The sequence below is a fragment of the Physcomitrium patens genome, chromosome 15 (genome assembly GCF_059467195.1).
Source record: "Physcomitrium patens ecotype Gransden chromosome 15, ASM5946719v1, whole genome shotgun sequence".
Taxonomy (NCBI): domain Eukaryota; kingdom Viridiplantae; phylum Streptophyta; class Bryopsida; order Funariales; family Funariaceae; genus Physcomitrium; species Physcomitrium patens.
The window spans coordinates 9,701,101-9,772,604 of NC_143424.1; the positions used below are offsets into that span (position 1 = coordinate 9,701,101).

Consider the following 71,504-nt stretch of genomic DNA (forward strand, 5'->3'; position numbering starts at 1 on the left):
AAAATAAAAAATAAAAAATAAAAAAGAAGGTGAATTTTATTAATATTCAGTTACCTCGAATATTGGGAGCATCGACCAACTCCAGCGCAAATTTTGAGTAGTCAGGTTCAGTCACCTCGTTACAGTCAGCCGGGGCATACTGAAATGCTCCATTCGATTCTAATAACGGGAGTTAGCAGGATGAGAAGGACCAATTCACACGACGGGTTTGAAGAGCCAATTGGATCCAATTTCGAGAATCCAATCCGGGTCATCTTACCCAGTATGAGACCTGTATTGGTGGGGCAACCCAATGCAGTCTAGTTACGGGAAAATCCAGGTCTTACTACGGGCCTCAACCAGTCTGACGCGAAGACCAATTTGACCCAATTACGCGAGCATCCAAGTTACTACGGGCATCTTACCCAATATGGGATCTGAATTGGTCGGGCGACTCAATGTGGTCCCGATTACGGGGTTTTGATTCTGTTTCGGGCTGTCCTGTTCTCTGTGCCGTTTCAAGGAATGTTGTTTACGATAAATGGATCTCTTAAAGGTAAAAACGGAGGAGAAGGCCTTGATGACGTGAGCCAATTTCGGATCTAAGCTCTGACGGTGGGAGCCAATTCCAGATCTAAGATGGAAGATTGAAGAAGTTCAGAGGATAAGGTTAGGGGAAAATATAGTTTTAGGGAGGGGAGGTTTTTGGAGATCAAGGGAATTAGAGAGAGGAGCTTCATGCTTCGGGTCGGGGAAGGAAAGACATAGAATTTGGATTTTTCTTCTTCGTAGAGTTTTGAGAAGACTGAGGCAATCGCTACTGAAGTCAGTGTTGTAATGGTGAATCGAGATTTTTAAATGAAGTGGGTTTGAATACTCTTGACTATTTTGTAAAATCGAGTTACGTCTATGATTGAAGGATTAAAGGGGTGTCTATAGGATTGAGTATGCGGAGTGAATGAAATTTATTGGGTTAATCTAACAGGACAGTCAGTGGATACAAGATCGTAAGTACAAAGGGGTATTGAAGATTAACAGTTTGGGTTGTTCGGGGTTCTCTATAACGTCTAGAGACCTATCGGCTGGGACAAAAAAAAAAAAAAGACTTCGACAAGTAGTCGAAGAGTATCCGTATAGATTTATGGTACATTGTTGTAGTCGTTTATATTCCAGCAGTCAAAAACTGATAGACTGCTTGACTATCGGTGAATCTCCATACTACCTTCTACAGCCAGATGCCCGGCGCGTTCTCGAGCAGGAAAGCACGTAATACGACAACGGTCCCTATTGTAGCCGGACAAATTTGTTTTCTGACATGCTATCTCTTTTGGTCGCTATACTCCTTATTTTATGGTTCCATCGCTTCTTTGGGTAATGTTGAGCAGTGTGCTTAGATTCTCCATAATATAAGCACAATCTTTCTTGACGATGACAAGTCTTTTCTTGCTCAGTAAGAGGTTTGAAACGTACTACATCAATTTGCATGTCCTCTACTTCCAAATATATGTATTGAAGAGACCTTAGTGTTGCTATTGAATTATAGTTACGTTGAGGTCCACTTGTACAGTTATCAGATCAAAATTCAAAAAGGCGATTGTCGTACTTCATAGCAAAGTCAATTGCATGACTCAATATTTGAAGATCAAGTAAGTTGAACATTAAGTTTTTAACTTCATATTGTAATCCGTAGAGAAATTGGCTAATAAGTGCAGTATCATCCTACTTGATATCAGTTGTAAGTTGTCGAAATTGTGAAGCATACAATGATACTGATTGATTGTCTTGTTGTAAAATATGGATCTTATTGGTTGCAACATGAATTACATCATGTTCTCCATATATAGATCGAAACTATGCCAAAAGAGCCTTTAGATTATCTAATATTAGATCTCGTCGTTCAAAAAAAGATGAAAACCATGATAATGCTAAACCTGAAAGAAACGTACCAATGAATCTAACTTGCGATTCGAGAGTTGGATAGCTTTGGAGTTGAAGTTCAATCACAAGTTGTACTTGATTGATAAATCCTCTAAACTTTGATCTGGTACCATCAAACTTCTCGGGTAGGATAATTCTTGATTCTCTAACACTGGAAGGGCGTTCTACCATAAGAGAAGAGACATGATTTCGTACAGATGTTGAAGCAGCTCCAATCATTTCTATATCTTCACTTCCTACCAATCTTATTCCTCCTTGTGGTGGTAAATTGAATTGATGCATCGCAAGCATTAATTCTCTCAATTATTCTTGTATTTGTGCCATTGCACTCTTCATTTCAGCAAATTCTGCTATGATAACACTTAGAAAAGAGAAGATGTCTAATATTACTCAAGACAAATAGAAGAGAGGACTTGAGAATAAAAAAAATACTAAGGACAATATCAGTTTAGAAGAGGGTAATCTGCAACTTCTAATATGCTTATGTCTTATCAAGAAAAAGGGGTAATCCACTCTTAATCAAGATTAGACAAAGCTCTGATATTGTAAGTGGACTCTTGTCAATCTGTCAAGGACAAGAACATGATAAAGACAAATAAACAAGTAAGACTTCTCTCAAAGAAAGATGACAAAATAGAAATAACTTGATATGTATATTAAGAAAGAAACTGGAATGGCTATTGCCAAAAGATAAGAAAAGTAGAGACCCTTGAAACTAGACTGGAAGCAAGAAAGGATTTGATAAGAATGAAGAAGGCTTCACTCTTCTCTCTATATATACTATCTAACTAGGAGCTATGTGGCAATGTTCTATACGACCTCCAATATGTGTTGACTTTGTAGGACACATGCCTTGACTTACAAGGCAAGTTTTTCTATGTGTGGGCCACATAGTTAGCTTGGTCTTCAAGCTAACAACATGTGTGGTACATGGCCAACTTGTTGACCACGTTTCTAATCCAAAAAGTCAATTAAAGACACTTATAAAGTCAAAGCAATGTCTATAAAGCTTCTAGGAAGCTTTCATATCAAATACTATAGAATTAACTTACTTTTATCTACTTTTACTTATTTCTACTTATTTATATATGTAATTACTGGCTTACATGAGTATGTCCGTGACAACTAGTAATAAAGGAACAACTCGTAGCTCTCTTCATTTGAGAATTGACAATGTAGATACCCATTTCAAATAATGTGAAATTCTTTTTCTTTGAGTGAAATTTATAATTGATAATTTATAATTCAGTGAGTATAATTGCAAATGCAAAATGATTTAGAGAATAATATTGAAAGCTCCTATATTTTTTTGTTTCACTAGCATCTCGAAAGAACAAGATTGCAAGTGAATAAAAACCCAAAGATTGCATCTATGAATCTAACTTCTACAATATTGTTGAGTGTTGCATTTACTTCAGTAAGTTGTTATGTTTGTGTAAAACAAATCTTATGTAAATTATTCTATATTTTACTAAAAATTGATGACAATTACAATATCAAAATTTTAATCATTTTTTAGCACAATAAATAGAAAAATATATAAAAATTATTAATTATATGAATATATTTTTGAACCATGTTGAATTTAAGTTATTTTTTTCTTTTTTCATTTTATCTCCAATGTAAGATTAATTTAATTATTATTATATGCTATAACTTTTAAAATTTTCTTTACATATGTATTCTAAGAAAAAAAAATGTAATTTGAATGAATTTTATAAAATAAATTGACGTTGATTGTTAATTTTTTTTAATCTCAAGATAAATTATTTTAATTACAATAGGTGATTGACTTAAAATTTAAGGAAAAATTCAAGTAAATGTTTTCAAATGTATTCTATAAAAATATCAAAGGATACAATGTTATAAATAAAATCAAAATCAATACTCATTTTTATAAAGAACTATATATATATATATATATATATATATATAAAAGTAAATGATAATTTATTCAATTTCCAGCCACATATTATATATATTTTTGAATTACTTTAACTCATATTTTAAATTATTAAAAAATCACTATTATTAATTTTTTATTATATAATTAAAATAATTAATATTTATGATATGTCTAATTGTGAAGCTTGTATTTTTTATACCATGACTTGATTTCTCATTCACCTAAATATTTTAAATAAAATTTGTCTATTTTCACATATTGTCTCTACTTACAACAACAATAACATCGAAGATAACATTATGCCAAAAGTTGGATATAAGTTTATTAATTAACTTTTAGATCATCAATAACAACATGTTCTTTATTGAAAATGTGTAAATAAATAAATAAAGCACATTAATTTTTTTACATGTGCAATTAATTATATGTTAAGTCCATGACCTGATTTATAAAAGGTAAATTATGCTCTCTAATATTATTGAAAATGTTTAGAAAGTCACAAAAGTAATAGTAAGTCATACACGCACACAAGAGTAGTAGTAAGTCATATACACAAGAGGGTTTCTAAGGAGAGAGCTTCACACACGAAAATCTATTCATCTGGTTGTGTCTCATATACAAGAAAAAAAAAGGGGGAGAAGATAAACAATACATCTCTACTAGATTCTAAATATTGTAGCTATAGTATTTATTGTAGTCTATAGTAAATGTTATGGAGAGCGCCGACTACATTTAATGATCTCAACACTCCTCTTCGCTCATCATAATATTTACATAATATAAAATTTGTATAGAATTATGTTCTATACTTTTTTGTGATCTTGCAAGATCAACAATTGTTGCCTCATTAAAACCTTATCTAGGAAAATCTTATTGTATTTAAGGACAAAACCATAGATGAAGGAAAAAGAGTACAACATCACTTTCTTTAATTATTTAAAGAGCTCATTAACTTTCTTATTCAAGAAAAGTAAGTCGCCACATACCAATGCCATAAATAAGTCAACGATGGTTGTACAATGGGAGAGCTTTGGTCAAGAGATCAGTAAGATTATTTATAGATTCAATTTTCTTAATTATAAGTGCTTGATCAATAATCAAGTCATAGGTATAACTAAAATACTTTGAATCAATATGCTTTGTCCTGTCACCTTTAATGAAACCAACTTGCATCTATGCAATACAAGCACTGTTATCTTCATGCAAGATAGTTGGAGAATCATCATATGAAAATCCACAGGTTGTTTGAATGAATTTATCAATTGATCGCAACCAAATACATTCTTGAGATACTTCATGTAAGGCAATAATTTCTGCATAGTTGGATGAAGTTACAGTTATTGTTTGTTTCACTGATTTCCATGATATTATAGCTCCATGTCTTAAAAATACATATCCTGTTTGAGATTTAGCTGTTGCAGTATCAGATTTATATCCTGCATCACAATATCCAACCAATTTTTGGATTTGTGGATTGTGAGTAGTATAATTCCAAGTCTTCAGTATCTTTTAAATAGCGTAATAAATTTTTGATGCCATTCCAATGTCATAGTGTTGGACGTGCACTATGTCTTACAAGAACACTAACTGCAAATGCAATATCTGGTCTTGTAGATGTAGCTAAATACAAAAGTGCTCCAACCGTTGCAAGGTATGGATATTGATCTCCCAATATTTCCTCCTCCTCCTTGTATGGATGATATGGATCATGACCATCATGACCACGTCCAACCATTGGTATGGATAATGAATAAGTATCAATCATATTAAATCTTTGCAAGTTTCGTCTAATATACGTTAGTTGGTAGAAAAAAATGCTACCATCTGTTAGATACATAATCTGAAGACCAATACAAAAAGTTATTTTTTTTAGCATTTTCATCTCAAATTCATGTATAAGTAGGTTAATAGCTGTAACACATGTAGATGTTGTGCCCACTAGGTTAAGATCATCAACATATACAGTGATGATCACAAAACTAGTTATATCTCGTTTGATAAACAAACAAGGGATTAGTGGATCACTTATAAAATTATTTGTAATTAAATAATCTCAAAGATGTTGATACCACATGCGTCCGGATTGTTTTAAATCATACAAGGCCTTATATAATTTAATACCACGATATTATCTTAGGGTGGGTTGATTTGGAGTTCCTGTTTCTGAGTTAAGTGGAACTTTCATATAAATATTTGCATCAAGAGAACCATATAGATATGCAGTTACTACATCCATCAAATGCATCTCTAAGGTAGCATGAACTATCATTCCAATAATATATCAAAATGTAATTGAATCCATGATTGGAAAATATGTGGATTCATAAGCAATTGCATGACTCCACATAGATGCAGGTAAATTTGCGTGAAGGAGGAGTGGCCGGGTAATAAGTTGTATATGCTTTATAAATGACTCTGCAAGTCCATTTTGAGCATGTTCATATGGAACACAATATGTCAATTCTATTCTTGTTGCAATACAATAGTCTTCAAAAGACTTTGATGTGAATTCTTTTGCATCATCCATACGCAATGTTTTTATAGGATAATTAGGAAAATGTGCCCAAAAATAAATAAGCATAGATATAAGATTGGCAAATACCATGTTTTGAGTTGATAATAATGAAACATGTGATTGTTTATCTAATGCATCAACAAAGACCAAAAAATAACGAAATGGTCCTGATATTGGATTAATAGGACCACAAATATCACCATGCAATCTTTCAAGCATTGGTGGTAATTCTTGTGGAAGTTTCCAAATTGAAAGCCGAGTAATTATTTTACCTTACACGACATAATTCCATAGTCTACATCCGCAGGCTTTTAATTGTGCCTAGTTATACATGGAATGATCTTTCTAAATAATGTGGAACTTCGATGTCCCAATCGTTTATGCCAGAGAAAAATATGACTCTCTCTGATAGATGATGAAAAATTAAATATAATGGGAGGCCGAATCACAATTCGATATAAACCATTTTTTGTAGCAAAAGCTTTTTCAACAACTTTATGATTCTTCGCAAGAACCAAAACCTCTTTTCTATTTAAAATGGCGGTCAAGAGGTGATAATCATTAATATATACATCTCGGTAGCTGATCAGACTCCGAGGTGCTGAGGGTGCAAACATCGCATGTTTACATTTTATGATGGAACCCATAGGTAATTTTACCATTGCTCTGCCCTATTGGAAACAAAACGCATTTGTTCCAGCCATAGTCATCATATTTTTAGTTTGTCAAGTTGAAGATTTTTCAATAAAAAATTGTCTATCTCGCAAGATAATATGTGTTGTTGTAGAATCAATGAACACATCATTTGATTCATCATTAGAGGTTTTGTCATTCATATAAGCCTCTAAGTCATCAATACCAATTGAATCCATCGAAGCATCCATGGTATGAACTTCACGAGCCTCAACTCGCAGTTTCTTATTTTCTTAGAATATTTTAATAAAATATTCTGAAGTACGGCACGCATGTGCTAAATATCCAATCATTCCACACTTATGGTAAGAATGCATCTTTGATTTTTGTTTTCTACTATAATTAATAGTAGAACATTTATTCTTTCTATATAGGTAGATGTAGTCATGATTATGACTACCCTGATACTTATGAGTACGTTTCCCATGTTTATATAATTTCTTTTTAGACTTTGAAATATTAAGTGCATGAGATTCTAGAACAATAGTTCCAATAGGATGAGCTTCCGCATTGTGCAAGAGTAGCTCATTTTGCTTCTCCGCAAGAAGTAGATAGGACATGAAATCAGAATGACTCTAAAATTTCATATTCCTGTATTATTATGCAAGCATAGTAGATACAAGAGGAAATATAGAGAGAGTTTTTTCAATCATTTCTTCTTCAGAAATGCTTTGTCCACATAATCGTAATTGTGAGACAATACTATACATTTCACTATTGAAAGCATTTAAATTTGGAAAATCCAAGATACCTAAATGTGTCCAATTATGATGTGCACGTGGAAGAAAAATGGTCTTTTGATGATCAAATCTGGATTTAAGATTCTTCCAAAGGTCTACAAGATCTTCTATTTCTAAATATTGATGTTGTAATGCAGATACAAGATGACGACGAAGAAGAAGAAGTACTTTTCAACAAATAGCAAGAGGTATAGAAATACTCATTGTAGGAGATTCTTCAAACATAATGGCATCCGAGAGTTGTTCTACAAATAAATTTGTTTTTACCATTTTTACCCATAATAGATAATTATTTCCATCCACAGTCAATGGTGGAAATAAAAGAGCTTGAAAATATTGGAGTGCACTAGTAATAATTGGAACCATAGTAGAAGCAGTTGAAGATGTTGAAGCACTCATTATAAATAAATTTGTAAAGAAAATGCAAGATTAAGTAGAAAAGTTGAATAAAACATATCTTAAAATATAAAGTCAAATAAAATGATAAACTTGAACTTGAAAAATAAAAATATTATTATTATTATTATTATTATTATTTTTTAAAGAGATTATAGATTAAGGCAGCAAAACAGTAATAAGATGGTAGCAACAAGCAGCGACAGCAGCAATGGCGACATGGTAGCAACGGTGGGTGGTAACGGTGGGTGGCAGCGGTAGGTGGCAGCGGTAGTGGCAGATTTGGCGGCAGTTTGGGACACAGCAGGGAGCAAGCTGAGGTGGAGATGGATCAAGTATTCTAAATAAGTATTCTAAGTAAGCAAGGTGGAGAGTGGAACAAGTGCTCTAAGCAAGCAGCTAATGTGTGAAGGGCAGACAAGAAGAGCAATAAGATCATGAGGCAAACATTGAGCAAGAGTAGTAACAGGTTTGAAGAGTCAAGACTAGAGCAAAAAAAATTGTGATAGTTTGCAAAAGAGAGTCGTGTTGATAACGTGTTGAGAATATTTAGAAAGACACAAAAGTAATAGTAAGTCATACACACAAGAGGGTTTTTAAGGAGAGAGAGCTTCACAAATGAAAATCTATTCATCTGATTGTGTCTTGTATACAAGAAGAAAAAAGGGGAGAAGATAAACAATACTTCTCTACTAGACTCTAAATACTATAGCTATAGTATTAATGTACTCTACAGTAAATGTTATGGAGAGCGTCGGCTACATTTAATGATTTCAACAAATATTTCCTCAGTCTATTAATTTTTTTTTTTTTTTTTTTTTTTTTTTAGACTTTGTTGTTATATTAATGTGGAATTGATTTTGAAGAATCTAAATGCAAAATTTCCTACTAATGTGTAAGGTGAAATGCTTAAGAAGCTAAGATCTTGATATCAACAAACTAAAATTTTTGAAAATCTATGTCAATAATCTATGATAATGGCAAGGATTCAATTGGTATTTCTTTTATCAAATTCCAATTACAATTATAATAGGAAATAAACTTAAAAAATTTTAGTTAAGTATAATTTTTTTAATACAACACCATTATGTTTTTTTTATGTTATTCTTATGCGTGTGTTCTAAATGGGAAATATATAGAATTTGATTCCAAAAGAAAAAAATATGAATCTTTGTATTATATTGAGATTATTAAGTGCTATTGACTTTACAACATTGATAATAGTTTTATTATTAAAATACATGATGGTAAGTTTGTTAAATATAAAGACTTTAAGCAAACAAAAGAAAATTTAGAAGTTTTTATCAACAAACTTAAAACAAAATTGGTAAAAACTAAACATGTAGATTATTCATTTAATTCAAAAAATAAAAGTGAAAATATAGTAGAAGCCTTAAAAAATAATAAAGATCAATATAACCTAATTGTTGAATCTTTATTATTACATTGAAAGATTTAAACACAAATTCAAGTAATTAGAGAACAATATGATATTTTAAATCCAATTCCAATCCAATCTCTATATTTTCTTTCATCTATGATAAAACATATATAAGTACATCTATTAATAGAATCAATAAGTCATTAATGAATGACTATTAGTATAGATTTCTTCTAAGTCTATTATATCAATATACATAGCATATGATTGTATACTAGTATTGATAAATCCATAATCATAACTAAAAGCTATGAAAAGAGATTATACTTGGACATTGAAAGAAATCATAAATTTCAAGTATTAGAGTCTTATTGACAACAAGACTCAGAATTTGATGTTTTTAATAATAAAAATAAAAAAAATTAGGTATAAATAGATATTAAAGATTAAATATAATATATAAAGTTTAATAGAATGCTAAAAAATAAGATTAATTACAAAAGCTTGTGTAGAAAATGAAGGTTTTGATTGAAATAGGACTTTTGCTCTAGTAGTAAAGATGAACTTATTTTTTTATACTTTCTGTCTTAATTAAAATTAAATATTTTAAAATTCATTATGTAGATGTGAAGATAAAAATTTAAAATAAAGATCTTAAAGAATATATTTACATACACCAATCTAAAGGCTATATTCCAAAAGATAAGGACATTTGATTTTTAAACTTTCTAAAATTCTATATGACCTATAATAATCTCTTAAGGCATAGTATATCAATATAGATAAGTGCTTTGCTTCAAATATTTTGAAGATAAGTTGTGTAAATCCTATCATTTATATTTTGATGAATAATAATAGATTCATTATTATTTTATTCTATATAAATGACTTAATTATAGTTTTTAATAATAAATAGTTCTTTTTAATGATATATAATGACTTAGCTATAAAATTTAGAATAAAGTATTTGATAAAAATCTACTAAATCTTAAATATATAGATTATAAGAAATTAGAGAAATCATGTGATTTATCTTAGTCAACAAAAATACATACAAAATATATTTAAAAAGTTTGGCAAGAAGAATTGTAAAACTATATTTTACACTTTTAGATTTTAATAAGAAACTATCAAAAACTATTGATTTTTATATTGTTTAGAAATTTAGAGTAATATATAGTATTTATTTTATTTTATTTTATTTTATTTTTATCAAAGTGTAATTTATAATTTAGTATATGCAATGATAGGCACTTAAGATAATATTTCATATATAATAGAAGTTGTTAGCTAATATTTGGCAAATCTTAAGCCGTAATACTAGATAGTCTTTTAGTGGATTTTACAATACCTCAAAGAGTCATTAAATCATGTATTATAATATGATTGAAGTTCTTTGATTTTGTAAGATGTTGAATACTATAAAGCAAATTATGTGGGAGATATTGAAACTAAATGAATTACTACTTGCTATACATTTTTGTTAGCTATTAGTGTAATTAATTAGAATTACAAGAAATAACCAACACACTTATCTGTCAACAAAGCAAAGTATAAGGTAGCTACTCATGTAATGAAAGAAACAATCCGATTTTGTATATTATTCAAAAAGATTAGGTTTTTGAAAGTTAATCCTATGACTATTTTTAATGATAATCAAAGTTATATTTTTCTTTCTACAAATCCTACAATTTGTGCTTGTACCAAGTATTTTAAAATTCAACATCACTTTGTATATAAAAAAAATTAAGAATAGCCACATTGAATTTTTTTTTATTTTTTTATTATATAGGATTTAAGACATGGTTAAAGGTTTTGATCAAAGATCTAACTTGTAAGAAGAATTGAAAATTTCTTAATATATTCATATACATGGTTAATTTGTCTTAGACATTATATGGACATCTGATAATTAGTTTGATATTATTGATAATAGTCAACACATAGTTGAATAACCCTTGTTGCTATAAAAGCTATTACAATGAATTATGCACTTGTATGGCCTAAAATGACTAATATCCATATATTAAAAATTAGACTAATTTTTGGTTCATTTGCACTAAAAAAATCTATATTATTAGACCATGAATTTATAATATATAAGAACTTGGAGGTGAGATTTTTTTTAAGCAATTAATTCTCTCAAATCCTTAATGGTTAAGCAGTGAACTCATTAATATTAGTTTCATTAAACTTCTAATCTAAAAATAAAATTTGTCATATCTTTTTATAATATTTAATATACAAATGTCTTTATATACTATAATAAAATTTGACAATTAACAAAGAAAATATTTTGTGATATTTGTCATTACACCTTGCAGAATGAAACATAATTTTGTCTTTTGGATGTATGTTTTAAAGTATATATTGATTTGTAAAAGATTTGAATAATGGCCTAATACATTTGTTATTAAAATTCACAAAAAAAATCAATATTGAATGATTTTACTTTTTATTTTTAAATTCTTTTCATAAAAATAATGTGCATTGGATTTTGCATTACATTACATAATATATATTATACATACTATTTATTAGTATCTAGGTATCAAATTATATGGATTATATTTATTTATTTTTTATTAATTTTAAAAAATATACAAATAAATTTGATCTCTCTCTTTATATATATACCTATCATTTTTTTATATTTTGGAAAAAAATAATGACAAAAAAATATCTTAAAATTAAAAATATTATAACAAGCAAAATTTTTAAAGCCAGCAAAAGCTATAATATATCTCATCACAAAGACAAGAAAATTTTAATATTCATGCAAGAGAAGTGCTTTTACAAATATAATTATCAGTTATTCTTCTAAATAAATTCAGAAGTATATTAATTTGTGGTGGGTGCCAAAGATGAAGATGTAGAACAATCTTATTGCAATGTTTTCTTTGCTAGTTTAAAACCAATAGATTAAATCCATTATTATTATTATTATTATTTAAATTAATTTAAAAAGATTAAAAAATATTAAATTTTTTTTGGATCATTTGGCTAATAAATGAGTTTATTAATGATGTAATCAAATTACACAAGAATATTTTAGTTCTACAAAAATACTAATTTTGTATGCAACAAGTATAGTAGAACTTCCTAAAGTTAATAGCATTGGGATTGAGCTGAAATTATTGCTTATAAAAGGTTAACACTAATGTAAAGAGGCAGAAGGGAGGGAGGCAAAAGAATGAAGGAAATGATAGGGAGAAAAGTGCAAGAGTCTTGAGCATAAAAGAAATTACTTAATTAGCTCATTATTATTATGATTATTATTATTATTATTATTATTTTTCCATTCTTTTCTCTATTATTTCCAACCTTACTACTCTAAAAATCCATGTGCACCATGCTTACTAATACCCCATGTATTGCACTATGTTTTCATAAAAAGACCAATTTCAAAATAGCACAAAATGACCTTATCAATTAATTTTTAAATATCTATAGCATGAAGGTGGCATAAGGCACCATTTTATACACTGTGCAACAAACAAATGAGTTACTATACTTTGAAGTAAGCAATATCAAGGTCAAAATCCATAGCAAGCCTTTTTAAAAAAAAATGGATAGAGCTTTTGTCTAGTTGGTTGATATTAATGAGGATCACATTTATATCAACAACAAGCCATTTAAGAAAAAATGCATGTAGTTTCCATGGTAATTTTAGCTTGATATGAAGTTAAATTTTTTTAAATCGTTGGCTTGAGAAGTTCAAAAAATTATGCAATATTTGATCTTTTTCAATATTTAGACAAAAGAGGTATTGCCAACATACAACTAACTGAGGAAAACCTTTAGTCAATTTATATTATTCTTAATTGCAACAAATAAAAGGACATTATAACATGAACTAGATGGACTTGTTCTATCAAATGCAAGTACACAATACCTTGGCAACAAAGAAACTTAAAGAGATAAAATATAACAAAGTGTGTATTATAAATAATTTATGTTGTAACAATAATGGCTCCAACAAATTTCCAACTATCTTTTAGAAGACAAGGTCAGCTATATCCTAATAGACAACAAAATTTTATTGATTGTTTTGCATATGTAGGTAGACATCAACAAGAATATTTGTAGCAAAGAACTGCCAAAGGTATCAATTAACAAGGTTGTCAAATTTATTAATGAATTGCAAACATTTTGGCAACAATAAATTGAAAGCAATCCAAACTTTTTGGCCATAATACAATAGATAAAGACTAGATAAGTGTTCTTTATTAAAATAGCCTAATTTAGAAGTCTATCACAAATTTTTTTTATTACCTTATTTGATTTTAAAAAAGGTCAAATATCAATTATGAATTTGGTTAGGAGTAACCAAAATATACTAATTATTAGAGTATGGAGGTTTAATAATATTTTTCTAAGTTCGAAGTCAAGACCACTAAAAAAAAATATTAATATTAGAAAATTATCAATACTTAAAGAATTAAATCTTGGAGGCTCTATTGTAAAAAAACAATTGGTCTCTAGTACTATCTTTTGGTTCAAAAAGTATTCTAAATACATGTTTGAAACTATCTTCTATAGAAAATAATTTTTTATTATAATATGCAATAATAGTCCATATGTAAAGTATAGTGTTTTGATTCTAACACTCAATAGACTTGTTATGATTGCAGTTATACTAAAACAGAGAATATATGAAGTTATCAACTAAAAATATCACAAATGATGTATTTTGATTTAAAAAGAAGAAAATATTGATTTGTTAAAAATCATATTTATATTATATAATAAATTTTAATAGTGCTTAAATTTTAAAGAATAATATCTTTATACTATTATTGATAAGTAACCACTTTTAATAAATCAAAAATATTTAAAAAGTTATATATAGAAAAATAAAGAATTAAAGAAGATATATAATAAAATTATTAAGTAATATAATTTGGATCATACATTGATAAATTTACATAATATAAGATTTAATAATCTATATTAAAAAAAAGGTTCTTAAAAAATTTACCAAAAGAACTTATTATATTTTAATAAGTTAAAATTTAAAATTTAAAATTAAAATTAAAATTTTATTTCTTTATATATTTATTCATCTAAATAGTTAATCTATTTTTAAACTAAAATATTTATCAAGTTTTCTTCAAATATATATATATATATATTTTTGTAATTTTTAAAATACATAAAAATAAATAAAAACATATCATTATAAAGAAAGTTGAAAAATTTAGTATTTGAGAATTATGGTTTTGTTTTGTGTTTTTTTTTTTTCAAAAATTAGCAAATTTAAAATATAGATTCCTTAGTTTTATATCAAAGTATAATTTTTTACAAACTTGATTATTTTAAAGTATTAATCATATTTTATAGCCAATACTTATTAAAGAGATTTAGGTGAAAAATATTTTAATATTTATCCTTAGAAATGGTCAGATTCAACTGAAATTATGTAATTCATGAAATACACAAACACAATTCAATCATTACTTTAGCTATGCAAAACCTGCATTCTAATAGATGCAAAGTTTTATCAGCTGTGATTTATCTGCTCAATGTACATTATTATGTATTTTTTTTTTAAAAAAGAAGTAAAAATCATATTTTTTTCTCGAATTGATCAAACTGAGTTTATTCATGAACCGGATATTTTTCACATCTCACCCAATTGCGCAAGAAACTTCACATGCCACAGAAAGGACCATAACAAAGGCCTTCCTGAAATGCTACACTGAAGGAAATCCAAGTGTCACCATTCTTCACTCCGCATGAACAAACCAGCTTAAATTTTTACACAAACTAATGGCAAGTTTTCGGGCAGGATTCTAAACTATTAACTCGTCATACAAATCCAGAAACTTGTTCTTGAAGCACAGATTGATAAGGGCCACACTCCCACCATCTCCACCGCGTTTTTACAATGCGAATGAAGTAAATAAGAGCGGAGGCAAGAGCGTTATATGCTCAACAAAATAACCAAAGCCAGGACGTACTCATGTTGAGAAAAGTGGGTGGATTTTACTACAAGCGATCTAATGTACACAGATGCAACATTTTTTGTATTTTATATTTTCGTTTTTAGCCTTGTGTGTGTTTTCTCAGTCCACAGCAATACCTAGATGTAGGAGCTGGCAGTCTACTTAGGAAGAGTTCCTCCTATACTCCGTCGTATGTAGTTTACAAGCTGGAAGTGCGGGACGTGGTCCGGCACTGCGAGAAACAAATTATGTGTCGATGTCGATCCGAGCACTGAAATGCGGCTAAGATGGTGTGGTGCTCACGAGAGAGAGGCAGGTGGGTGGCCGTCTTCCACTGTGTGCTCATACAGCTTCACGTACTGGTCAATCGGAGCAGCGTCCCAACTCATGTCGATGCGCATCACCCTCTGCTTCAGGTTTGTCCACCACTGCGGCTGCTCCTTGTAGCACAGCAACGCCCGGTCCAAAGCACTTGCTAACGCCTGCAGTAGTGGAGCCATGCCAATAAGTTTAGCACTAGAGGGTTGTAAGGTTTTTCCTACAAGCTAAAGTGCATACTTGGAGTCGCATTCACTGGTATTGATGAGTATGTTGATTCGGTGATTGTAGTGGAGGATAGAATACTCAATTCTTCGGTTGGTTCCGTGAACGTCAAACCATTCCGCTTCTCCTCAGCTATGCTCTTTTGGTCCACGTCGAAAACACTGTTGCCAACCATGAAATATGCTAATCAGCACACCTTCAGCTAAGGCTATGGTAGATTATGAAGTCGGTTACAACTCTAGATGTGGCGTGTCAGAAAGCGGTAATCAACCATCGGATTTGCAACTGACCTGTCAGCTAGTCCACCAGTCTTGCGAACAACAGGAACGGTCCCGTATCTCATGGAATACATCTGGATAAAATTCGTCAAGCATTAGAAACTGAATACTATCCACAGTAATGAATGAAAAGCTTCCGAGAAATTAGATCACACACTTGTATCGCAGGGAATGAACAGCACACATTCTTCTGCAAGTGCTGTTAGAAATTTCTACGTCATCGACGTTGCAGAGAATTACATACTGACCTGGGTCAGGCCACACGGCTCGAATATGGATGGTATCACGAACATGTCCGCCGCAGCGAATATGTTGTGTGTGAGTGTCTCCTCACACCTAAGAACAAGTCGGACATGAGGATGATTCTCAAACTGCTGTGCAAGCTCGTCGAAGGCTTTCTGCAATTCAAAAGGTAACGGTCTTTATCTGGTGAAGGAAATCATTCCTAGCACAAACTAGCAATAATCTCGATACATATACGCGATACAATGACAGAAAGAAAAACTCTAGGCAATCCATACTGGCACTAGAGTAAGGAAAATGTGCTGCTTCCTCAAATGGAAGACTAGATTTTCAAGTGGAAGATTTTCGTACCTTGATCTCAGGAATCTGACTGGTTCCTTGCAAAATGAATTGCCCACCACGATTAAGAGTGTGGAAGATGGCAGAGCGAAGCAAAAAGCCGCCCTTCTGGGGCACTAATCTCGATACACAGCACACCTGCGGGAAAAGCACACGCGAAAATTACGTTACAGACAAGACTTTACGGAACATCTAGCTCTAAATGATTTTGTCGAAAAGAACAAACATACCCATATTCACTGTAAGTGATTAGCAATTAATGAAAACATAGGCGGCGCGAGCTTACAAGAGGCCTTTTCGCATCAATGCCTTCCGTGGACATGCTCAGGCGAGACCGGAGAGTATTTTTCAGCACCTCCTTCCCCATCATGTCGTCCGCATTGTAATGGTGCTCAAGATGAGGATCAGTCGCGGGATTCCACACCTTATCATCGATGCCGTTCACTACGTCGTAAAACTTTTTGGTCATACCTCTGAGTGTCAAGTGCAAGCCTTCACCTCCCTGCATATTTTCGGATGAAATAATCCTGGTTAATTCCATCTCTAATAAGGTTGGAATGCATCCATTGCAAGGAGGACTCTATAAATCCAATTTTTCCGTGGTGCACAAATGTCGTCGTCGCTCACCTCTGGAGTGAGGACCTCTTTAGCATACGTCGGTGATACTGTTGTAACGAAGTCCGAATGCAATAGCCCACTCTGCACCCACAACAAACCAAACATCAGATGCTTACGCCAGCAGCATCCCGCCCTGGCCATTCATCCACATATCGCTGTCAAATCCAAATCGCAAGCTCCCCTCAACCGCTTGATTCGCGAAGTCTTACCTTTAGAATGTTGATTTTGTCAGCCACGAGGTTGTCTTGGAAATCGTCTTGGTGCAAAGGCGCTTTGAACTGAAGACCAGAAGACATCAACGCCTCCATCGACGCCTTACCTTGAGGCTCGAAGTTATGGCAAGTGAAGGCAATCTTCGCACTTAACCCCGCGTTGGCGTAAATACTCTTATACATTGGCGCCTGCACATGAGTAGAGACACTAAGTCTCAGGCCTAAATTGCAGCTAATGAACATATTTTTTTACCATTTTAGAGAAGAAACCATAACAAGGCTATGCTTTGTAGGAAGTTGTGAAGGCATCTGGTTACATACCACTATAGCCACTGGCCAGTCATGGCAATGAATGATATTTGGCCGCTTCCCAAACTGCAGCATAAACTCGAGCGACGCCCGCGAGAAGTATGTGAAACGCTTGAAGTCGTCTGGCTCACAGTAGACACCTTCGCGGTTGAAGAATTGCGATGGAGTGGGTCGATAAAGTACACTCGCAGACCTTCCACAACGCCTGTCCATACAACTTTCTCGTGTTCTGCTCCCTCGAAATACGAGTAGAAATGCTTGTTCAATTTCTGCAGTGTTCAAACAGGAGCTAAGTTACATCTCTGATCATGAAGAATTCTGATATTTCCTCGGTGCTTCACGTGAAAGATTCCGCTAAGTCTAACTACAGAGAGATTTATAGATTTGGCAGAAGAAGAATAGAAAGAAGCAACAAACCGTGAAATGCTTGATATCAGACTTGTCTAGAGTCTTGTACTTTGGGATGATGATCTCCACGCGGTGGCCCTTGCTCTGAAGCGCACGGCATATTCCGGTCACGACGTCTCCCAAACCTCCCACCTGACTTGTCCGAACACACCCTCATGAGATAGTTACGTTTGTGCAGCGACAAATTGAGTCTGAAATCTGAACAACGTGTGTCGAGTACGACCCCTCACAAATTTCATTGTCTGATATATTCGTCAAATTTTCATAAGAGACTACAACTGCATTTTCACGTAACGCTTGGTTCTGAATGAATCCTGTTGTCTCACCTTTGCCACAGGCGCAACTTCGGTAGCAAGATGCACAACATGGTATCGCGGCCTGCAATTAATATACTTTACAAACTGGGTAAATTATCAATCATGAACTTGAAGGACACCGAAGAATAAAATATACAAAAGGAAATAAACTAGTGGTACCGTTTTTCGGGTAGTGGACGCTCAAGGGAGCCAAGGAAGTTAGCCACAAGATTCTCCACCTGTCTCTCCTGGATGGCAGGTGCAGCGGGAGGAATGAGCCTTTTAGGAGCACTCACACAATTCCCGTAGTGGGATGAGAGCGAGACTTTGTTCCCCATAAGAAGCTGCAACCCACGATCAATCTCATCTTAAAATAACATAAATATTTTTCCTGCGTGAGTTTCTGATACGGTATGGAGAAACAGGAGTTACAATTCGAAGCAACTGCTTTGAGACTGTGAGACTGCATCAGAATTCTACCTGGTTGCTTGCGAGGGTCTCCTGTGTCCACTTTGACATGGCCATTTCAAGCGTATTTGCAGAAGCCAGTTCTGCAACACAACGATGACACATGTGCACTCAACATTAGGCTCAATGTGCTTTTCGTCGAACCCAAAACATTTCTGAAGCTCTTCACTGGTCTCCACTGGTGGGAGTTTCTAGTGCAAGAAACATACACCAGTGACGCAGAGGAGGTCCAAAGTTGACAAGGCTTATAGTAAATCGAACTCAAACTCGTAAACTACAAGACGGTGAGGTGAACACGTACTGAGAAGGCACGTGCATGAGATTTTTTAAACATGTGTCAACTATTCCAAGCTCGAATGAAGGATTATAGGATACTCACGAACTGGCACTTCTTCTGCCTTGGAGTTGTGGAATCGCGGAGCGTCGAACGACATGATTCCGGTCCTTTAGCTGTCGATGGACCACCTGCACCGGCAAGCAGCACCTCTCGAACTCTTTGTACTGGCACTAGCACAATAAAGCTACATTTGAGCTGGAAGTTTAAATCTTGGAGCCTGGTTAAAGAACGAATGGGGATAGTTTCCAAAATGAAACAGATACAAAGAGAAGGAGCCTTCCACTCCCGACGAATTTGCACTTCAATTAACCGAAAACTCACTAGAAAATTTCTCTGCACTTATTAAGTACGTAGAATTCATGCAACTGCCGATTTCTGATTCGAAAGCTGTAGTTTGAATTCAAGAACGGTAATACAAACTGGATATAAAGTCGGATGAGACAGAGCTGTTCTGCACTGAATCACCAACACAGACTGCATAGAGAATGGCACGTTTCGTCACGTGAGCTGCTTCAAGGGCTATGACCCCATGGAACATGCAAAGAATGTCGAATGAATGCGCAAAGACATGAAACGTCTATGTATGAACGGGACCAGTACCCGTGACTAGGTTCGAGAACACGAGCTCCTGGAATAGGAATGGAACGAATATTGAGTGAACCCAACTTGGGATGTGAGAGATTGGCCCGCTCAGAAGTACGAGAGAGTCTGCAGGCCTTGCAAGCTTCAAGAGGATATTGAAAAACAAAGAGGCTGTCTGAGAGCTGAGAATGAACTCCTCACTCAACCACTCACTGACTGCGAAGAGTTGGACTCAACTGCAGATCTGAACTTCGGTGCTTCATTATATACGGCTCGGAGTTATGATAAATGAGAAAAAATATATTATATGTTAATATTATCATCTTTATTTAGTGTGGCGTTTAAATAGACTTGGGTTCAGGGTAAGTCCACAAGCTAGTCGTTTCTGGGTGAGACCCAGAAAAGCAGTTGCAATGTTGAAGTGGGGTGGTTCCACTTGGCACATCCCACGTGGCAGTCTATCAGGGAGCTCAGAAACGCGGCATTTTCCCACACAAGTCTGCACTTATTCAGTACAGATGTACCTGTTTCCATCTCATTGTTTTGATCCCTGCCTTCAACTTGCTTCGTCCTGCTCAATGTGAACAACACCTCCAGAATGGAAAGGCTATTGCACGTTTTCCACTTTTTTGTAACACCAAGTCGGACGTTGGTTTGTCGTTTTATTTTTCCTGTAAGAGAGTCCTGGTTTCATATCCTGTGAGCTGCTTGTAATCTTTACAAGCTAGTTTTCGAATTACATCACAGATGCCCACGTGATACCACCTATAAAAGAACTATATGTTGTTGTGCATTGTTGTCAACAACTATTTTTCTGAATGACATTTTTTTTTTTTTTTTTTTTTTTTTTTTCTCGTTTTGGTTGTCTTCAACAGAGATTATTGTGAACTCTCATGCTTAATTTAAATAGCTATAATTTTTGGGAGCATATTTGCATATTAAAAGTGGAAATCATTACAAGAGATCAGTCCAAAAAGAAAGGAAAAACAGGAGCTCAATTTGCTGACAAAAGACAGGACCCCATTCCGCTTAGGGTGAAGGAAAGGGCAAGCAGATTTGCTAATTGACATGCAGCTCCAGAACTAGGGCTATTGAAAAATAAAGCTGTGGTGCAAGTGAGTTTGATGCTACCAAGAGATCCATTTGAACATCGCACCATTCAGTGTCAACGACTGAGATCAATATAAGAGTAGAGTGTTCGAAACAAGCATTCCTTTTCTCTTCTTTTACACATATATTATGTTATTGACGTTGGGTGGAATCCAAGCTTCGATTTGAAGCAGAATAGGAACTGTTCAGGAGGGAACTCTTTCCCTTTCAAGTGGTCCGGCTAGCTGCAACAATTCAAAATCAAATTGATGTGGTTCGCATTGGTTGGTCTCCCGCTGGATCTTCTTTCCTGCAATCTCCCCGTCATATCCTTACTCATAAGATTTTCCTTCTAGATTCTTTTCAAATTGGCTGCATTAGACAGGTGCACTATTCGGCAGATAGACTGAGCATAAAGCTCTTCCGCCCACACATTGATTCCAGTGAAATACTGCCACAAACTTCGCACAGTTGATATTGTAAATACAAAATACCAAACCTCCATGCTGGCACCACCACACAACAAATATTCTGTTGGACACACACCGAAAATAACCTGTAGCTTCAGCTTCTTCTGCGAAAACTAGAGTCTATATCTCACTCGATGTAGCGATGTACCGATGCAAACAAACCTCATGCACTACACACACTGACATGATCCGTCGCAGAGTTGGACGCAATGCCTCAGTTTTGATCTCCATTTCTACCATCGGTTTGAAATAGAGTTCGAACTCCATGTCACAACATTACAACAGTCTGTAGCACTGTTTTCAGGATACTTGCACGCTAATCCAGCAGAGGTCAATTGCAGCGACGAGCTCTCAAAGCATCTGTGATGAAAGGCACAAACTGAATGGACTTCCTTGTTGAGTAATAGCAGGTTCAGGAAATATTCGAGTTAGCAGAGGAGCCACCGTGTCGGTCGATTACAATCCATGAACAGAAAAGTGACTGTACTCATCGCTAACTTTGACAAAAACTTCTTCCTCCAAGAATAAGAGCTTAAAGAAGTATCGGCCGACAGTGAGGTAACATGTCTGGTCAACCCTTCAGACCCACCATCTACGGTCAAAACCCGCTCCCACTTCGTTTCGGATTGTGTGCTCCAGAAACAGGCTTCTGCCAACTGATTCCACAGAGTATTCGATTCCTGGTTCCTTTGTAAGTCACATGATCTGAGGAGCTTCAGACCACGGATCAGTCCCTCAGAGATTTCTGTGAACCCAGAAGCTCAAAGATTGTTTTCAGGAGTTAATACTTGTGGATATTTTTCACTGTTCAATTTGGATGTAGCGTATTCTTTGCCTCGGACCATACATTACAAGCGGTTCCATAAACGTAAAGGAATATTCTCGAGGAATTTTCACAGTTAGTTCCGAAAATAAAATAACGATCTCCGAATAATTTCTAATCTGAGTATGTGTTCTTTAGCTCCAGTTTTCCAGTAAGAATTGTCCATCGAAATGTAAATGTAGTTTAAACTCAATGAAAAGTTTACTAAGAGCTGATTTGGATTTTTCAAAAAATCATCTAGGACACACCAAAATAATACTTGGAGGATTAGGATTTGTTATTTATTATGTAAGCCACATAATGGCCTTATTATTAGGGTTATGCATTCATTATCTACCAATGCAATGACCAAAAATAAATAAATAAATAAATAAATAAGAAGAAGAAGAAGAAAAAGAAAGGAGAAGAAGTAGAAATGTAATATAGAACCATCTTTAGATTTTAATTATATTTCATTAGGAAGCAAAGTATCATACTTGGCTTCATTTGTTTTTAGTTCTTTTGATTGATCAAATAAGTATAATAATATAAAGCCTAATCCTTTATATTTAAATCAATCAATTTGTACACGATTTTTTTACAAAGAACACCAAATGTTCATTGGACTCATATTCAAAAAGGAAAAAAACAAGAGCATGTGTGAAAAACAAGAACAATGTGGAAGACATCTGTGGTGTGACATAACAAAATAATTTTAATGTTTGATGTAATCATTTTGTACATGATTGTTTTTACAAATAAAACCTAATGTTCAATAGAATCATATTTAAAATAAAAAAGTAAACAAACAAATGTGAGAAACAAGAACAATGTGTTAGACAAGTGTGGTGTGACATAACAAAATAAATTTTAAAAGAGATAAAAAAAAACAAAAAAAAAAAAAACAAAACAAAACAAAAAAAAACAAACATGAGTGTTGGTCCTTGTAGAGACATGGCATCTCTACTATCACATCAAAACATGAATGGGAAGATGGAAGATTGAAAAAATGAATAAAAAAGAGTCTTCTTTTGTTGAATAATTTGTTTGAAATAAAATGAAGAAGAGATAGAGTGGCCAACTAATTGTTAATATAATAGAAGTATAATCTACTTCTTGCAATACATTGACAAAACACTCTTTTAGGCTTATACCATATAGATAAATATTACTTATGAATTATCATTTACAAGAAGGCATTTAGGCAAATGATTTAGTCTTTGTATGTTATCCCTTGAGATGGGATGGAAGATTTGGGAGTCATGAAATATAAGAAAAATCATTTTTTCATATATTTGTTTCAAAATCTTTGACATGGTGTTAAGCAATTGATGTTGTGTAAGATATATAAGAGCTATTCCTTAAATGAAGTACCATGTTTTAATCCAAGGTTTGGAAGAGAGATTGTCACTCATCCTTTGTTTTGGCCATTTTGATCTTGACTTGGGCTACCAATGAAACAATCATTCTTTGACTAGTATTATAATCATGCCAAACAATTTGGACCTATCCAAATATATATATATATATATATATATATATACATATTATTTAGATGAACATCTACTATGGGCATTTATCCTCCTTAAGTTTGAATTTGAGGATAGTTTTTCTTTAGTCTTTGTTGCAAGTGAGTCATGTGATTGTAGCCATTAATATTGCAAGCTTGCAATATTAGAAACCTCTTTGCTTCAATTCCCTTGAATACATGGCAATGGATTATATATATATATATATATATATATAATATTCTCTCTCTCTTTCTCTCTTATACCACATATAAATACAAGGATATTACGTTTATGTCAAATTTTGTAAATTGACCGGGAGTGTCACAAAAAAACCCACTTTCTTGCTTTTTCATGCCCTTTTTTTTTTTTTTTTTTCCACTTCTGAAAATCAGAAATTTCAAAAACCCATCACTTGTGGATAGATTTTGTGTCCCTTGGTTTATGAAACCATCCACCACTTCATTAGAATGATGGAAAGCAAAACACTTAAAGTATCACCACCACCGCCCTCCTTGATATTTATTTACGTGGACAGCACAAGACGAATCCACACCACATCTCCAATTGGCTTCTTCTTGTCATGATAACAATAATAATAAAAGTAAATAAAAAATAAATAAAACTCCATGCTCCAAACCCTACAACCCCTCCCCCTGAATGATCTATTTTTATTCACATATGTACAATATCATGGTAAAGAACTGTAAGAATGTGCCCACATAGAAAGTTGACTGGAACTTGTTGTGTTACATTGCAGAAACATTGAGTGTATGATGCAGAATGAGAAAATAAAATAAAATAAAATTCAACAGTGCCCTTTTCTGTGTGGAATTAATATGACCACACTATCTGAATATTGGTTGGGGCTGAATGTCATTGTTGGCCCTTATAGACAGACTTCAGCTGTAAGTTGCAAAGCGAGCTTGCCCTCATGGCCTACAGGAAAGAGAAAAAGGGGGGAAAAGAAAAAAGTGGGAATGAAGAAGTATAAAGAAAGAAAGATGATAAAACATAAAGGAGAATACAAGAGAAAGGAAATCAAATAAAGAAAGAAAAAGGAGAGGGCAGGCTTTGAGAATGATGTCAAGCTTAAATATATGGAATTAGCGTTATATTTTGATTTTTTCAATCTCTTGTTTAGTGAATTGATCAAGTGAATAGCTCACCTTCTGTAACATGGAAATGGCACTTGGCATGAAGGTCTATTGTTAACTATTCACTTGCAAAAAATTTAAACTTTTTTTGACTCATGAAATTTTAGTGAATTTCATTCAAAATTTTCAATTGGAGATGGGATCTTATGCACCACATTCAAATAAAAAAAAGTTGATATGAGAAGGTTATTCTGAGTAAAAAAAAACTCTTTCCACTTTCTTCTTTCTTTTATAAATGGAATTCCGTGTTATTTTTATGTAACAGTGCTTTCTAAAACACAAAAAAAATCAACACGAAAACTTTAAATAAGATACAAAAAGTGACGTCTACAAGAAGTTTAAGAAAGATTTCTCTTTCAGATTATTCACATAAAAATTTAAAAAATCCATTGCAGAGGAATTTGTGTATGTGTGTATAGCTATGGATGCATACAAATCAGTGTATGTGTGTGTGTGTGTATATATATATATATATATATATATTTACACATGCACAGACACACATATCTTTGATGTTAAGTCGTATTAAGATAAACCAAAATTCCCTAAAAACATAACATCATATACAAAGGGATGGATGAACATTTTCATAAAAGATATGTTCAGGATTTTGTTTATTCATTTCAAAATTATGTGTGTCTTTTTTGGATAACAAAAAGAAAATTAAAATATCAGAAAGTGAAGGTATTGAAATAATCATAAGTTTGGAACTCGATTTTAAGTATATATAGTCACACAAAAATGCTTTTCTAGTAATCTTCTTCATATTGCACAGTTTTAAATTACTATGTATCATATTAAATAATAGAATAGTTACTTCTAGAAGTTTCAAGTATTAAATACAAAAATATAATATCTTGTTTTTAGTAAACACATCATATTTAAATATTTATAAAGCATTTGATTTCTCGATTTGCATCAACAAACATATTTCACATTAAAGACATAGACAATGATAATCTATTGCAAAATTTAGAAAATTATACATATTTTAATGCTTTTTGAGCTTTTAAATTGAAGGTGTCTCAATATTTAAAATATATATAAAACTATCAATAGTGCCAAATTGCTAACTATCTAAACAATAAAATAAATTTAAGGTTTCCAAAAATATTTGTAAATATTAAGTTTCTTAAAATAAAAATAAAGTTATATATTTTGATTTTGAGATTCAAACTTCAGACACAAATCTCTTTTAGAGTTTAATGGTTATTTGAATTTCTATTCACACACATACACTAATACACATAAAAAGAATTATGTGTATATATATATATATATATATATATACAATCACACACAATTATTTTAAGAAAATTTACTTCATGTTAAACAATAAATTATAATTTTTTATATCCATACTAGTGGTTAATTTATTAGCATTGCCAATATCAAGTACGTTTTTGGCTACCAAAAAATTAGTGCCCCTTATTTTGGTTTAAAAAAAATTACAAAAAATGGTGCCATGTGCATTAGGTATGAGTTGGGTTCATTAGCATCATTGTTGCCACTGCTAGCTCAGCCTGTCCCATTGTAGTAACTAGATAACATGACAATAACTAGGTTAAATTTGTGACTAGGTTATACCACCCTTCTGCTTGTGGGATTATTTTAACTCTCCAGCTAAACATAGGTTGGTTGATTTGTTATATAGATAGATATATACTTATTTATTTCACTTTTTTGCAAAAGATTATTTTTTAAAAATTGCATTGTTCACATGGTGAAATTGAATTGTTCACCAAGAATCATCATTTTGTGTGTTTGGAATGTTACACATTAAGTGCTAAATTTGATGTTTTGTGAAATCTTTTTGCTATTCGTGAAATTCATTCATATTCAAAATCACAGTACTGACTATGATGCTTCAAATCTTTAATTTAAAACTAAGGTACATGCAATATTCTTATTTGAAAAAAAAAATATATAAAAAAATCTTCAAAATTTTAAAACCCTAATACGTTTGGGACTCGAAAATGGTGCATCAAAATTAGCGTTTGAGCATGTTGTTCAAGGAAATATTTTTAGGGCTGGGAGGAACGCTGACGACAAAGTAATCTCGACCGATCAACAAACGGAAGGCTGAGATGTTACTTCGCCGCTCCCCCAGCATGAAGGGCACTGGGATCGAGGCATCGGGCACTGTTCCCCACTGACTGCTCCCTTTAGGGCAGCTTGTGACAAAGCATAGCATGTTGACATTTTCTTACTTTTCCTTTATTAATTTGTCCTTTTTCTTTTTCATGCAAGAGATGGCAGAGAACTTTTTGCGAACACGTCTTTTCCGGTTCCTTACAGTTGGGAACATAAAAGCTACCGCAGCTAATAATGGATGTGGGCCCGCTAATCTCATGCCAATTCCATCGCGGAATTAGAGATTCTTCAGTCGAGTGGAATATTCCCAGGTTTGTTACCACCAACCCAGGAAACGGATGAAGGTTTTGAGATCCTCCCAAACTGCTGATGAATAGATGAATGGAGGTTATATCATTCATTCGAAGCGTGGTTTGAACTGGTGCATTCATTCACCTCGGAGATGGAGAATGTGGAGGAAGCGTTCACACCTACTTTCAGATCTCATGACAACGTCGCCACTTAGACTTTTTCACGGCAGTGTGAAGCAGCGAGAGCGTCGGTGACTGATCGATGTTCGTAGAGAGGTATTTTGCAACGCCTTCGCATCCGTTTCGTGGGAATGTAACTCACTGGAAGGAAATCCTGGATGGTTTGGGAAGAATTAGAGAAGCAGGCTTCACGGCTAGTTTTTTGTTGTTGTGTGCGTAGCCAGGTATGGAATTCTTCAATTCTACGACACGACGGGAGGAAGTCTTCAGTTGCACTTCAAGAACCTTAGCAGCACCGAAACTTCGAAGCCTTGGGCCAGCTACAAACCCATTTGCCTTAGAGTTGTTGTGTTGGAAGTCTGTACATTGTATGGATCTGGGAGCCCTGCCGGCAACGCTACACCCTCGGTGTAATAGTTATTCGTTCTTGGACGTTGCAATCCTGATTTGCTTCTGTGACTTCATGAAAGTAAGGCCGCCGATGAATTTCAGACCTCTCCCTGCAACGATGAGCCCTTGCACGCAGTTTCATGAGCTTACGTGTTCTTTTATTAGATCCTTTCCTGTCTTGGCGCATTTTTTTTTTTTTTTTTTTTTTTTTTTTTTGTGTTTTTGTGTTTTTGTGTTTTTGTGTTTTTGTTTTTGTTTTTGTTTTTGTTTTTTTTTTTTTAATGTTTTTCATCACGAGCCACCAAACTTCCTTAGCGAGATAGAGTTTGCAGGATTTGATCGAGTCAGTGTTTCAACTTTTGCAGGGGATTTCTTGGTTTCGCAACTAAGAATATGCTGGGCTGGATATCTTCTGATTCTGTGGTCATTGTTGACATTGTATTGCTTCATGGAGTTAAAATTGGAAACATGTCGAATTGCGCATTTAGATATTTTTTACGATCCACAACAACATGTGGAACTGGCAGCTAGGTATCCATGACCCAGTTCAGAATGCCGTTTCACAATTGTAAAGTTGGGACTCCGAAGAGGGAGCCAGGGTAAAGGCCGGAGGGAAAGTTACCTCTGGAAAAGAGGTTCGGTAAGTTGATCACTATCCTCGTGTGACAGTGCAGCACATCTTCATGCACGAGTCATGTAGTGGGTTCCACGCATTCCATTGTTTGGTTCTCCTCACCCAAACAAATGGAATTGGAGTGACAATTAATTGTGATATCAGGAGTGAGCAGAGGGAAATTAGTCGATCTAAATTATTTGCGGCATCGTTCAGTTCCACTCCCCTGTTACTTTGCAATGTAATGGACACGTCGGCCAAGATAAAATGATTCTGTTTGTAAACTCAGATTGAGAATTTCAGTTTCACTACTTTTTTCGCATCGTTATTTCCATTTCAAATGCATTATCCTCTCATTCAAAGTCTCAAATAAACTCATGACGTAGCATGCAGTGCAAAACTGTACAGGGAAAATAATGCTGACAGCATGTAATCCAGAAATTTCATTATCAGCGAGTGAAGAACAGATTCAACCAGATTTTCTTTGGAACAAATATTTTGGTCATAATTTAGACAGCAGTCTGTACATTTCAGAAGTGTGCGGTTACTAATGACGGAAATTAGGTCACATCGACCACAATCCTGGCAGAGTGCATCGACCACGTAAATTGATGGTTGTAGAAACTCAGTATTTCCGCTAAATTCAATCTGAGCATCTCATTAAACGCACCGTTGACAGGCTTTGATGCGTGCCAAAATAATCGCACTCCACTGTCATCTTGTAATGAAGAAGCTCTTGAGCTACAGCGCAAAAAAAAAAAAAAAAAAAAAAAAAAAAAACTACCAACTGGTACTATGGGAAGACGCCGAGTGAGGACATGTACATCATACATAAGTAGGGTTCTATCGCATAGAATATAGCGGTGCTTGCAAGATGCACTATTCCTTCTGGCCAACTGGTTTTGTAGGAGCTAACAGCCGCACAAGAACTAAAAACCCTCGGGCGGCACCGATTTCGTAGAGGAAAACATCAATTCTTTGTGCCTTACTCATCCACATATCCAAAAAGAGACCAGTCGTGAATCCTGAAGGTAGAAAGAACTTGCTTGAACACATCAGCAGCCGGCAACAGTCCTGCCTGGGCAGCTGGCAATGTCGCACCTGCTCCCACTGCTGCAGCACTTTCACTATGCTCACTGAACAAGTATAATGTCAAATCAGCATCTATCCATGTCTGGCTGAACAAGTATGACGTCCATCACGATACCAGAATCAATAGGCAAACGAATCTGTAATACGACTTGAAAGAAGGCTTTCACATCCATTCCAGATACATAAGAATTCCCTGACTACATTACCTGATATTTAGAGGCTCATAAACAGTTATAAGAATGTCTGTTTCCACAACGCGCAATCGGATGTTTGCTAAGTACACCTACATAGATGAGATGATACCAAATTCATCAGTCTACTAGAGATACGCATCATCCTAAGACCTAAAACATAATCACAAGTTAACATCAGAAGCATTTGAAAAACTCCGTTCGAAAGCTAAATGACTTAGTAGCTATGATCTAGAGTCCAGCCATTGTGATGGAAAATATAACATCTAAACCCTCAATCGTCCACCCTTCTAGAGACTCTCAACAAGGTGCAGTTAGAGCCTGATGGGAACTTATGACTGAAACGTACCCGCACATTGTTGGACGCCTCAACACCTTGGCGACCTTTTGCAATCTCCTGCATGTGAAATAAAGGACGATCAGGAAAGTACCCGTTCTTCTAGACTTTTAAGTCCACAACACACAAGTCACCCAAATTGAGTTGTGACACGAGATGAAAGACTTGACCAGAGCGGCATACCATGGTACCGATTACAGCATTGACCGTGGTATTTGCCTCCAGGTTGGGAATGTTCGCTGCAGGTATCCTACTCTCATCTTCCACAATCTGTTTCCAACCCCTTCACAACAACCATTTATAACGAGAAAGCAGCTACAGACTTTTGATGCAAGGACCTCTTACAATCGCTTTAACTACCCTAAGAAATACTCAATAAACGATAGTAGATAAAAAGTGTAGAGAACTGTAAGTGGTAGACAAAGTTCTATTGCTCTGTTGGCTTTAGAACCATTTGGTACAACTTTATCCAGACTTCCTCTACTATGCGAATAAGCGTGCAACCCTAATATTCTCATAAATCCTATCAAAACCGTGAAAGCATGCATCAAAGATAAACATCAAACGTGATATTAGTCCTGTAGCGATGTTATTGAGAAACGAGGGGCGTACCAAGGTGTTCTCAAATGCTTGCTCCACGGCAAGGTCTTCCAAGAACCAGCGAGCACTGCCTGCATCAGCGACATTCTCCTTGAGCTCCAAAAGCTCGATAATAAAGCTCTCATCCCGGTTAGGATCCACAAAAGCTTCCTGTGATTTCCAAAAACCTGTCTATGAGGACCCAGAAAAACCAAACTCAACAGAGACAACAGCGGATACGATAAGTCGCTAAAACGATGAAATACAATGGAGAGCAATCTCACCTGATTATTAGGTACATCCCGAAAGTCGCTGATATCCTGTGAGAAATTACAAGTGATCATCAGGTACTATCCGTGACATTTGAGTCCTACTGAGACAGAAACAGGGCCAAGATTTCCAATGCCACAGACATGAACTTGCCATGTTCATGAAATGAACAAATAATAAATTCCAGGGTGCACCCATGTGTTCAAAACCCAAGCTCCAATTACACACAGGCGGGCAAAACCAATAAAAGATTTGTGAAGCAAGAGTGGGGAGTCCAAAAGAAAAGAGTAGAGGCCTTACTCCATATCTGGGAGGAAAGCTGCAGGAGATAGCTCCACCAAACAACATCATCTTCACAGAATTCTCTGCGAAAACAAGAATTCCAGTATGAGAACATCCGACATGCGCACACAATTGAAATTGCCCCGAAGACTGCAACTGTGCAGTATACCTAAAATTGAAGCACCATCGGTGTAATTCACGTTGGTGGGCATTGGCTCATTCGCAGTTTCGCACTTGTGTGAGACGGCGCCATTGGACGGCGGATCTAGAGTAATGCCCGCCAACTCTTCCTGAATCTTTTGAACAGAATCAGCTGCTGGGGCTTGAGTGGGGTCACAAGGAGTTGTCATTCCGACCTTCACTATCACGATCTGCCCACTAACACACAATCCAAACTTTGCTGATGGATCTGACTACCGCTTACACTCACGTTCTTTGTTTCTCTTGCAGATAAATCTGTCTCTTGTAATCTCTGTGGCACTTGCTTAACCATGGAGTGAAGAGAGCTGGGCTGCGAACCAAGCAGCGAGACTTCGTGGGTATCTCAGAGGCATCTATAAGGCTCCTTAGGAATCTCCTTTACCCCACCGATGAATGCTTTTTCAGTGTGAATAGACGAATGAAGATTCATCTGCCCACTTCCAGAATAGAAACACAGTACCACCGTATCCATCATCGACACTATTTTTACGATACTCACTTGCTTTATGAATCTAGGGGAAAACTCATGACTCTTGTGCACCTCTGAATCCAGCGCGATCCAGTTATTGCACAGGATGGTTTAAGGTTGATTGATTTCAGTGAAGCAGTTAATCATTCGTGAAAGTCAATCAAGTGGCTGCAGAATTGAAATTCTCACACTCAGCCACCTCGATGGTCATTGATGAGGCACGCTACTTTTGCAATGTTTCATTTTTCTTATTCATTTTCTATTTTAGTTATTTGACTGTTACGTCAATTTTCGAGAATTTTCTTATTATGTCCTTGACACAAAAGATTTCGTTTCGAAGTTGTAAGTGACATCAATTTGGCTTTCTCAAAAGCGTGTGGATTCAGTTCGTTTCATGTGCCAAACGTGACAGTTCCATTTATGTTAGTGGATGAAGCATTTGTCTGCTTGTGCAAAAATGTTTGGTATTCAAGATGAAGGAAAATGGATGACAGTACCTGTTTTAACTGCAACAAGAGCGACAAATTTATAGTGTACTTTTCAGATGATTTCCTTGACTTGCTCTGACACTGGCTCAGGCTATCACTGTCTTCAGTATTTGTCTAGCAGTGCTGAAGTCAAAGGCTTGTTATGCTCAAGTCTTTGCAAACAAGCAGTGTATAAAACACAATCCGTGAGTGTTGTGTATAGCAGCAGGGCATACGTGTGCAGAACATTTTGGATGTCTGTTCATTCACGTGATCCATTTGGTAAAACAATTTTTTTGCGGTCATCAAGATTAAAAAAGGGACAGGCATGTTATTTGCCTCGACATTTGAGAGATAGAACATATGTAGGGAAGCAAGACTAACAATATCATTCTTCAGAGGATTACAGGTCTACATGAAGAGTAAAGAATGGGCACGAAGATTGAAATTTGATGATTCTCATGCAAAGTTGCTTGAGAAAACTTTCCCAAATTCAGTGTCATTCAATAACCCACATAATAAGCAATAGGTCTCACGTAGAGACGCATTCAATTGAGACGGCTACACGGAATAGATAAAAAGGTTCGTAAGAGTCAAAGTTTCCTAGCAATGATGGTGGACCAGTTTTACATTGATTTGACACCGAGGTTCATTGCGAAATCAAGATAGAACTGACACTATACCTTTGCATATGCAAGTGCCATACCACAATTGCAACACCTAAATCTTGAGACCTCTTGTTTATTTACCAAAGATGTAAGCTCGAAGAAGCGACAAGTTATGGTTATCACCATCTTGATCTGATTCTGCAGCGGTGGACATCGAGCGGTTTCGTAATGCAAGCGTCATGTCGAGAGCTGTTTCGGCTGTGTCTGCAATTCCTGGCCCAACGGCATTCTTAATGGGCGCAAACTCCTCATTCCTATTAACCTCCAACAGGGCAACCTGTGCAATCATACAACAGCCGTTTGGATTATGAAGAAAAATATTTACACTGGCAAACCCTCAGACTGAATTAACAGAATACAGCAGGCATACATTTCTTATGGTAGATTAACCAATTACACAGAAGTGCGAGAACAACCCTTTGTTACTTGACGTGGGTTAAAAGCATGTTTAATACATGCACGTTAATAAACTTACTTCCTCCGAGTCGCAGTATTTGAAAGCATCAAATATGAACCGCTCCAGCTTTACTCCATTAGGCTGGTCGGGCGTATAGGTTGTCCATTCACCTGATTCATCTTTTTTCATACATCGTATTCTCTTCAATGCAGAGTGAAACCCAAGTTCTAGCTTTTTGTCTGCAAGAGTTTTCAGGTAATCCACTGAGAAAAGGTTTACGCAAATGTGAGCTGCCTGGTAAACTAGATCGTCTCCCTCTTTTGCAGTTCGTAGCGCGTCTGGCATTTCGTTGTACTCCAAGACTCTATAATGACTGGAAATTGAATTTCCGTGAATGTTGATTGCAAGTCTTTCATCACCTTCCTCAGTTTCATCAGACTCCGAAATATCCTCTATCTGTGTGCCTTCATGTTCGCTATGGAGATTCTGTTCATTATTCTTCTGCAAACATACTACACCTACAGCCTCGTCAGACGAAGTTCTCTTGACTACCTTGACACCTACGTCCGCTTTTTGCTCATGTGCGTATCCAAAGAACACGGGATCTCCAACGCGCACAAGAGCATTATCCACAGAGTACACCTGCAATATCCAAACATTTTTTTCATCGAAGTCAAACTGCTTGTAGTAACAAATACATCAAAATTGGCAACACATTCCTCATATTTACACATAGAGTCGTCCCAAATGAAGTCTAGTTAGGAGAGAGTCGTACTCCAAAATGCAGCAATGATTGTGCTCCCAACTAGGGATTGAGGAGAAAAAAATGAAAAAAATAGAAATACTGCACTTCGTACACAACTACTTTCCATTCGTGCATCCTCACTGTAATAATTGTCTTGATAAACAATTTGCTTGTATTCTTTTAAAAACTGTATCAGGTTGCTTGTATGAAGAATGATAAGAGGAAATAAAACTATCAAATTACTTATCCAGCATACCTGAACATACTGTACGCCTTCTTCAGATAGCCGATCAGTAATATTTTGTGCGTGGAGAGCAGAAAACAAGCCACCATTTCCTGTGGGCGCTACAGCTAATTTCCATGGCGATTCTAAAAGTATAGCATTGCCCTCTTTGTAATCTACACAAGGTAGACTGTCTTGCTTGACAAACCACACCTGCAAGGCTTGATGGCTCAATCTATGCGCAAAATAGAGGTCACTCAAAACAAGCAAAAGAATCATGCCAAAGTGAGGATACCTAAATCCCTAACACTCCTATAATTTTGCCAAGTCCGAAGAGATTTACGCCGTGATGTAGCTCAAAGTAGCATGGTTTCTAATATAAAACAGTCGGGGTCTTAAACTCTTCGCATCCAAGGTATCCAATCCAGCCAGTTTTTCAGTGTGCACACTTGCTCTTTTGAGCGTTCGAGAGCGAAAGCGATTGCAACGTGATCGTCATACAGGGTGCTCGGAAACTACGCTAGCCTTATCACAAACAAGAGGAAGCAATATGATTCTAAAAATCATGAAAAGATGGAAAATACCATGACATGAGACTTTTATAAAGCTGAAAAGAGTTTTACCTGAGATTCTTTCAATCCAAAATACTCTTTCTTCTCAAAGAAAGACCGAGTGGAAACATCAGTAGCATCACTAGTCAAGACAATCCATGGTATTTGAGGAGCTGCTTCAGGGTAGACCTGCATGATAAACACCTAATAAGTGATGTAAATTTCTTCTCACAAGCCTCACATGCCCACTCTTTGAAGGAACTGATGCCAAAAAGAACGAAAAAAAGCAAAACACTCTGCAAAGCACGTCTAATGGACAGTATACTTTATAATATCTTAAAATACGTTATTACATTTGTCCTTGAGTCATTCGAGAATTTCAATCAGCAGATGATATTTGACAGGATGATACAGACAACAAATAAGCATCTGATCTACTGTAATGAGCTGCAACAGTCATACCAAAACCAGAGATCAAGAACCTCGCATCCAGTTTATGACAAACTGAAAGAGTGCTCTCATCATGAATGCCCAAGAAGCGGAAGGTGCATGTTGAGAATCCTTTAATATACCTGGGCAGCGAGTTCTTGCACAAGGAGCAATCGATCAGCTTGAATTTCAAAGAGGGATTTCCTTTCCGGGAGGTCAAGCTCCAACATTCCTTTCACAGGAGGGCTGTCTGGTCCTAGTCTTGTGGCTTGACCGCCAGCAAGGACAATCACAGCTACCTCTCCATCCGCGACTAGCTGTAAGCCCTTGTACCACCAGCGAGCTGTATCGTTGTCTTTGCTTGTAGGTGACCAAGTCTCAAAATCTGCCCAGTTGGCTTGTGGTACTGTAGGAGGGGGTTGTAGCTCACCAGTTATCCTGTGTGATAACAAGACAGTTGAATCTTGTTAACTACATTAAGTGACTGAAAATAGAGAAGAAGGTAAATGTTCTCATGAAGCTCGTATGGGTCGTCAGTGGCATAACTAAACTCATAGGCAAGTCAGAGCTGAGGGTAGAAAGGCTGTGCCTCATTACTTACGAATTTGTGGACAGTGGACTAGGGGCATTTAATAGGGCTTGTTGAAAGAGTCCAAAGTCGATGCTCATCAATTGATCCATAAGGGACTGACGCTGAGATTCTTCTCCTATAGACAGACCTTCCAATACATGCGTCTGTCCTAGAGCTCTCAGACGTTTCCTTATAGCCGATAGAATTGCTTTCCTCTTGCGTTCCTGTATGGCCAAAATAACACAGTTCCTTTTGAAATATCTCACCTTTTTGAATCCTACATAGAATAGGGATTGGAAAAATGACGAGGAGCCAAGAGTTTCTGAACTTATTTGAAAGATAAAATATTTTCGACGGTTCGACCACACCAATAGAGAAGATAGTTCGATGCAGCATTATCATACCATCTTCAGTGATTCTTTTCGAGAAGGGCCTTCCTTTGGTACATTCAGATCCAATAGCCCATCCGGTGGACTAATCTCAACCCTATTAGAAGAAATATCCACAACTGGAACAATTTCTTTAACAAAAGGTATCCATATCCGAACATCCTTGCCTCTAATTGGCTTTGTCAGCTGAACGCGTAATAGGTCGCTTGCCCCACTGTTATGAACATCCACTATTGTTCCAATTGTTTCCTTGGTCTCCTGTAATGATGATAACCATAATAAGCAAAAGCAGATCTTGATCAGACACTAAAACCAAATTAATGCATGTTCTGCAATCATTCCAACTGCCAAAACAAGCCATACACTAAATGCATGTCACGAGAAGCATCTTACAACTTCCTAACAAATTTATATCCTAAGACAACGAGCACAAAGCAGAAGAATGAATCAGGAAAAAGTTTTTTAGTCCCTAGTACTATGTCAAATAGAAACTCAGAATGCCATTCAAACTCTCGAATCGGAAAATTTTCACATGTCGAATTGAGGATGTTCAATTTGAGTAAACACTTTTCACCTCAAATACTGATGTTTAAAATTTAGTGTGCATTACCACAATGTTACGCCGCTAATTGCAACAGAAATAATGAAAATCTGGATTAGTAAGCTAATAATCTCACCTGAATGACTACGTCCATGCCCAAAAGATCAGGTATATAATCCTCGTCTTCTTCCAGAGAAACTGGCCTCTCATCTGCTCTTATCAACATGGTAGCGCCTTGAAATTCGCTTGCCTGGATCAAGTCTCAGAACCATGACATAGCCCACCAGAACAATTCGTAAGTCACAACCATGGAGTGGTTAGATAAGAAGCAGTACCAAATTATCTAAGTAGAGTTCATAACAAACCAAGCAACAGTTTAAAACTAGCAAGTTAAGGTTTTCACCTTTTCAAGCGTGTCGACGCCCTTCAATCTAACAAGCCATGACGTCTGCTTCCCAATGGTTTCTCGACCTTCGATAAGCTCCACTTCAGTAATAGAAGGCTTGCCCATTCTCATCTTCTTTATCCAACGAGTCCCTGGCTGCTCTTCGACAACAAGCAAACATGTAAACGTCATCTATGTGAACTAAAACTGTCGGACTTCATAATAGCTTAGAGATCTGAGAAAGCGTACATACGCTACAAGGGCTTTTAGGTACATTACAGATCCAGTTCACGACAAAGTAGACCAGAGAAGTGTAAAATTTGAAGCATTAAATTTTTTCATTTCTAAACCATAGATAGTAGGAATTGCACCAGGCGGACTTCATAGCGGCTACCATTGTACCGTTTCAAACCGCTCTTCTGGAAAATCTGTAGAAGACCGGATTCGTAATTCGCCATAAACACCATGAGTTTCTGCTACAATGCCGATTTCCACAAAGTCGTCCACATTGACAGAGGATTCTGCTGCTGTTATCGACAATCAATCACACCAAATAAATGGCATATTTAGAAACATCATTCGTAATATCACCAAATCAATCAAAGCACGTCGTACAAGTGTATCACAGAATACTCATAGGAAAACTCTCGTCCAAGAACCAATCCCGACAAAATTGTAAGGTGACTGCTACGTTGAGACAGTTTATCGCCAAGGATACCGAACTGGAAGTCCCTGGAGGCTTGGATATGAATGATGTAATAATTTATCCGCTGGAATGACAAGTTTCAGTATTGTGAATCTAATTATTAGTCAATACCTGCACCGAGTGAACGGAGCTGATACATTACCCTGTAGAAGTTTCTAAGTAAGGATACCGTCAAAAGGAGAGGAACTTGATGAACTAATTCTGTGCATGAATAGAGGTTTGAGTAATTCACTCGCCAGATGGAGAACGCGATGCACGACAATCAACTGCTACCACCCTTCCATATTCTCGCTTCCCTTCAGAGTGAATCCTCACAGCATCAGTCAGTTGCACGTCGCCACACCTGATCGCCGCGGCGCTTTTCTGGGAGTCATCCGGCCATTTGAATGCTTGTTGAATATCCACAGACTGTAGGAAAGAAGTGCGAGATCCTCGCACACGGCTAAGGTGCGAGTGCGACGGAACCAACTGCTTCAATGTCAACGAGCAGCAATGCGCAGCACCCAAAGAGGCAATTGAGGCTATCATCGCGAGTAACTTGAGACTAATCAGAATTCTCTATTATTCAGCACCTGTTGTCCGAAGCACCTTAAACCCTGAACCCTAAACCACTAAACCTCGAGATAACTGAGCTATTCAAGCATCTAGAACTATACTATCATCACAATTCAAATAAAAAAACCGCTAGTCTTTCCGCAAGTTGAATCTCTATGGTCACTCTTTCCAGAATCACAACATCAAATAGTTGAATCACTCCTTTCTATTCTACCTTAGTTCTTCGGTTCTTAAATCCCAGATTTCTAAACGGTGAGTAGCAAGAAACTACGATGCCATGTATAGAGGTTTCCCTACAACTCCTTGTTCCACCATCAACCTCAACCATGGAGAGCAGAGAAGCCACTGATTACTGAACTGTGAATTTTCAACAAGCCAATGTTTGCAAGATTCGCCCTCTTCTATCATCAAGGCTCCTTCGAGGGCGTTGTCGAATTTGGGCTCTATCTCCGAAGAGTGCTGTGATAAGGAACTCACGACAAATGGATATGACAGACGAGGAACCAACGGAGTGGCCCGAAAAGTGTTGAACCTGAGGAATAAGGTCGACGATCAATAGACGACTTCCGTCCATCTGCCGTCAGAAGAAAGGAATTTTCCACTGTTCACAACCCAGCTTGGAAATGGCGGGGAGATACTTGTCATTTCCACGGCATTGGCCCATCCACTCAGCCTGCTTGTGGCTGCTTATGTGACGGGTAAGCCAGATTTTAAGACAGCAAGACCTACACTCGGTTCGCATCACTTGCATTATCAATTCCTTGATAGAATCAGTATATTTTCTACGGGAGGCAAATCTGTCAGATTTGTGGGTTCCGAATTTGTGGCTTTGATTGGTTATCGAGGCTGTGGGCGGGATGAATTTTGTACTGATGGGATCGCATGAATTCGCTTTCTAGGCATTGAATTGTGCTTGTTGTGTTTTCGCTGATGAACGAATCGCTTGTAGATTGATATTGCAAGCCTACTGAATGCTGACATTCTCCTAATTACCTACGCACATTTCCCCGCGGATTGTTGCTCCACATCCTGCAATTAGAAATGTTGCTGGCGGAATCTTCCAAGCCTTTGCGATTCGGTGACCAGGCAACCTGCAGTAGAGGATTTAACCTACCTCAGTTTCGTGCTATTCCTCACTCTAAAGATGGTATTATGAATCGCTTGCAAGGGTGGTACAGAATTAGGGCATATTGATTGGATCCTGAAAAATCGGAGATCCAAGGCAATTCTTCTGTGAAAGGGTTGTTGATTTTTGTTCCGGAACATGGAGACAGGCTTGGAGAATTTGCTCCGCATAACCTCATACATCCTGACCATACTTTGCGTCAATGTGCCGCACTACTTTTCTTTATGGGACGCAAGGCACGAGAATCGCGAGAGGGTGATGGCAGAGGGTATGCAACCAGCAAGAAATAATCGCAACGGGATGTTACTTCCGAAGACGGATACAACTTCACACGCAAACAACCAAGCAAGCAACGACCAGAGCTCACGAGCTTCCCATATTTGGTTTGATGCGGACATGCACAATCTGCAAAGTTTGGTAGAAGATTAAGCTCTTGCAGCACTCGGCAACCTCAACGTACATCCTCTTGTGTTGTAGCTACACCCTTGAGCTCCATGAAGTGTACTCAGGGAGCTCTTTAACTCTCGGGTGCTTCATCTTAGGGGTTCTAAAGCAGTGTTTTATAACCATCTACTTGAATGAGAGTGAGGATGAAGCCAACCTGTTGTCCAGACGATGTTTCTAGCTCTGGATTTTTGGGTGGATCATGGAACATCGTGTGTCTTTTTGGAGCGTCCTTTGCCGTCCTGGTCGAAGAGGACCTATTCTACCATAGTGGGATGAATAGGCTCATGTTCAAATTTCTTCACAAAAAATGGCTATGAAAGCTTGACCTATGTTTCCTTTTTGCGAGTAGAGCTGGTTGGTGCGAATGGTATCGAAGAGCATCGAGGGCATGCTCTCCGGCAACGGCAAGGAATGGCAGATCTGCTTCATCAAACTGAACTGGATCTTCCAGTGGAATGGATTGCACCGCTGCTGTTGTTTCTAAGTGGCCGGCTGCTGCTCATACGACGGCATTTTGACGGTGTCATTGTATGAGGTGGCTTCTGACTTGTGATTCATTGTGCAACAATAGTTTCAGGACGGAGAGCAGAGTCAGATTACTAAGGCATTTCTGTAATCCATGGGACCCCTCTCTACCTACTTGTCTTGATATGTCTGCTTAGAGCAAGCCACAATTGCATCCTAGCGCTGCTAATATTCAACTTGCAAGTGCCATGAGTTGAGTTGCATTGTATGTGTAGCGTTCAGCTTTGAAACACATAGATGGGTGAGAAGTACTAAATTTTTTTCCATAACTGAAGGGTTTTTGTAAGATAATGGAGTTGAATGTACATGGGGGTGCTTAAACTGAGCTTAAAGTTGTGGGTTTTCTAAGTGAATGGAAACAAGGATGAGGACTAGAAAGATATTTGTTTTTTTATTTTCAAAGGGATATGTTTCTCTCATAGCTTGTAAGTGAAATGTCTATCAACATGTGATGGGATGATGTATGTGGATAGTTCACGTCTAATTGGGAAAACATCAAATGCATGATCGAGTGATTTCTTATTTTCTTTTATTTTTATTTAAGAAAGCCACCTCATACAATGACACCGTCAAAATGCGTGTTATTTTGAACTTCTTCAGTATCAGATGAGGGAAAACTTGTCCAATTTTGTAAAGAATATTACAGATAAAAAGTAATGTATGTGAAAGATTTTTTTTTTTTTTTTTTTTTTTTTTTTCTTCCAACGTCATGCAAGCATTTTATGACATCCTGAGGATATTTTGGATTGCATTATGGAATATTCTATTATTGTAGAAATTCTAGTTCTCTTGTATCACATGGGATAAGACTAGAAGAAAATCCCAATTTAGGTTCTCACATAACAGAATCTTCATGGAGAGTCTTAGGATATTTTCATAATTTAAATTTTATTTAGTAAATTTAAATTTAGCAAATAATAGAGTGATACAACTTTCAAGGTTTCTCTTCAATTTCAAAATCCTTTCTAAGTGATTTTTAAAGTTTTGTGCAAGAATTTTGGAAAAACTTGAAAAAGAAATCACATAATTTTGATTATAATTTTAAAGTGAATTTTAAATAGTATAAAGGGATTATAATAGGAATAGGTATTCAAAGGTGATGGTGTTATATTTGTAAATTTAAAAACACTATATTTGGTTTACAAAGTAGTAATATTATTATACAATCTTAAACATGCATAGAAGTATTGTCATCAATACAATACATTACTTTAGTAGTGTTAAATATGAACTTATTTTACAACAGTACATTAATGAATGTTGTGTACAAATAATGAATGTACATTACAGGGTGATGATGGTACCAAACATGGAGAACAATAAGAAGTCAAAAAAACAAATACACCTATCAGAAAGAGCAATGATAAAACTTGGATAGCTTTATTTATTATTTCTTCCACAAATTTTTTAAAATTCCACTAGAAATGCAACATGCTCATGTGTGATTTTTTGGTGTAAAAGAATTGAATTTTTAAAAGAACTTTCACAAACATGCCAGTGGCTTCAAGCACTTTTGATTCTTTCATCATTTATGTTTAACTTATAACATTCTTCAAAATATTTGTATGATTATGATGTTTTTGCCAAGTATTATATATTACAAAAAACATGGATTTTTTCAAAAGAATTTCTATATACAAAAATTTGATTTTGATATTTTCTTAAATATTTTTTAAAATTGACACATTCCTATGATATCCATGTCTATGAAACCATCATTGAACAAATTTTGGATATGATTTTTGTTCAAATTTAAAAATAAAATAAAATATATAATGTCAATCTCCTTTCAATTAAAAAGTTCATGAACCTTTATAAGAATTTACTTTAATGAACTGCCAATAAGCAATTAATAAAAGCTAAATATTTTATGTCTCCAAAACTTCATTATTTATTTATTTTCATTTATCTAATCATATTTTTTTCTAAGTGCCAATCCAAAAAGAATTAAATTTAAGAAGAATCTTAATATAATCCATGTTACCCACCTAAGCATTTTGATACCCACTAAAGTAATTAAACAGCAAAAGGTCAGGGCAACAAGCAGGAAGATAAAAGGAGTACTTATAGTGCCACCACAAAATGCAGAGGCACTTCCCAAGTACACACCAAGGAAGCCAAGTATTAAAAGATCATAGTATTACCACAGTGGTAGTCGAGAATTAGTAGAATGGAGTACAATGTTACTGGACAATAGAACCTCAAGTTAGAATAGCACTGGGCTAGAGGCCATGTAATTCAGAATCTTGGTAATAAAATAGCTCGTTTACTGATCAATGCATGTTGTTGGTTGCAGTTGTTACCAAGTTCTGTCTTGTGCTTGCTCACATCCCCTAAAGCTTGAGTAACAATCCACAAGATTGTTGTTGTTGGCATAAAAAACTCATGTTCCTCCACTATTTTCCATCAAAGATAATAGTGGTTTCACAGCAAGGATGTGAACCACTAACAATTTGAAAGTTATCTTTTGCTAAGCTCTGGTGGTTTAAAGCCATCTCAGACCAATAGTTCAACAATATTGGATCTAACAACTTAGAAAATGGAACTCCCAGTTGATGCACATATTTCAAAATAAAACATTAAAAATAAAAATAAAAAACAAGCACACACACACACCATGCATTCATTTTCCACACCTCTCCAAGCATGCTAACCATTAGAAGAATCTAAATAAAATCCTTCCAAGAATCTTTGAATTATTAATACTGTTAAGATGGGTGGTGTGGTGTTGGGTTGAGCTCACAGCAACAGTGGCAGGAAGCCATGTCAGCAAATTAGGACACACTCCCCCCCTCCCTGTGAATGAACTGAGCTGGAATCAAGGCTTCTGGTTGTCATTTCAATGCCTACTCTATCGGCAAGGCAGTACCCACAGTGCCGGAGAGAATCTTTCAAAAGGAATCTAAATCGAATCTGAGAGAGTAGAGTAGAGTAGAGGCTGGTTGAAAGGGAGCCCAGTCCTGGTCCAACCAACACCCAGACCACATCCCATGTTTCCTTTTTTTCTCTCCCTTTCCTCTCAAAAATGGTAGCAGCAGCTGCCGGCCACACCCACTTGAAAAAGGCGAATATTCATTCCTTGCTTCCCCCCTGGCCAGTTAGTTCTCAGTCCCCCCCCCCCCCCCCCCCCTTTGCTCTCTCTCTCGTGTGTGTATATGTTATGCTTGTTCTCTAGATGGAACTCAACGATGGAAAATTTCTTCGAAGGGGGGGACACCTACAAACTCTCCTGGCACCACAGCTTTGTGTTCCTCTATTGGGTCTTGCTCTTTGTGAGGCCTGCATGTCATCACTGTGCTTCCCGGTTCTCCCTTTCCCCAATTAATGTGTGGAGAGAGACAGCCAGGAGAGTGGGGGGGTGTGTGAAGGGAAGGAAAAGTCAGTGGCCTCTTTCTTTCTCCCAGAATGCAGTGGGAGCTCTCCCAAACGGGTCAAACCAAAGCACACCAAGGGAGTTGAACATTCAAGTTAAAGGGGGTCTGAGCTCACCCTCCCATTGATGATTCCCTTCAAGCAGTTGCCATGGGAACCACCTTTCTAATGACCCAAAAAAAAGATACACAGATGCAGCAAATCAATCAATTTTTGTGTGTGTAGATATATATATATATATTATACCTGGCTCAACATAACACAAAAAGCCACTTAGCCCATAGGGATAGCTATAAAGGAACACATTTTCATTTGGGTCCAAACCATTGAAGAGAGATTTTGTAGATATGCATACATAAACACAGATATACAAAACACAAGGAAAGGGAAGATATTTTTTGAGCATTATTGGAGCCTTCGCCCAGGTGGAACAAGTCCATTTTTCTTGGTTTTATTAACTGCATTCCCCCATAATTGTACACACTCTTGTCGTGTTCTTTCAAGGCAGTTGGCTGCAAAAAGCCACTAGAATGGAAGTATTCTTCTCTGGTAGTTTATTACTCTTTTAACAACTACCTGCTTATGATTGCAGAAAGGACCATTGGCCCCATATTAGGGTTTGAAGATATAAATAACAGAGTTGTCTGTTTTGGAGCCTTGGTTAATCAACTCACAATGCTTTACAAAGACATGAACATTTTTTTTTTTTCACTCATGAACTAATAATATTATACATACATACATATACACACACACCACAACAACAACAACATCTATATAAATATATGTGTGTGTGTGCACCCACATGAGAGTGAATGAAGGAAGGAGTGGATGAGTTTGAGCAAATGAAGTCCAAATGTCCACACATGCTCATCAAACAAGAGAAGGAAGGGACAAAATTATGCCACCATTTCCTCATCCAGGAGAAAGGAGTCACAAGTGCACCACAGGGAACAAACATTTCATCACTAATTCTGCAAGGTTCCCTCAAGGCAAGTGTCAGGGGGATCCATCTGGACAAATGTGTCTGAAGTTGAGATTTGTGCCAAGCTAGCAGGAGAGCCATGCTGAACAGTTCAAGGTACCCAGCAACTTCCTCACACCCACACACTAATGTTACTCAATCCAACACCCCCCACCTATTCCACACTGCGAATCTATACCCCAATTAACTTACTCCCTGCTTCATGTCTCCCATGTTGACGAATTTGCAGTATCCAAGCAACTTCAAAGGTAACAAACTAGTTTTTGTTCTTCTTCTAATATACACTGCTACAGATTTTTTGTGCCCCTAAAGTGGTTTAGTTGACCATAGAAAACCTCAATAGCATATAATCAAGTTTCCCAACTGAAGCTCCATATATATATATATATATATATATAGATATAGTAAAACAAATGAGTGGATATATTTCAATATTGGTTCGGCAATCAAAGGCCGGCTTCAGATTGGAAGCGCAACTGAAGGCAAACCAGGACCAGGCCCTACAGAAGCCGTCGAGGGTACCCACCAAATGGCATTCGTCTAGTGGCAATGTTCACGTCAGCAACGCAACTGTTTAATTAATTAATTAATTAATCTATTTATTTTTGGTTTTTTTAGTTTCAGTTAGTCTAGCGAGCGGCTCTCCTTCGATCTCCATGGAAATCAGGTTCTACGTTGTCATTGGAGCCTGTAGGTGATTTGTTATTAGGCTTGACAAATACATTCTGCATAGTTTATTCGACCCAAGTGGGTGCTTCACCGTGAATAATAACACTATATAATCAGACGTCGAAACTCAGCTCGGCAGCAGAGTTCAACTGTTCGCACTAGAGTCCTGGACACGAGTGGCCATCGCCGCTCAATTCGCCTTCCACTGCCTTTGGTCCACTGCCTGCTCTTCGCTTCCTGACGGCCTGGCCCTCTCGTCTCCTCCAGTCGAGCTCTGAATCCTACAGTCATAACTAGCTCTCCCTTGGGCTCACGTTTCGATCCGTTTTCCAGTGCGGTACTCGTGTTTCTGGAAGTTTACGTGCTTCCAGCTTGTGCAGTGTTCGACAATCACTGATACTGGGCTTCATACTTGTGCTGTGTTCGTGGTTTGTTTAGTGCATTCGTCGTAGTTGTAGTATTTTGGTGGTAGCTCAGCTGACCATGTGTGCCATTCTCGTTCACTCTGCGTGGTGAGGTAGATACTAGGCCTGTGTCAGCTGAAATATTGTACCCCTTTGTGGGTCCTGGAAACAATTTCTAAAAATTCAAAAAAAAAATTCAGAAAATTATATAAATAGTCATACAGTTTCAAATACAACAGTTGGTTTAGTGCAGCGGGGTTCGTCTGATCCAGGGGTCCTATCAATCAAGTTGATCGAGGTTCCTGCGGAGCAAGAGTGACACCTCATCGTTACAGAAGGCACGTCGATCAGTTCTAGAACCCTGGACTTGACCTATACTCTTCGGGCGAATTCGATTCGAATTTGAAGTACTGGTGTCTATATATCAAGTGATTGAGTGGTGCTGATTGCTGTTGCGAAAGGGGGCTCCGGTTGACAGCGAAAGGATCCGAATCATGTCGGTGGAGGCGAAGCGGTTCCGCAACGTTGTTGCTGAAGAGTCCCCAATTCGTGAGTGGAAGTTTTTCCTGAGAACTTGAAACTCAGTTGTTTGATAATCATGCATGTGCGCCTTGGTGATTGTTAACGTTAAATGAAAATTTTATTTGAGAGTTGACAGCATTTTCTATACCAGAGTTGACGGGAAATTATGAGAGGATGGTTAAATGAGATTCAGAAAATAACGAACTCCTGATTTCTGTATGCCTGTTTTGTTGAGTGTAGATCAGTTTGCATTTCCCATTATGTGCCTTTAAATTCAGTGTTGGATACCATGACATCGCTGCGATTACTATCTTGAGGCGTCAATAGTTTATGTTTGAGAACTTTGTGTTGCTTGAGTCTTATCCTTTTGGCATCAATTTCCTGCCATTGGATGTCTGTTTCGTAAAATTCTTTTCCAGTACAGTCATTGGGAGAATTCCAAACATGTTTTGAGCTCGAATCAGAGCGCTTTGGATCTCATGTTCGGTGCATGTGTGGTATCGTTGTGCAGAGGTTACTTCCGTTCAGAGACTCGAAATGGCCATGCCCCACCTGAATCAGGAGACCTTCACAAGCGACCATCAGGTAAAATTGTCATCACAACTTTGAAATACCTTGCAAGCTTCTTGTGGCGGGAACTGTTTCAGCTGCAGAGAGCGAAGTGAAAGAATTCACTTGAAGTAAGTTGCTCGCTGTGTCCGAATTGATGGAAGTTTCATTCTGGTTGTTTTTGGTTCCAGCTTATGATGGGCAACAACGTATTGCTCTCATCCCACTACGGAAATGGCGTGGCGGCCCCTTCCAGACTCGTTACTCCTGCAACCTACGTTGCTTCTTCACCCGAAAAGCAGGTGGAGAACCTGGTAGCTGCCCTTGTTGGCTCACTTGAGCGCCCACTACCCATGAAAAGGTAGTGCAATTATTTCTCTCTAGGTGTCTATGAAAGCACAAGGGCCAAAGTCTCAAATTCCTCTCTTCAAGAAAATTGCTTTATGAATGAGCTGATGACGTCCTTGAGGCGCTCGTGTGCGTGCCACTGGCACGAATATATTATCTGACAAACTGTTTAGACAGAATTCTTGATACTCCAAGTTTGAATACAGCAGTTTTAATATAAAATATTCGCGAGTATTCTTGGTCGTGAAATTTAAGCTACTGTGAGGCACTGTAACTGAGTTCTGCTGAATCTGTCCTTTGTATTGGTTGCAGGCCTCGATACCATGTTGTTCATCTCGCCTCCGAAATGGCCCCTGTGGCGAAGGTAAGGGAACATGGTCCACTACACGTGTTTTTGTAGTTGTAGTAGTCTGCCCTGACAAAGAAGTAGGAAGTCATCAGATTGTGGCACCATCGCTCCTTGTTGCTTACTGAACGACAGTCGGTGCGAAAGAGCAACCATCTCACGAGCGTATTTTCGAATACGGCAGGTGGGAGGTTTGGGAGACGTGGTGACGGGACTTGGCAGGGCGCTTCAGAACAGGAAGCACCGAGTGGAGATCATCATTCCGAAGTACAAGACTCTCGACACGTCTGGCATCAAGCATTTTAAGGTACTTTTCCGTCACCTCCATGTCGCACTCTTTCCATATTTTCCGAATTGGCTGTCTGTGGCATGATTCAACACAATGTCCAAACTGTGGACTGTGTGATCAGTACCTAAGTAAAAGCCTTCAAACGAACATTGTGCAGGAGCTGAACAAGCATTTCTTCTCTTACTTTGAGGGAGCCATGCATGAGAACGTGGTGTGGACTGGTCTTGTCGAAGGTTTGAGGGTATACTTCATCGACCCACTTCACCCAGCGGAATTCTTCAACCGCGGTGGAATCTACTGTGAGCCGGACGACTTCCAGCGCTTTACATACTTCTCCCGGGCGTCGCTTGAGTTTTTGTTGCAGTTCGGGAAACGACCCAACCTCATCCATTGCCATGACTGGCCAGTGGCCGTCGTGGTACGACACTTCTGCTATCTTCTCTACTTAAAGCACTGCTTTAGCCGCATGATTTCCAGGACAACTGTCGAATAAGCCCATGATCTGCCTTATAGATTTGAGAGTATGCCTGTTTATCCCCTGCAGGCGCCGCTGTGCAAGAGCATCTATGCCAACGCGGGTCTTAACGCCAAGCTTGCTTTCACTTGCCACAACTTTGAGCCTCAAGGCAAGAACTCCATGGAGGCGCTGACGACATGTGGTCTTCAGTTCCAAGCGCCTTTGTATCAAGATGATTTCCAGGACAACGTCTATGCTGATCAAATCAATGTTCTTAAGGTTCGACAGCCAAAATCAATCGGTTGAAGAACACTTCGTTATGATAGGGTTGTTTAGGGGAGTGCCCTACATGGGATGCACCTGAAGATGACCATCTAATGAATGGGTTTCTTGTGGGTACAGGGGGGGCTCATGCATTCGGACTTCGTAACAACAGTGTCGCCGACGTATGCTAAAGAAGTCCTTACCCCGGAGGTGGGCAACGTCGCAACATCAGTACTTTAGTGGAATTGGATTTTCAGTGATAATTATTTTCTAAAAATTCGGATACAGCGTACACTATACTCTCCTATCTGTGTTGTTTCTAACCTCTGATGATTTTTGCAACATGCAGGGAGGTGAAGGCTTGCACACGACACTGAGAGCAATGACCAAGAAGTTTTACGGCGTTATGAACGGCATTGACGACAAGGTGTGGAATCCCGCTACTGATCCTCACTTGATGCATCACTTCAGTAAAGACAACGTGGAGGGAAAGAAAGTGCTGAAGGACACTCTCCGACTTAGTCTGGGCATGGCCACGGAGGGCGTTGATGCCAATAGGCCTCTGGTAAGCTAATAACATCTTTTCGCTCAATTGTTTGATTATTTCTATACGTTCGACCAGGGATACGATGCAGTTAATGATGGGCTGCTAGTCATTGAATATCAAGGACTGTTCGCAAATAACATTCATATGTGCTTTTCTTGCAGGTGTGTTGTGTATCAAGATTAGTATACCAGAAGGGTGTGCACCTGCTTCGATCGGCCATCTTCCACTCTCTGGACTGTGGTGGCCAATTCATCCTGCAAGGCACCAGCCAAGACCCAGTCATCAAGGTATGTGGAGCACTACAGTTTAAAGTTCAGTAATTTACATCCTTCCAGTAGTTAACACAAGTCGTTGAACAACTTGCTCATGGGTACTTCAATTGTTGAGTGTCGGTGTTTTTGGGACTTTATACTACACATGCAGCAAGAATATCGCTTATTCATGATATGAATGATTTTCTCCATTTTCTGAAAATGTATGTATTGTTTGGTTTGCAGAAAGACTTCGACGACCTTGCTAAGCAGTATGAGAATCATCCTCATGTTCGGTTTGTTCTGAGGTATGAGGAGACCCTCACCCACAACATTTACGGTGCGGCCGACATCTTCGTCATACCATCTATTTTCGAGCCCTGCGGTCTCACCCAGGTCGGTTTATTATTTCTCACCTACCCACCAGAATATGAATTTGTCCTCTGCTTTCGCTAATAGCACACTATTTAAGGAAACAGGTAAGCTGTGTGCCTCACTTTGCTTGTTGCATAACTGAGACTAGCACTTCTAAAGAAACTTCCATCACCCAGTCCGTTGGTGGATAAATCTTCAGAGAATCGATATTGCGAGTCAATATTCTAACGCTTGACAATTTACGTTTAGATGTACTCCTTGAGGTACGGGACCATTCCTGTCGTTCGCAAGACCGGAGGGTTAGCTGACAGGTTTGTGGCGACTCCCTACTCTGTTATGTATTACTCTTTATGATATTTGAGTTTTATTTATCATGTGGCATAAAGATAGAAAGTTACATTCAGTATTTATAGGTTCCTTCCTCATACATGCTCACTTATTTGCACTATTTACTACAGTATCTTTGACGTGGATCAAAAACATGTGCCTGTGGAGAAGCGCAACGGTTTCACATTCACCGAATCAACTGAGGAAGTGAGTATCCGTCTCCCTTTAGAGGCATATCAAAAGATTCATGAATGAATCGAACATATTCAACACATGCACTTGGGTTTGTGACACACATCGAATATTCCATGCTAACTTGTTGAAATGGTTTCATCTTGTAGGCGCTGGCAAGTGCTTTGGACCGAGCATTCCATTACTACCGAGAACAGCCAGAATGGTGGACAAAACTTGTGAGTAAGGTGATGCACATTGATATGAGCTGGGATGCTGCTCCCATCGACCAGTACCTCAAGCTGTATACTCATACCATTGAAGATGGCCATCCTCCTGCTTCCATCTCGTGAATCCACCTCTGAAGAGTGTAACGTCGGTGCGCTGGTCTGCATCCACATTCATTTGTTTCTTGCTGTGGCCGGCCACGTTTTGCACTTCCAGCTTGTAGTCTACACACAATTAACTAGAGAAGGCTCTCGTTATATGTTACAAGCGCCGGCTTTATCACTAGGTAACTTTGAGGAATCCTACACAGATTATAATAGAGAAAAATGAAAAAAAAGCATAATTATATATTGCATTTTTGTACATTAGACTGCTTGTATTCTTAACCGTACCCTTGTATAAAAGTATTAAACATGGGTACATCCTGAAATATATATTTCTATATAACCTTGTCTCTCCATTTCACAGCGTTCATCGTTGTGCACTGCCTTGTGAGGTTGGATTCAGAGTCTATGGATGTTTTGTTGCTTGTCTCTTGTAGTAATGTGGATTCAATTTTGAATATTCAAGAGGATGCTGTTGAATCGTATCTTTTGTTGTTTTAAAGGTCTGAGTCGTTTCATCGGTTAGAAAAGTTTGACATCAGAGAAGAGGAAAGACTCTATTGTTCTACTGAAGGAAGTCGTGCATATTTAGAGGCCCATAATTTCTTGAATATAGACTCTCTGCATTATATCTCTAGTATCCAACAATCAGTTCATATTAGTCAGTAATTGATGATTTTTAAAATTGTAATAAATTGCTTGTGAGTGGTTGGTTGTTTACTTTTTTTTTATGATTGTATTTTTGTTCTTGTTTGATTTAAAATTATGATAGATAAGACAATATATATTTTTAAAGTGTAACAACAATATATGAAAAATCAAAGTATCAACATGGTTTCTTTGCATTGGTAGGTATATATGTTGGCTTTATACATATGATTAAATGTATAGCATTTGGGTTTCTTTTGTGAAATCAGTATTCCTTTTTTTTTTAATTTTTATTTATGACACAGAATATAGAAATAACTTTATGGAATGTAGATTTATTTTATTAAGTCATTTAAATTACTTTTTTCTTTTTTCTTTTTTCTTTTAAATGTGTGATATTAAGTTATGGTATAAATATGATGTTTCTATTTTTATTTTATTATTTTTTCTTCTATTTGTTGGTGTAAATGAAATAAAAATATAAAAATTATATAAAATAAAAATAATTAAAAAGTACAAGTATGATTTGGATAAGTTGGCAAGAAACTATATGTTTTAAATACTACATATAATTATGCACATTTAAGTTGATAAAAAAATTATAAAAAAATCTTACGCAACATATTTAAAAACTATTAGGTTCTACATAGCTTATTAAAATTTAATTAAATATATAATTAAATATATTTTTAAAATTATAATATTATGTAATTAAAATAAATAATTAAATAATTAAATCAAACTATTTAATAAAATAACCTATGCCTTCGGCGGTTATGCAATTCCAAGCCAAAAGCAAATCACTACCATGCTCAATAATTATCCGACATGTATTCTTGGATAATACTTCTTTCTTTTGCTTCCAACACTAAACCTACTAATTTGTTTCCAAGCAAGTTCTAGGTCTTCATTGAACACACAACTTTTTGTCAATCTTTAACAATCCAATAGTTGTATTAGTTACCAAAGTTTAAAGACACTTGATGGTGATAGAGTGATAGCAATGGCTTCTTGGTCTTTGGAGTTGCTTGCAATTTATCTATTTTGAACCAATTGTGCATTGAATTGATACACACAACCACATTGGTGTCACAAACAAGGCTTGCAAAAGCTTCAACCTTAATATCTACCTTGTCTATTATAATATTGCATAAGAAATTTTTCTTATAAGACAAAACTTACAATCAACATGTCTTAACAAAATACTTAAGATATATTTTTTGTAAATATAATAAATAGTTGTAAAGCTAAAAATAAGTTGAATTGATATCTTATACATTAAAAACCTTTATTCTAATAATTGTACAATAATATTTTTGTTGTCTTTTGTATCAATCTACATAGTGACAATGAAAAAATCTTAGTGAATGTAGCACAACTATTAGACAAATACAAACATGTACATGTTTAAGTAGAAAAGTATAACAATACCTTACAAAGTTAAAAAAATAAAAATAAAAGAAATCTAACAATGAATAAACCAATACAATAATAAATGACAATAGAGGTTATAATGGTATTTGCAATGAATAGTAAAGAAGTCAAAAAATTGTCTAAATGAGTAGCATGTGCATATAATTTGACAATTCATCATTCAAAATATGTTTTTTGTTATAAAAACTATCTATAGTAAAGACTCTTTAACAATATAACTAACAATTTTACTTATTGGACGAAGTACCTACATGTTGTTCTATTTCAAGAAAAAACTAAAAAATAAGTCAATTTTTAAAATATTAAGACAATTTTTTAATCATCACACATTAAAAAGTTTTAATTTTAAGATAAATAGAATTTCTTTAAATTTTAAAAATAATACTTATATATAAATTCTTAATTTATTTTACAAAAAAACTTAACTTTTAATTAGTTATATAATAGAATAATATATAAATTATATATTAATAGAAATTTAATTAAAAAAATAATTTTTATGTTTAATAATTACTATTCATCTTCTATGATAAAAAATTAATTATTTTCCAATAATTCTTATTGTAAAATGAGAAATAATTTATATAAAAAAAAATTCTTAATAAGATAAAACTAACTACCTAAAAAGAAAAAATATAGGAAAGTAAGAAATAGATGTCAAAGACATATTCTTACAAGTCTAATCTAAATAAATGACTTTCATGAGAAAATAAAATAAAATAAAATATTCTAAAGAACTAAGATGTGTTTTTAGAGCCATTAAATAGACTCTTTGCAAAAAAAAGGTTTCTTAAATGAACGTGCAGTATTAATAATTAAAAAATATAACTTTTGATTTAAAAAATAAGACTTAATATTAAAATCAAATCTTAATATAAAAAAATATTTTTTTAAGCAAGATTCAAACCTTTAATCCATGAAATTTATTTTCTTAGATAAGTTTATAGTATATAAGTAATTCTTATTTAAAATTAAAATATCTTATTAAATAATAAAAAACCACAAAATATAATTAAATTATTATTAATAAATCAAATATGTTTGTTAAACTAACATACCTATAACTTATACATATTTAAGATAGAAAAAATAATAAAAAATTATCAGTTTAAAAAATTAGCTTGGAACTTATTTTTTTATAGGTTTTATAAATTAAAAATAAATCTAAAGCAGATAAAAGACTATTAGGATAAAATCAACTAAGCCAGAACCACAAACACCAGATCATTTTTTAGATCTCTTAGAGCATGTCATTGTTCCAATAAAAGTTACTTCTACTAATACTTTAGAAGAAATAATAACTACTTTTATTCTAATCTTACAACCCTAGTATTATATGAAATATGATATGATTTATGGAAGATTATGAATTTAACTTAAATTAATAATCATTAAACGTACATTTTGCTCTTACAACAAATATATAATACAATATTTTTTGAAGATTATAAATTTCAAGGGGCAATGTTCTAGATCTTATAAAAAAGATGTATCTACAATTAAGCAATTGTATTGTGGAAGGAGAGCTAAAATATTTCTTCAATTCAAATAATGGTAAGAAAAAAGATGCAAATGTATACTAATAAATTCAATAATAACTTATTTATTATATAAATAAATAAAAATTTTATAACTAATATATTTTGATTTGTATAGATTTTTTTTATAAATAAATTAAATAATCTTAAAATTATGCTTCTATCTATTTTATAGAATGTAAAAGTTGTCTATTAATAGGATTACTATTTAGGTGTTTCTTTAAGATCCTTAAAAGAGAATTAAATATAAGAAATATTTTTATATAATATTAACTAGCTTTAAAATAATATTACAATTTTATCAAAATCATTATATGGAATACATTATTATTGCATCTTAAACTACAAGTTTTTTTTAAAAAAAAAAAAAAAAAAAAAAAAAAAACTTCAAATTCTTTTAGAATAACATAAATAAAAAATTTAATTTTCTATTCAGACCAAAAAAAAGCTTTAAATATTACAATAATTTTTTTTTAAATGCTTTTTAAAAAAATACTATAGAAAAGAAGAAAATTAAATTTTTGACCACCTACTAGTAAGTTTATCCTTAGATTTATATATAGAAGGATCTAAGGATAAATTTAGCAAGTAAAAATAATATCTTTTGTAATATTGTATTTAAAAATCTAAGTAAATATATGGTAGAATTCTTTTTTAAAAAAGAAATATTTTCAATAAAATACCAAATTGTGATTAGAGACTATTGAAAATTGTATAATATTCAAAACAAAACTTTCTACAATTATATTTAACTTATAATAAGGATTAGAATACCAAAAAAAAAATTAAATTAAATTTTTTATTGGGTGGATTTAGAAGTTTAGATAAATATTGAAGAACAACAGGGGGTTGTGGTGGGGTCATGTTAAAAATACTATAACAATAAAAAAAATCAGTATACTTAAAAATATAAAAGGCAAAACACACACACACACACATAAATATATATATATATATATATATATATATATTCATAAAATCTCAAACCTAAAAGATTAACAAAACGACCGTTCTAAAGAATTAAAACTATATGTTGTAATTGTTGTGTAGATCTATATAAATTCTTGACAGATTGCATATCAAAAACCTTATGATCATGGCATAGAATATATGATAAAAAAATTAGATTAAATTATGAACAAGTCTACATAAGTAAACAATTCTGAGAAAAATTTATGAAGGAATAAGAGTTTTAATTAAATATAAATCTTAGCTCCATCAATAATTTTAAACATGTTTCTAAATACATTTAGAAGATTTAGAATAACTACCATTCAAAGATCATTCATTTTATTAAAGAATTTAAATAAATAAATTTATAAATAAAAATAAAAATTTAATTAAGGAATAAATTGTAAAAAAAGAAAATATATATATATATATATATATATATATATGGAAGTGATTACAAGTTTATAACTGTTGTAAACACTATTTAAAAAAATATGTATGTTAAATTATTTTAGAAATGTCTCTAGATTATCTCAATAGAAATTATGAGTCTTATCTCAAAGACTTTATTTGTGTTACCTTCTATCTCAAGTAATATAGTTTTAAGTCAGATGATTTTTTCATCAAATAAAGATGTTTGATTAGTCTTTGTTGTTATTAAGTTAAAACTTTGCAAAAACTTTTAATCAGATGCTTCAACATTTTTCATTTAAGAGAAAAAAAAATCTGAATTATCTTATTTGATATAAAAGCTTTGGTGTGTATTACTTATGGACATATGCAAGAATTTCTAACCAACAAAAGTGTCTAAGAAAGGTAACTATTAGAGCATTTTTTTTCTTTCTCGTCATAGGAACAATTATGAATTTATTTTAAAATATTTAATATATATATATGAAAAAAAGAAGCTATCAAATTACTTATAATTCACAATACTAAAACAACTAATATCCCATCTTACTAGAAAGTTTTCTTATCATACTATCCTATTTTATAACGAAGTAATAAAGAAGAAGAAATACAATGGTAAAAATAATCTGGGTTTAGAACATAGTCAAAATACTAAACCTGTACAATATTGTATTTGATTTTATTGTCAGTTAAAGTAAATCTAAGGATTATTAGAAAGACAAAAAGGAAAAAACAATTATGGTTTTTTTTTGGGCCTTATTGTTCTAGTTATAGTGAGCAAAGTTCCAAAAACTATACCAAGTATTGAACATTTCTTCTAGAATGGATATGTTATTTTAAGATATTAAAAATCCTTTTAAAAAACAAAACATAACTTAAAGATAAATGCATCACTAAACCAAATTATGTTAGGTAAAAAATCATACTCAATTAATTTACAATCTTCTTAATTAATACTTTTTAAAGTTATAAATTAACTATCTAACAAAAATCCAATCAATTAGGAACATGCTAAAAATAACAATATGGATATCATAGACAAAATAATAAGAACTTGTTAAGTAATAATAATGTTTAAACAAGTAAAAAGGTACTTAACATAATGTAACAATTTATAATAAGACATAATTAGATGGTTTAGAATAAAAATTTATGTAAAACAAATAATTCTTATTTAGTATGTATATATATATATATATATATATATATATGTTTAAAAATTATGGCTAGCATGAAAATTGAAACACAATGTCAAAAATCTATAAATACATGTTTCATTACTCTACATCTTTCATGCAAAACGTAGAAAAACTAGTGGGTGGTTCTGAACCATCAAATCAAACAAATGTATTCTCCTTAAACTTAAATCATACAAAACAAACTTTTCATTTTTGCTATTTAGCAATGCTTGGTAAAAGAATGAGCTCGTTTTCTTCCATCAATTAGTGATGATCTGTTTTCATTTATACCACACAAAGATTCAACATTCCTAACCACCACTCTTAATTACTTATAAATCGAACTCCTATAAACTATTAATCCGCTCCATCAAGATAAAATCAACTCTAATGGATCCTTTTCAACCTTAATCTTGTTGGTTCCAACTAATAAGAACAAATAGTCTAAGATATATATTCTAACTTAACATGCAAGACAGAACGGCGAAATGGATCTTGTAGCATCTCAATGCAATATTACATTTGCACCGTCAACACATGTCCTCAAACACTAAAAAATGCATTTTTTTTCGAAAGTGTCTAATCATCACAGAAAACCCTACGGCAAGTTCCAGACCAAAAAAAAAAGGTAACAGAGAGTCCAGGCAATGGATTGGATGGATGTGCTACGATTAAAATTCTGGGATACAGCAAATAATACTTGGACTGACATTCCGAAAACCGATATGAGAGCAACGCAACTTCACAATTACCTCTAAAACAATGGTAATGACTACTTTACAGAACATCGGGAACAGCAACAGCAATAAAGCAAGCAAGACCAACACCATGACTACGTGTCAATACTACTTGTAGATAAAGATCTGGTATCTGCTGCACAATTTTGCACAAAAATTTCAATACTACGCCAGTAGCGATCACCACCCTGCGACCACGTCTCCATATGGGTACCATCTGGAAACTCAACTAAAGTGTGTCGAGCACTAGAGGTATCTTGAGCTGCATCATAGAGTTCTCGCATGTGTGATGGAGGCACCATCTCATCCAGTAGGCCAGACAAAAACAAAATAGGTGCATCAACCTGAAAGGCAATAAAGACGCATGGATAAAGTGAGAAAAGGAGCCGACAAAAGGTAAAGAATAATTCTGGACCAAAGAAATCCGACAAATGGAGCAAGAACGCAAAGGAGATGGACTGAAAGGAACATCTTACATGCTTGATGAGTTCAATTGTTTTCCACGGTGACTTCACGAACCAATTCAATAATCCTCCCTTTCCATTAACAATATATCTCAACCCGGGTAGCAAAACTCCTGCCATATCAAGAACTGAAGTGAATGTGTTCTCCAATATCAAACCAGCAACCTGCAACCGAAAAACCTTGTGTTGAGTAAAGAACTATGTTTTCCAGAGCAGTATCGATTGAAATAGCTGCACAACTGATTGTTTCTGTCATGGCTTTTGAACAGACAGATTGCAAACTCAAGATGTCCTCACAACAAAAAATAAATAAATTAAAAAAATAAAAAATAAAAAGAGCATCTATGTGCTCATCCTGAACCAGGTTATATATTTTAAATGTCTCACCTTTCTAGGACTGTCCTTCACAAGAGCAGCCCCTACAGCTCCACCAAGCGACCTTCCGAACACAAAGATATTGGATGGATCAATGTCTGGTCTCGAGTGCAAATAGTCTAATGCCGCCTGTCAAACATCAAAGAGCTCGTGAGTAGACAAATATGAAATCATAATTCTTTACAAACAGTCACAGCATGTCAACAAACATGATCAATGCACTTTCATATCACAAATACCAAGCACTTACTCAGGTTGTCCTATTCATATGTTTTGTTAAGCGTTTCACTCTACAGAGTGAAATTGGCACGACGAGTACAATTAATACCTGAGCATCCAATTTAATGCCATGCTGGGAAGGAAAACCCTCACTGTCACCATACCTGAATCATAAGCAAAAAAAATTATTTGGGGTGAAAAGATTGAAAGTTAAGCACACCAAACTAGAAAAACTACAACATCCGACACACGAATTCTAAGTCCTGCTACATAGTATTACCTGACACATAGTAATTAACAAAAATCTCCTCGATCCATAAATAGGATGTGAAGCTATGGCATAAATAGCTTTCCAGAAGTTCACCTTGAAGTACAAACTCTTGCATATTACAGTAATTATAAATACATAACATCTTGTAATATGGTTCATTTAAAAGAGTGCACAGCACTGTCTTCTTAGACAAACAATCAACATCAAGTGCCATAGGTTACATATTGTGCGTTACAGCCTAGGAGAAAATAACATACCCACGATATGAGAGCATGAAAACATTGCACTGTAATTTCCGCACCATGAGATGCACAAAATGTAGGCGGTGTGCTATGTCTGTTTAACAAGCTTAGAACAACAATCGCTCACAATACACGATTATTAAAACGTAAAAGCTCATTAACCTACTTAGAGCATGCTGCTTTGATTAGACGATTCATCAAACTCCTCCCCAAATATACTCATCACAACATAACATTTATGAATTCCATGCATATAAAGACACCAAAATCAAGTGACGAAATATTTCATCGGAGGATACTGCCAGCATTTTCTTGGAAGAAAAGGAATGTTGGCCCTGCAAGAGCACATCCACATCTATTGGTAAATAAACTAGGAAAATTAACCAAAAATAAAACAATCAGCCTAGGGACTCAAATACTACAAGATGTAATGGTTATGCCACATCGCCACTATGCCATTGATGTCTAGATTCAAACACGTCAGAAAAAATACAAGAGCTCGTATCTTAAAGCTCAGTCCCAACTCTGCAATCGTCAAATTCAAAGTCATATCGATTATACATTGAGTTTTACGATGGACGGGGTGGACGGGATGGACGGGCAAACATACTCACGGGGGGGTCCAATACCTATGCCTTCGCACAACAGAAATCCTTCCCTGCCCTGATCAGCTAATTATAATACCTGGACGTTTAACATGAGATTCGATGAACCAACTATGTAGTCGTATTCCGTCCTTAGCGGTAAGCCACACGTCCTCATAGCGAAGGTTAAAATGTGTCGGAGAATATGGGTAACCTCGCTTCACGCCAGGAATTACTGGTACATACACAAGCTTCTCCTGAAACGCAACTAGAATCGCCACACCCGCACAAGCAAGTCCTCCAACCCCATAGAGCAGACCGTTAAACCACGTCCACCAGCCTCCCATCTTGCTGGTCGTAGTCCAAGATTCACCTTAATCAAGTATCATGAGACAATTTTCTGCACCACAAAATTCCTTCTGCTTAGCGTCGCTTTTCTCGGTCAATAGCATTAGCACCTTCACACATGCTTTCAATCTAAGCATAACAGTCAAAGTTACGATTAGGAAAAGGTTCAGCATTGTAATCTACACATCACCTCAACTGAAAGACTCAACGTTCAAAATTTCAAAGCCACTTCAATGCACTCTAAGCATACTCATTATATAACACAGCCTCCTAGAACACTCTAAGCCAGACTGAGAGCACTGTCGGCGTCTCCCAAATTAAGGGATTGAATCTCAATCCTGCAAACACCCCTCTGTAACTATTGTCGCGCCCTGATGATGCCAACCAGTAGAAACAGCAATCATATGTTTGGGCCTTTTGAATAACAAAGAGTAATGACACGAAGGCCAGAAGGACAGTTTATGGTGCACCCCGATACTTAAAAGCAGCCAAGTGGACTAGCATATGTGCGACATAACAGAGTTTTGGAGATGAGTGTGTGAATTGGGCTTCCACAGAGCTTTGGAAAAACAGTGCAGCAGCTACATTGTGATTTGAAATGTATTCTTCGTACAATAATGCGAAGACTGAAGAACGGACAATTATTGAGCGACTTCATAGACGTTGCTTTACACAATTAGATCTCCCTCACGTTCAAAAAATCCTCCCCATTCAACGGTGTCTTTCTCATTATGGAACTACTACTGAAACCCACTCCACAAGCTAATTCACCACCGCCAGAACACCGAAATGACTTCAACGCTGCCCTACGCACTCGAACTAGATTAATTCTAAAAGTAGCGAATGAGGAGAGCAAAGACAAATACACGCAACAACTCCAGCTCATTGACATAATCGGACGAACGATCGAAAAAATGCATTCCTCCAGCAAATATATGCCATTTTCGCAGAAAAAGACTAAAGCTCATACCCTAAAAGATTAATCGCCTGTATTACATTTTATTTTATTTTATCGTAAATAAACCAAGTCAGAATGTCTCCGGACACTCCGCCTTCACGGCTGCTTAAAGAAGCCCGCGGTCCAACCTACATCACCCCACCAATAATGGCATCTTACAACACACCAACAAAACCAAACAGAAATACACTCCACGCCCACGAGATACCTTGACTATTCCCACGAAGAAAAAATTAAACTTGTCCTCGAATCGATCCAGGAACAAAAACGAAGACCCCTATCGATCCAACCCAAACGGAACCGACGACAGTTACGCACTGGCATCAAAAGGGGGTTCAGCAAGGGGGGCGACCTCCGACTATCAACCAGTGGAGCAGAACCTAGAAAAAAAATAACTCGAACCAATTCGGGAAAAAAATCGAACCCCAGTTGGCGAGAGGCGGAATCCGATGAGAAATCACACTCAGCTTGAGAACCCACAACGTCGATCGGAGCGAGAATGTGTTCCAGGGGGATAAGTTGAGCGTCGAAGTAGAAGCAGAAGAAGACAGGACTTCCTCGAAGCCTGCTTTGTTTCTTTCTTTCTTCCCGGGCATCGAGTTCCCCTCCTCTTGGGAACATTGGCTTCGGGTGGGGAACGAGATTGCACTTTCGCAGAAGGCCCCCCTCTGAATGAGAAATGGCTTCATGGGGAATATTGGCTTCATGGGGAGGGGCGCTCCACATTCAATGAGAGGGCCATGAGATGGAGGTGTTTCATTAATATATATTTATATATATTCTTTCGAAATGTGGGGGAGAGTGAGAGAGAGAATAATCAACTTGAGATGAGCTTTTACATGGAGTATGTATTGTTGTTGATGATTCAAGTTCTATGAACCATTGTACTACACTAAGAATGAGAAATGAAAACTAATAGAGAATGAATGGTTTTAATATTAACACAGTCAACAACATACATATAAAAAAGAAAAATAAAGAAATAAATGAATGAATGTAAAATACGAGTCTTATAATTAGTATAAAAATAAGAATAAAAAACCATCTTTGCATCTTTGAATTTCTAGTTATTTCTAATTTTGATGGTGGATTTTATTTATTTATAATTTTAAAAAATAGAATAAAAATTCTTGTGAGGTTTTGGAACTTATATAATTGTTTATTTAATTTTACCAGATTATGACAACGACCTTGAAATAAAAATAAAAAGCTTTTACATCTATCTATTAGTATTAATCAAGCAGCATTTACAATAAATATATTTCCATTGTAGAATAATTTTTGTAGAATTTTTGTTTTGTGAGTAAAAAAGTGATATTTTATGAGTATAAGAAAATTACAGCACATTATTCTTAAATAAGCACCATTAACAAGTCTTATACTTGTGCATTTTGATATTCTCAAGAGGTCTTTGTACTTAAGAGAAAGTTGGCAGGTCTCAACTTTTAAATTCTTCGATTGGTTGAAATTAAAAAATCTCACTTAGTTAGCTTTATACCTAAAAACATCAACTTTAGCAAGAAAAAAATAAGAAAAAAAATATGTTTTATTTTTCTTCTATATGGCACAAATAATGTTGTTTTTTGGAATTTGTAATAAATCCACATTAAGAAATGATTTAAAAAATTACTAAATAATCATAGTAAATTTTTCTAAAATCAGCTATTAATAAAATAAAAGAATTTCATATTTTTTATAATCATTAGAAAAAAAAATTAAAAAATTTAAATTTGTAATGAAAAAGAATTTTGTCTATTTGATAACTTCTTTTTACTTTATACTATCTCCCAAAACCAAAACTTCCAAAAAAAAAAAAAAAAACAAAACAAAACAAAACAAACAAATTTCACTAAATAAGAGACCTTTTGAAAGATCCTTGTAAAATGAACTTCTAGATATGAGAATCTCCTTCAAATTACCAAATTTTTTTTTTTGTTAACAAGTAAACATTGAATTTGATCTTATGATTGTCACAAAGCAAGGAGACATCTCTATGACTACAAACTGACTACAAACCTTAACAATTTAACATTCTCAGGCTCAACTAAATTAGCATCAGAAATATTGTGATCCTAGTAAAGTCACAACACCACCCACTTTCAATCTAGTCTTTTCTTTTGTACCACGGCACAAGCATCTAACATTGTCAAATTTATTAGAATATAATCAAATTGTACGTGCAACAAAATGTTGCATCTTGTCTAAAGGGCACAACCTTTTTAGTTGCATCTTCTTTAATAATAGAAACTAGAATGTAAATACACAAAATAATAATAAGAATATTTATTACTTTCAATAGAAGTTATATTTCCTTTCACCCTCTTTATTAAATTATAATATTGTATTAGAGCTTATTTTTAAGAATTTACAAAATTAAATTTTAAAAAATTAATAATAAAAAATTTAAGAAGAAGAAGTTTTATTGAAGATGTTTTACAAAGAAACTGGAGCACCAATAAACCTTTTTCCTTGAAAACAAGGTTATAAAAAGTCTTATTACAAAAGAATGGCCAAAATTTAATAGATTGTGGTACATTATTTAAAAAAAAATATACAAATAAAATTTGAAAGAGAAGAAAATTAGGATTTAGATTTAGGATTAAAAAAGATCCAACTTCTATTACAAAACTAAATGCAACAACAATATTACAACCAATGAATCAAATTCCAATTCTCATATAAAAGAAGAGAGATCATATTGCTCTTACAACAATTTGATATTGTATAGACAATATAATCTTATCCCACATAGGAGCATATAAAACTACTAATGAGGCATAGCTTGCTCTTGAATACATGTATTCTGCAAGTAATATAGTCACTCAAGTTCACCAACAAGAAAAATATATTATACAAAAAATAAAATTAGACAAGTTTGTGATATAATACCTATACAACTTTAAGTCTCTATTTCAACAACGTCATTCCGTAGGGATCATAGTACTATCACAAATAAAAAATTTTACTCTCATGAGATCCATGCTATCACAATATGGAACCATAATTCAAATATTACATACCATAGGGACTACAACTCTTCTCAAGTTGATTATAATTCTACTTTAAGAAGACACAACTATAAAAGGATCCTCTTTTAAATCACAAGCCCTCTTTGCAGGCTACAGAAATAAAGGCAAGTAGCAACTAAGAACTACACAAAAACAATACATAAGAGATTCGAAATACTCCATAAACAAGCCAAAACCAACAACTCCTTGTCCTCATTAGAAAATGATATGACATTGAAGAGCCACTTGTTTTAAAAACAAAATAAAAGATGCAAATGTTATAGCTACTTCATATATTTCAAAAAAATAAAAATTTACATAGAAGGTTGAAGAAGTGGAAGAAATTCCACCCTCTTTCTATACACATGTGTACCTCATTTAATCTTTTTGCTCTACAAATTCATCAAACAAGATGACACCAAAGATGATCAATGGCTTGTGGATATGGGCACCACTCATCAAAAAAAAAGTTTATCAACTTTGAATCATTTTCACTTAATAAACTCAAAGTTCACTCTTCCAATTGGTAGATAAGGTGAGGTCAAAATTTACTTGATCAATGGAAATCTCGTTAAAATTCACCAATACTTTATATATTCTTTATTTGCACTATTTTTTAATTTTTTTTTGTCTCTAAGTATGATCAATAAAATAGAGGACTACTTATTAAAAATCAAACTTAATGCTTGAAAGATTGTTGTAATTCTACACTTACAAATTGTTTTCTTTGGAACAATGTCTAATTACTTAGTACATCAAATATTCTTCTTCTTCATGTAGCCATATATATCCATAATTGGTTATTTCTATAAGTATTGGCATTGGATTATTTAAAATTTATTATAAAGATATGATTATGCAATCTAACATAATCTTAACCAAAAAAATTGACTTACTTCTAGTATTGTTACTCAAACCACATAAGTATTGAAAGGCTTAAATAATTCACTCAACATAAGGGAGTAGTGGGCTTTTCAAACAAGTTCTTCTATACATGTGCTATACTTAATTCTGTAGCAAACAAACAATTATAAAGTTTTCTAAAACCACCACTTTTTAGGCCATTCAATCTCTTGAATTGATTCATTTAGATCTAAGTAGAAAGATATCTCCATCTATATTTTTTAATTTTGAGTACTATATTACCTTCATCAACAACTATTCTTATTATATAATTTTTTAATTTTTTAGATTCAAAAGTGAATGTTTTAAATTCTTTAAATTTTTTAATGTCTATGCAAATAAATAAATAAAGAAATAAATAGTCACATCCTATCCATCTCTTGCTCCAATCAAAGAAGAGAGTATCTCTCTTTTAACTTTGATTAATACTTATTAATATATAGAATTTAATAATAATTAACAACCTTCTATATGATAAGACAAAATGGTGTTACAAAAATAAAATAAAATAAAATATTACTTAATGCCACTTGGTATATACTTCAAAAAGTCTAAATTTCAAAATCATATTAAGAAGAAGCAGTTATATGTGCCACTTATCTCTAAAATCAAAGCCCTATAAAGGCCATTATATACAAAAAGATTCCATTCTAGCTATAGCACAACCACAAACTTGATATGTTTTATTTGCAGGTATTTGGCAACAAATGCTTTGCCAAAATTGGAGATGCACTTTGTATAAAACTTGATCCTAAAACAAGTAAATGTATACTTTTGGACTATAACTTTATAAGTAAAGAATATAAATTTTAAAATATTATCTTAATAGCCATAATTATTTTTTAAGATGTTATGCTTCATAAAGATCCTTTTGCTTTAATTTGACCACCTTTAACAACAATCCTATAATCCTCTTTTATAATACTATTGATACCATTCTACTTTCATAATAGTTGTCCAATTCTTTTGCTCCCACCAATACTTTTGATTTTACAATCTTTTTTTTATCAACATTGTTTTGTCCATACTTATCCAAGAGTCATCCGTTGAAACATTTGTTCCTTTATTTACAAATTAAATATTTTATTTGCCTCACTTTCTTGCTCCTTTCCATTCCATGTATATTATGAGAAAGCCTAATTGGTGCAAGAATATTATGAGAAAGCCTAATTGGTGCAAGAGTATGGATGCTTCTTTTTCCTTTGGCCTTAATAATTAATTTATTATAATTGACTTACTTGTCAATTCCAATGCTATTGGGTGTTTTTAAACCAAGGTTAGTGTTCTTGCAATATTCTAGTGCTCCACTTAGCTCCTTTTGCCATCTTTTGTGCATCCTAGATTCTAGCTCAAGCCTCAAACTAACACTACACATTGGCTACTATATGCACCACTTATGGCACCTATTGCTCTACACCTCTACTAAGCTTCTTGTTTTGACCAACCCTGACTTTATTGCCTTGCCATCACTATTGCCTATTGACCCTCTTGTTTCGACTAGCCTTGCCTACACTGCCTTGCCATCATCATTGTCTTCACCTTATGCTCCTTGGTATGTTTCATTATGAATAACAAAGTAGGTCCCACCTCTATGTAATCCCATAGAAAATTATGATTCAAATTTATTTCGCCTTGTTTAAATCCATGCCAACTTTTCTAAAGTAAATACATCTTATTTATTCTTATTAATGTTTGACTAGATTCAACAACATACAAAAAGACATTGATATCTCTCAAAGCTATTCAATAGCAACAAACCATTGTTAATGAATTGAATTCTCATGTTACCAACAACACTTGAATATTCATTGATTTGTCTGCTCATTGCCATCCAATTACATATAAATAGGTGTTCAAAATAAAATTCAAAAGTACTAGCTAAGTTGATAAGTTCAAAGTCCAGCTTATGGCTTATTGTTTCAATAAAATTCTCAAACTTGATTATATTGATATCTTCTCTTTAATGATGCATATTCAATCCATTTTCCTCATACTAACTCTTGATATTTAGTATAATCTTTACATCCATCAAATATATGTAAAAATGGTTTCTTTCAATGGTTCCTTTTGAGAGGAGATATACATGGATGTATTCAATAGTATCAAACTATTGTGCCTTAGCCTCATGTATTGCCTCCAAAAGTTGCTCTATGGTCTTAAGCAATCTCAATAAGAATAGTTTCATAAGATTAATGCCTTCTTGGCTACACTTGGATTCATAAATTCTACTATTGATTGAAATCTTTACTACCTTGGTTATAGCTCCAACTTTGTAATTTTTACACTATACATGGATAATACCTCAATCTCTAGATATATTTTCTTCTGGAGTATATGGCAATAGCCATTGCCACTTTCAAGGCGGTATGGTTGTGCCACCTTTTATATGATCTTTGGCAAGATGAAACCTTAAAAATTGCCACAATCATTCATTGTGATAACCAATCTACTCTTACACTGGTGCATACAACAAAGTTTGACTTCAATATTAAGCACATTGCTAATTGCTATCACTTTATAAACCAGAACGTAAACACACAAAAGAATAACAAGAATATTTATTACTCTCAACAGGACTTATATTCTCTCTATCCTTCTTTCTTAAGTTCCAATAAGATTGTCTGATACATTTGCAAATAGTCACACGTTGAATTAGAGCATCAAATTAGAGCTTCAGGGCTTGAACAAATTCGGTTTCTTATGTAATACTACTTCTTGCAGTTCTACAACTTGTTGACAACCTTCATCACTTGTTGAGCTTGATCTGAACTATGAGATGGTGTGGCAGCTAATATTGTTGGAGCAGCTCTTGGTCTCCAAAAAACCTTGGCCTGAGGTGGTGAAGTTCACAGGTGGTAAAACTTGGTGTTGTCACCCACAGTGAAATAAGCTTTTCTAAAATCAATTGGTCGAAATGAACCCATCGGGTCTAGTGTCTACCTTCTCATATTATTGTTCTTTTTGCATGAGCAGTTTGATGTGTCAATATTGTTACAATTTCCGAAGGAACTCCAATCTGCAGGAATATTCTGAAAGCCGCTGATCCTGCTATTTGACTACACAAAATGACTAATCCGCTCATCCATGAAGCACGCGTATCCACTTGACAACTACGCCAGTACTGTTGTTGAAATCAAAAGATGATCAGCTGAAAACCTAGGCATTCCAATTCTTAATAAGCCCACATCCAATACAGATTCTTTATAAACCACAACCTCTTCTGCGATGTTTACAGTTGCGTTAGGCAACAGACAAACAATAAATGAAGAGCACCTCTTCTCGATGCGTCAAGCATCTTGAGGTGTTGAATGACTAAGTTCCAAATTTCTGCCAGGGGAATATATATTATGACTTCAGCTCGCACACATTTTCAGTTTATGATGGTCACTTCTTGTATTGCAGTCTCATTGTTAACTCCCGCACTGCAGCCACGACCCGAGAAAACTCGAAAAAAACAGCCGACTGCGTTCCATCAAGTCCAACTCGAGTTACGTGGTTACTTCCAGATAAATTATTGCATGGAGTACCACCTACGATTAAATCGAATCCGCCATATTTGTTCACAAGTTCAGAGATCTGAGCTCGCCCAAGGTCTTTAATATTGTGGTAATTCTGGTTCAAGACTCCAGTTTGTTTGCTGGTCGCCCACCAGGCTTCTAGACAACGGCGTGTACCATCATCAATCTCGACACTAACAACCACCAGGAGCTTCATGCCCATCTTGTGCAAAGCCACCTCTGCCCCTCCTATTCCAGAGAACAGAGACAAGACCTTTATACCCTTGGGATACAATGGTTTCAAAACCGAAAAATGAAATGCTACGGTATAGACAGAAAAGCTGTTACCCAGGGCTTTGTATCTAGATCTATTGCTGAGGATGTTTCTTGAATGACCTGCATCAAAGCCTAACATTGCCTGCACTCGAGCACAATTACAGGGCATTAACTTCATAAATACTTGAGTGTCATGGCCCCTCTCGAAACAATTTTACATAAGAAAATGCACCTCGAAGTGAAATCATAGAGCACCATCTTGCGAGATTAGCACCTTCCATTTCATACTAATCATCGACTAATTAGTTGGTTCATAATAGTTTATCAACACTGACCTCAATCTCAGTCTCGTCAATTGGCGTTGGGATGTTTGGAGCAGTCCAAACCAAATTCCAGTGCCTGCACAAGTGCAGAATTTCTCTCTGCTGATCTGGGCTTGGGTCTGTGGTTTGCAATGCTGTCCCTTCTCCAATATGAAGTTTCTTAATTAGAAACTCAGATCCCATTCGAGTGGTTATACAGTTGAGCTTCGTCCTGGGGTCCCAGGCTGGCCAAAAGGATTTCGTATGTGGCAGTAGTTCCTGAATAGTCATAGGAGGGTCTCTGAGAATCTTCCGCCTTCCTTCAATTGGCAAATTGTGGATATATCCCCTTGGTCGTCGGCACGCAGAAAAGTGCAACGAATCAACAAACTCTGGTTCTATGTCAAAGAGATGCCTCCGTATCCTTTCCCACTCATCATTCGGCATGTTAGCAACATTCTCAAAATAAAAGAATGGCGCACCTTTCACATCCTCATCCAAGTGACGAGGCTGTACTGTAGTACCAGGCAACCCAAATCCCACGGATGCTTTGTGTTTATTAATAATAACAGAACTACCCTCTTCACTTAGTCGAGGTTTACCAATTTTAATCACTCCTCTTCGTTGAGATGATTCGACCTTGACCTTGGGCATGCGACTCAACAATTGGCTCCTGCGCAAAGGAGGTGGATCCAATTGTTCTTTCTTCATATGAATTGGACGTCTATTGGGCAAGTCATCGGATTCTTCTGGCTTCACACTAAGTCGCCGACCAGGAGGCAAGTCATCGAATTTTTCTCGATTCACACTGAATCGCCGACTAGGAGGCAAATCCTCAGATTTTTCTGGCTTCATACCATGCATCCGGCTAAGCGGCGGCTGATCAAATTGTTCTCGCTTTAAACTCGATGGGTGGTTGAGGCGAACTATCGGTTTTCTACGAGGCACACCACTGTAGCATAGCTTTCGTTTACCACTTATGCTTGTACTTAAATCCTCTTCTACGTTTTGTCGCAACCAGGACCAGTCAGTGTCTTCTTGTGGATCTTCGTCGGAATGTGATTCACTTTCGGACTGCAGTGCACATTGTCTTCACTTAGTAACTAAGTTCCGAAACACTAGCCAACTGCGCTCCACTACACTCAGGCGAGAATTTGAATCTCACCCTCAAAGAGACCTTCTGTAAGTCGAGGATAAATCTGAGTATCTGTCCATGCATCTCGGGATATTTCGAATTGACTTTGATACAGCAGATGGTTACGTCACTTTCCTAGATTCAAAGTTGATACCAGAACAGAAAATGCTAATTAAACCAAAGATGACTGGGTACTCGATAGTGAATATGATAAAAGAAACAACAGGATCAAATAGGACAGAATCAAGTTATGATGTTTAGGATTGGCGGTGACGTAACCTACCATTAAACTGCTGCATCTGAACCGCGGAAAGTCCAGAAGTGTACCTTGTTCGATCCGGCGCCATAAGCTGCAATGAAATCAACTGGATCAACTTTTCGGTCTTGTTTTGCGTTCCAATAAGGAGTCTCTGATTCATCACAAAATAATCAACATGAGTAGGAGAAGGAATAAGAGAAGGAATACATCCACCGTGTTCCATATACCTTGAATTCAAGGCTATTTCTTAATACTAAATGGAAAAAGAAAGCACAGTAAATTGCTGCGGGATTGAGACTGACCACAATTTGCCACAGGTCGTTCAACAGCCTTGGTTGGGTTTCCACATCCTTCCATTAATTTTTCCACAGTAGTCACTGGCTTCTTACAACTTGCTTGTTCCTTAGATGGGTAACTACGCTCTTCAACAAGGTTTTTTGTAACGCTTGCGCGCTTGTCACAACTTGCCTGACCCAAATTTTACCATCAATGCCAGTACCTCTGCTAATAACCCCAAACCATTTGTAAAACAAAACGTAACGAACATCATACCGAGATTGAAGGTGCTTGTGAATACTGTTGAGCCGTCAGGTACAGCAGATACTCAAGCAGCATGTCATACTCAACGCCCTCTCCTGCCAAAGTGAGAAATCAGAACTTTATGTGGGTCTTATTAATCTTTCTTGCGGT

General features: G+C 35.4%; 5 protein-coding genes and 2 long non-coding RNA genes across 11 annotated transcripts in view; 3 read left to right on the forward strand and 4 right to left on the reverse strand.

The window, feature by feature from the left end:
• Positions 1–27,731: 27,731 nt before the first annotated feature.
• Positions 27,732–28,707, forward strand: LOC149987739 (uncharacterized). Its single transcript, XR_016506677.1, has 3 exons — positions 27,732–27,815; positions 27,944–28,188; positions 28,475–28,707. It is a non-coding gene; the product is annotated as an uncharacterized LOC149987739 (long non-coding RNA).
• Positions 28,708–29,200: 493 nt separating this feature from the next.
• Positions 29,201–31,969, reverse strand: LOC112292520 (uncharacterized). The gene is made up of 8 exons (XM_024541089.3): positions 31,643–31,969; positions 31,492–31,556; positions 31,206–31,241; positions 30,955–31,092; positions 30,526–30,612; positions 30,355–30,402; positions 30,021–30,097; positions 29,201–29,858 (listed from the first exon to the last, which is right to left on the reverse strand). The coding sequence occupies exons 1-8, from the start codon at positions 31,821–31,823 to the stop codon at positions 29,708–29,710; spliced, it is 783 nt and encodes a 260-aa protein (XP_024396857.1). The 5' UTR covers positions 31,824–31,969; the 3' UTR covers positions 29,201–29,707.
• A 1,214-nt stretch (positions 31,970–33,183) lies between these two features.
• On the reverse strand, positions 33,184–39,221 carry LOC112292519 (UDP-N-acetylglucosamine pyrophosphorylase). Of its 2 annotated transcripts, none has more exons than XM_024541087.3 (11): positions 38,452–39,221; positions 37,912–38,036; positions 37,528–37,665; positions 37,261–37,374; positions 36,599–36,841; positions 36,225–36,418; positions 35,767–36,061; positions 35,267–35,383; positions 34,677–34,856; positions 33,754–34,317; positions 33,184–33,555 (listed from the first exon to the last, which is right to left on the reverse strand). In XM_024541087.3, the coding sequence occupies exons 1-11, from the start codon at positions 38,741–38,743 to the stop codon at positions 33,352–33,354; spliced, it is 2,466 nt and encodes an 821-aa protein (XP_024396855.1). In that variant the 5' UTR covers positions 38,744–39,221; the 3' UTR covers positions 33,184–33,351. The 2 variants fall into 2 exon arrangements, with proteins under 2 accessions (XP_024396855.1, XP_024396856.3); XM_024541088.3 differs by having other exon boundaries at positions 37,881–38,036; positions 38,452–39,196.
• A 177-nt stretch (positions 39,222–39,398) lies between these two features.
• On the forward strand, positions 39,399–40,670 carry LOC112292522 (uncharacterized). Its single transcript, XR_002972769.3, has 2 exons — positions 39,399–39,468; positions 39,720–40,670. It is a non-coding gene; the product is annotated as an uncharacterized LOC112292522 (long non-coding RNA).
• Positions 40,671–46,042: 5,372 nt separating this feature from the next.
• On the forward strand, positions 46,043–51,419 carry LOC112292261 (putative starch synthase 4, chloroplastic/amyloplastic). Its single transcript, XM_024540566.3, has 14 exons — positions 46,043–46,847; positions 47,332–47,405; positions 47,561–47,730; positions 48,030–48,081; positions 48,248–48,370; positions 48,510–48,770; positions 48,897–49,088; positions 49,212–49,283; positions 49,423–49,638; positions 49,782–49,907; positions 50,118–50,267; positions 50,496–50,557; positions 50,705–50,780; positions 50,915–51,419. The coding sequence occupies exons 1-14, from the start codon at positions 46,793–46,795 to the stop codon at positions 51,095–51,097; spliced, it is 1,812 nt and encodes a 603-aa protein (XP_024396334.1). The 5' UTR covers positions 46,043–46,792; the 3' UTR covers positions 51,098–51,419.
• Positions 51,420–57,884: 6,465 nt separating this feature from the next.
• On the reverse strand, positions 57,885–61,970 carry LOC112291991 (alpha/beta hydrolase domain-containing protein WAV2). Of its 4 annotated transcripts, none has more exons than XM_024540043.3 (9): positions 61,859–61,970; positions 61,473–61,562; positions 60,229–60,528; positions 59,844–59,879; positions 59,560–59,638; positions 59,141–59,195; positions 58,825–58,941; positions 58,450–58,602; positions 57,885–58,317 (listed from the first exon to the last, which is right to left on the reverse strand). In XM_024540043.3, exons 3-9 carry the CDS (start codon positions 60,473–60,475, stop codon positions 58,069–58,071), a joined length of 936 nt encoding a protein of 311 aa, XP_024395811.1. In that variant the 5' UTR covers positions 60,476–60,528; positions 61,473–61,562; positions 61,859–61,970; the 3' UTR covers positions 57,885–58,068. The 4 variants fall into 4 exon arrangements, with proteins under 4 accessions (XP_024395811.1, XP_024395810.1, XP_024395809.1 ...); XM_024540042.3 differs by having other exon boundaries at positions 61,447–61,562; XM_024540041.3 differs by lacking the exon at positions 61,473–61,562.
• A 6,018-nt stretch (positions 61,971–67,988) lies between these two features.
• Positions 67,989–71,504, reverse strand: part of LOC112292264 (uncharacterized) — a 7,464-nt gene continuing 3,948 nt past the window's right edge. The window contains exons 7-11 of the mRNA XM_090256388.1: positions 71,367–71,449; positions 71,117–71,282; positions 70,883–70,965; positions 69,454–70,494; positions 67,989–69,260 (exon numbers count right to left, since the gene is read on the reverse strand). Of these exons, the coding sequence (XP_090112514.1) occupies positions 68,730–69,260; positions 69,454–70,494; positions 70,883–70,965; positions 71,117–71,282; positions 71,367–71,449 (1,904 nt within the window). The 3' untranslated portion in view covers positions 67,989–68,729. The remainder of the gene's footprint in view (positions 69,261–69,453; positions 70,495–70,882; positions 70,966–71,116; positions 71,283–71,366; positions 71,450–71,504) is intronic.

What these genes read in the sequence shown, in the direction of transcription:
- LOC112292520 (XM_024541089.3), bottom strand. Translation starts at nt 31,823, where the DNA reads ATGACAACTCCTTGTGACCCCACTCAAGCCCCAGCAGCTGATTCTGTT. An exon ending in CGATGGTGCTTCAATTTTAG is followed by an intron (nt 31,557 to 31,642) that starts GTATACTGCACA and finishes TTGTTTTCGCAG; the next exon opens with AGAATTCTGTGAAGATGATG. An exon ending in AAGCATTTGAGAACACCTTG is followed by an intron (nt 30,613 to 30,954) that starts GTACGCCCCTCG and finishes GGTTGGAAACAG; the next exon opens with ATTGTGGAAGATGAGAGTAG.
- LOC112292519 (XM_024541087.3), bottom strand. Translation starts at nt 38,743, where the DNA reads ATGATAGCCTCAATTGCCTCTTTGGGTGCTGCGCATTGCTGCTCGTTG. An exon ending in TGCATCGCGTTCTCCATCTG is followed by an intron (nt 38,037 to 38,451) that starts GCGAGTGAATTA and finishes TGTCGATAACAG; the next exon opens with CAGCAGAATCCTCTGTCAAT. An exon ending in GCGTCGACACGCTTGAAAAG is followed by an intron (nt 37,375 to 37,527) that starts GTGAAAACCTTA and finishes GACTTGATCCAG; the next exon opens with GCAAGCGAATTTCAAGGCGC.
- LOC112292261 (XM_024540566.3), top strand. Translation starts at nt 46,793, where the DNA reads ATGTCGGTGGAGGCGAAGCGGTTCCGCAACGTTGTTGCTGAAGAGTCC. An exon ending in CCTTCACAAGCGACCATCAG is followed by an intron (nt 47,406 to 47,560) that starts GTAAAATTGTCA and finishes TTTTGGTTCCAG; the next exon opens with CTTATGATGGGCAACAACGT. An exon ending in AAATGGCCCCTGTGGCGAAG is followed by an intron (nt 48,082 to 48,247) that starts GTAAGGGAACAT and finishes CGAATACGGCAG; the next exon opens with GTGGGAGGTTTGGGAGACGT.
- LOC112291991 (XM_024540041.3), bottom strand. Translation starts at nt 60,475, where the DNA reads ATGGGAGGCTGGTGGACGTGGTTTAACGGTCTGCTCTATGGGGTTGGA. An exon ending in CTTCCAAGAAAATGCTGGCA is followed by an intron (nt 59,639 to 59,843) that starts GTATCCTCCGAT and finishes CTTGTTAAACAG; the next exon opens with ACATAGCACACCGCCTACAT. An exon ending in TGAAGGACAGTCCTAGAAAG is followed by an intron (nt 58,603 to 58,824) that starts GTGAGACATTTA and finishes TTTCGGTTGCAG; the next exon opens with GTTGCTGGTTTGATATTGGA.